The following is a 72,053-nucleotide window of genomic DNA, read 5'->3' on the forward strand; positions in this document are numbered from 1 at the left end:
ACGATAACTCCGAAGGTGGACTTTTTAGGCATAGATGCGGTTGGATGGCGGTCTATGTACTTTGTCGTAATGCCCAATTAAATCTCACTATATTTATCATATCATGTATATGCATTGTTATGCCTTTCTCTATTTGTTAATTGCCCGACTGTAATTTGTTCACCCAACATGCTTTATCTTATGGGAGAGACACCTCTAGTGAACTGTGGACCCCGGTCCTATTCTTTACATAGCATACAATTTACTGCAATACTTGTGTTTTATTATTTTCTTGCAAACATCTTCCACTCGATACGTTTAATCCTTTGTTACAGCAAGCCGGTGAGATTGACAACCTCACTTGTTTCGTTGGGGCAAAGTACTTTGGTTTTGTTGTGCGGGTTCCGCGTTGGCGCCGGAATCCACGGTGTTGCGCCGCATCACATTTCGCGACCATCAACCTTCAACGTGCTTCTTGGCTCCTCCTGGTTCGATTAAACCTTGGTTTCTTTCCGAGGGAAAACTTGCCATCGTGCGCATCATACCTTCCTCTTGGGGTTCCCAACGGACGTGTACATTTACGCGCATCAAGCCTCGTTTTACGGCGCCGTTGCCGGGGAGATCAAGACACGCTGCAAGGGGAGTCTCCACTTCTCAATCTCTTTACTTTGTTTTTGTCTTGCTTTATTTTATTTACTACTTTGTTTGCTGCACCTAAACAAAACACACACAAAAATTAGTTGCTAGTTTTACCTTATTTACTGTCTTGCTCTCTATATCAAAAACACACAAAAAATTAGTTACTTGCATTTAATTTATTTTGTTATCATGTCTAGCTCTGTACTTGTTTTTATTTTCACTAGTTAGGCTTAATGGAAAACAACAAAAAAATTAGAGATCTTTATGAACTTTATCTTGAATTAGGACATGATGTGTTTGAAGAGAAAATTAAAAAACCTATGGAACTTTATATGTATGCTAATGGCAATGTTATTACTATGAATGCTTTGAACACCATTGTATCTAATGCTATGGAAAATTCTAAGCTTGGGGAAGCTGGTTGTGACATTTTTAGTCCCCCAAGCATGGAGGAGAAAATTTACTTAGATGATACTTTACCTCCTATATATGATGTTTGCAATGATGAATATGATACTTTCAGTCCACCTACTATTGAGGAGAATATGCCTCCTACATATGATGATTATGGTGATGAGAATAATAATGATAGCTATTTTATTGAATTTGCTCCCACTACAACTAATAAAATTGATTATGCTTATGTGGAGAGTAATAATTTTATGCATGTAGCTCATGACAAGAATATTGTATGTGATAGTTATATTGTTGAGTTTGTTCATGATGCTACTGAAAGTTATTATGAGAGAGGGAAACATGGTTATATGCATCTTAATAATATTAAGTTTCCCTCTTTATGTTGAGAATCTTGAAATTGCACTTGTGTTGCTTTTCTATGCTTGCCACTTTGTTCTTCATAAATCTATTTGTGTACAAGATTCCTTTTCATAGGAAGTGGCTTAGGCTTAAATGTGTTTTGAATTTGGTTCTTGATGCTCTCTTTTGCTTCAACTCTTATTACTGAGCCCATCTTAATGGCTATAAAGAAAGAACTTCTTGGGAGATAACCCATGTGTTTATTTTACTACAGCAATTTTTTGTTTTGTTGAGTCTTGGAAGTTGTTTACTACTGTAGCAACCTCTCCTTATCATGTTTTTGTGCCAAGTAAAGTTTCTATGTCAAAGTTGATGTTATATTTTGGATCGCTGCGCAGAAACAGCATTGCTGTCTGTCACGAATCTGGGCACAGTTCTCTGTAGAAAATTCGAAAAAATCTGCCAATTTACGAGCGTGATCCTCAGATATGTACGCAACTTTCATTAGTTTTGAGTTTTTCCATTTGAGCAAGTCTGGTGCCATTACTAAATTCGTCTTTACGGACTGTTCTGTTTTTGACAGATTCTGCCTTTTATTTCGCATTGCCTCTTTTGCTATGTTGGATTTATTTCTTTGATCCACTAATGTCCAGTAGCATTATGCAATGTCCAGAAGTGAAAATAATGATTGTGTCACCTCTGAATGTGTGAATTATTAATTGTGCACTAACCCTCTAATGAGTTTGCTTGAAGTTTGGTGTGAAGGAAGTTTTCAAGGGTCAAGAGAGGAGTATGATACACTATGATCAAGAGGAGTGAAAGCTCTAAGCTTGGGGATGCCCCGTGGTTCACCCCTGCATATTTTAAGAAGACTCAAGCGTCTAAGCTTGGGGATGCCCAAGGCATCCCCTTCTTCATCGACAACATCATCAGGTTCCTCCCCTGAAACTATATTTTTATTCAATCACATCTTGTGTTCTTTACTTGGAGCGTCGGTTTGTTTTCGTTTTTGTTTTTGTTTGAATAAGATGGATCCTAGCATTCACTTTGTGGGAGAGAGACACGCTCCGCTGTTGCATATGGACACATGTGTCCTTAGGCTTTACTCATAATGTTCAAGGCGAAGTTTCTTCTTCGTTAAATTGTTATATGGTTGGAATTGGAAAATGCTACATGTAGTAATTCTAAAATGTCTTGGATAATGTGATACTTGGTAATTGTTGTGCTCATGTTTAAGCTCTTGCATCATATGCTTTGCACCCATTAATGAAGAAATACATAGAGCTTGCTAAAATTTGATTTGCATATTTGGTTTCTCTAAGGTCTAGATAATATCTAGTATTGAGTTTTGAACAACAAGGAAGACAGTAGTAGAGTCTTATAATGTTTACAATATGTCTTTTATGTGAGTCTTGCTGCACTTGTTCATCCTTGAGTTTGCTTCAAATAACCTTGCTAGCCTAAACCCCTGTATCGAGAGGGAATACTTCTCATGCATCCAAAATCCTTGAGCCAACTACTATGCCATTTGTGTCCACCATACCTACCTACTACATGGTATTTCTCCGCCATTCCAAAGTAAATTGCTTGAGTGCTACCTTTAAACAATTCAAAATTTATCATCTCTTATTTGTGTCAATGTTTTATAGCTCATGAGGAAGTATGTGGTGTTTTATCTTTCGATCTTGTCATTTACTTCGGACGGACTTTCACAATGGACTAGTGGCTTCATCCGCTTATCCAATAACTTTGCATAAAGAGCCGGCAAAGGGGTTCCCAGCCCCAATTAATTAACTTCACTAATAATTCTCTTCACATGTTTTGCTCTGATTTATCAGTAAGCAACTTAATTTTGCAAATAGACACTCCTCCATGGTATGTGAAAGGTTGGACGGCACCCGATGGAATCGGTTAGCCATGGCTTGAGAAAGCAAAGGTGGGGAGGAGTGTCATCATAATAAAATAAAAAGGCACTCCTTCATGGTATGAGATTGTTGGCAGGCACCCGATGGAATCGGTTAGCCAGGGTTTGTGAAAGAAAGGTTGGAAGGAGTGCCACCCCACTAAAATACATGTGTAAACAAAAGAGAAGAGGGATGATCTACCACGGTGGTAGAAATAACGTCCTTCATGGGAGCCGCTCTTGAAAGTCTGGTTGATAAGGTAGTTAGAGTACCCATTACCATTCGTTGACAACAACAAACACCTCTCAAAACTTTATTTTTATGCTCTCTCGATGTTTTTAAAACCAAAGCTCTAGCACAAATACAGCAATCGATGCTTTCCTCTTTGAAGGACCTTTCTTTTACTTTTATTGTTGAGTCAGTTTACCTATCTCCTTCCACCTAAGAAGCAAACACTTGTGTGAACTGTGCATTGATTCCTACATATTTGCATATTGCACTTGTTATATTACTTTATGTTGACAATATCCATGAGATATACATGTTACAAGTTGAAAGCAACCGCTGAAACTTAATCTTCCTATGTGTTGCTTCAACACCTTTACTTTGATTTATTGCTTTATGAGTTAACTCTTATGCAAGACTTATTGATGCTTGTCTTGAAATACTATTCATGAAAAGTCTTTGTCATATGATTCACTTGTTTACTCATGTCATTACCTTTGCTTTGATCGCTGCATTCATTACATATGTTTACAAATAGTATGATCAAGATTATGATGGCATGTCACTTCGAAATTATCTTTGTTATCGTTTTACCTGCTCGGGACGAGCGTAACTAAGCTTGGGGATGCTTGATACGTCTCCAACGTATCGATAATTTCTTATGTTCCATGCTACTTTATTGATGATACCTACATGTTTTATGCACATTATATGTCATATTTATGCATTTTCCGGAACTAACCTATTAACAAGATGCCGAAGAGCCGATTCTTTGTTCTCGCTGTTTTTGGTTTCGGAAATCCTAGTAAAGAAATATTCTCGGAATTGGACGAAACTTTCGCCCAGGGTCCTATTTTTGCACGAAGCTTCCAGAAGACCGAAGACCTAACGAAGTGGGGCCACGAGGTGGCCAGGAGGGAGGCCGGCGCGGCCCAAGCCCTGGCCGCGCCGACCTGCCCCCTGGGCCCCTCGTGTGGCCCCTCGCGTTGACCCTCCGCCTACTTAAAGCTTCCGTCGCGAAAACCCCGATGCCGAGAGCCACGATACGGAAAACCTTCCGGAGACGCCGCCGCCGCGAATCCCATCTCGGGGGATTCCGGAGATCGCCTCCGGCACCCTGCCGGAGAGGGGATTCATCTCCCGGAGGACTCTACACCGCCATGGTCGCCTCCGGAGTGATGAGTGAGTAGTCCACCCCTGGACCATGGGTCCATAGCAGTAGCTAGATGGTCGTCTTCTCCTTGTTGTGCTTCATTGTTGGATCTTGTGAGCTGCCTAACATGATCAAGATCATCTATCCGTAATACTATATGTTGTGTTTGTCGGGATCCGATGGATAGAGAGTACTATGATTATGGTGATTATCAATCTATTGTTTATGTGTTGTTTATGATCTTGCATGCTCTCCGTTATTAGTAGAGGCTGCGGCCAAGTTTTTGCTCTTAACTCCAAGAGGGAGTATTTATGCTCGATAGTGGGTTCATGCCTTCATTGAATCCGGGATCGTGACGAGTAGGTTCTAAGGTTGTGATGTGCTGTTGCCACTAGGGATAAAACATTGATGCTATGTCTAAGGATGTAGTTGTTGATTACATTACGCACCATACTTAATGCAATTGTACTGTTGCTTTGCAACTTAATACCGGAGGGGTTCGGACGATAACTCTGAAGGTGGACTTTTTAGGCATAGATGCGGTTGGATGGCGGTCTATGTACTTTGTCGTAATGCCCAATTAAATCTCACTATATTTATCATATCATGTATATGCATTGTTATGCCTTTCTCTATTTGTTAATTGCCCGATCGTAATTTGTTCACCCAACATGCTTTATCTTATGGGAGAGACACCTCTAGTGAACTGTGGACCCCGGTCCTATTCTTTACATAGCATACAATTTACTGCAATACTTGTGTTTTATTATTTTCTTGCAAACATCTTCCACTCGATACGTTTAATCCTTTGTTACAGCAAGCCGGTGAGATTGACAACCTCACTCTGTTTCGTTGGGGCAAAGTACTTTGGTTTTGTTGTGCAGGTTCCGCGTTGGCGCCGGAATCCCTGGTGTTGCGCCGCATCACATTTCGCGACCATCAACCTTCAACGTGCTTCTTGGCTCCTCCTGGTTCGATTAAACCTTGGTTTCTTTCTGAGGGAAAACTTGCCACTGTGCGCATCATACCTTCCTCTTGGGGTTCCCAACGGACGTGTACATTTACGCGCATCAGCAAGCGGTGGGCTGGGGAAGCCTTAAGTCCCCACGGTAGAGACCGTAGACACTTGTCGCCCGAGGAGCAAGCGGTGGGCTGGGGAAGCCTTAAGTTCCCCACGGTATTGTGGTCTATGATGGGTTGCAGCTACCGGCGAAGGAGTTTGGTTAACGAGTCCCAAACTGTCGTCGTGGTCGGGGTCCACCCGTAAGTGGGAATAATGGGACCGACGAGGACCCAGGGTCGGGGTATGCAACAAAGGGTGGGTGTGCGAGGTAGCGGAGGAATATGATTGACTATGACCTTATACCGGGCCTCACACCAAAGGAAGTGTGGACGAGCTCGCGGCTCGGTTGGCACCAAGGTTAAGATCTCTTATGGGTAAAGCAACACACCTCTGCAGAGTGTAACGAACTGTGACCAGTCACTCCCTGTTCCGGGATATGGAACTGCGAACGCTGCCGGAAAGGAACTCCATGAAGTTCTAGTCAACCGGTGAAGGCTGACGGACATAGCTCTTCAGAATAAAAGCAACCTTTTGAAGAAATGTTTACAAAAACTTGCATTGCCTATGACTTTATGGTCTATGGCTGTAGCTAGTGCATTAAACACCTCTTTCCTATAATGAACTTGTTGAGTACGCTCGTACTCATCCCACTCTTAAATCCCCGCTTAGGTATGGAGGCATCAAAGGAGGATCTACGGTGCAACTCGAAGGCCGAGGAGTCAACAACTACTTCAAGAGACGAGGACCATGTCAGGAGAGTCAGATACCACATTCAACAAGGAGAAAACCTAGATTAGCAATAGAAAGGAACTAGCTTCCTAAACCTAGATCCTATTTAGCTAGGAACTATCCTTAGCTTCTATAGCTAGTTAAATACTCTACAAATAGAGTTCGTGATAGGATTAGACTACGAGTCGTTCTTCTGGAGTTTATTTGCGGTTTTACCTCATTGTAAAGTAGGAGGTCTGTGATGATCTTATGTAACGAGTCCGTGTGTAATTCTATAGACATGCCTTGGACCCGCATATGTTTCTGTTGTACCACTCTGAGCGATATAATACTAGTGGAACGGTGTTTCATTGGTGTTATATCAGACTTGCATACTACACCATGCAGTGGTATGCCGGGTCACCACAGATCTCCACCTTCTCCAACGTCTTCGTCATCATCACCATGACCAAGAGGGAGTAGTCCACCTCTGCACTATGGGTTTGTGGTACTAGCTTGATCTATTTCTCACATGTTCTTCATAGTTCTTAGTGCCATATGAGCTGCCTATCATAATTATGGTCATATTTGTAATACCTATGTGGTGGATCCTTGTTCTATGATATTGTTTTATGAGATCTAATCTTATTATGGTGAGATGTATTGATAGATGCATATTATGTACCCCATTCTTAAGTTTATGTTCTGGTCCAACATCTATGCAAGAGTGTGTGTGGGGTGATGTGTGTGTTAGATGTAGTAGCATGGTTTTAGTGATTTCATAGTGAGAATATGTTCAAGATCTATTACGGCTTTGCCTTTCTTTTGCTATTTCACTAGGAATAAAGTGAATGCATGTTCTATGTTCATCATGTGATAGTAGTGATGATCTTGTTTGTTCAAGGTACCATACTTGATATTCAAACTTAATGTCAAAGTACTTATTTCTATGCTCTGTTAATTCTTAATACAAGATTGATGAGGTTTCTTTCTTGTGGAGTATAAGAGAGGCGTGTTGCATCATCTCTATGATCGAACGTGATGCCCATATTAATTATGATCTTACATATAATATTATCTGCACTTTCATATGTCATTGATGAATTGCTTTTTGTTCACCACAACTTTAAGAGAGAATAGTCAAGTGAACCCATGAACCCCGGTCCAGTTTTATCATAAGAAACACCTTTATATTGCTTTTACCTTGTTTTCTATTCGCTGCACTATTTTAATTCGAAAATACAAAAATATTTACTTTTCTTATTTGCATCCAAAACACCAAAAACAATCAACCTCTTTACAGTTTTTACTTAGTTATTTTATCTAGTTTAATTTTTACTTGTTTATTTCTACTTGTGTTATTTACTTATGCGAAACCTTGTGCTTGACAACCACATGGTGGAGTTGGGGACACAAGGCATTTACTTTACATGCAGGATTGCTTGAAGAAGAGAGAGGAGAATGCACTTCCATCCAGTTCCCCGAGAGTTCGATATAAACCCTTGAGTCACCCTTGTGGGGAAGATACTCCGTTGATACAACACTCTGCACTTGTAGTCCCAACATATCAAGATCTTTTTTGCATTGCTAGTATCTGATACATCTCCAACGTATCTATAATTTCTGATGTTCCATGCTAGTTTTATGACAATACCTACATGTTTTGTTCACACTTTATATCATTTTTATGCATTTTCTGGAACTAACCTATTAACAAGATGCCGAAGTGCCAGTTCCTGTTTTCTGCTGTTTTTGGTTCCAGAAATCCTACACAGGAAATATTCTCAGAATTGGACGAAACAAAAGCCCAAGGCCTTATTTTCCACGGAAGGTTCCAGAGCACCGAAGGAGAGCCAGAGGGGAGCCAAGGGGGCCCCACCCCACATGGCGGCGCGGCCAAGGGGGGGCTCCCCCCTATGGTGTGGGCCCCTCGGGACCCCTCCGAGGCTGCCCTTCCGCCTATAAAGTCTCTCTGTCGCGAAAACCCTAAAAGATCAAGCCACGAGACGAGAAAAGTTACCCAGCCGCCGCCATCGCGAAGCCAAGTTCGGGGGACAGAAGTCTCTGTTCCGGCACGCTGATGACCCACAAGTATAGGGGATCGCAACAGTCTTCGAGGGAAGTATTACCCAATTTATTGATTCGACACAAGGGGAGACAAAGAATACTTGTAAGCCTTAACAGCGGAGTTGTCAATTCAGCTGCACTCTGGAAACGAGCTTGCTCGCAAGAGTTTATCGGTAGTAACGGTTTTATGGCGGTAGGAATAGTGAAATAACAGCAGCGGTGAAATAAAGACAGCAGTAGTGATTATAGTAAACAGCAGGATTAAAATACTGTAGGCACAGGGACGGATTTAACGGGCGTTGCATGGATGAGAGAAACTCATGTAACAATCAAAGCAGGAAAATTTGCAGATAATAATAAAACGGTATCCAAGTACTAATCAATCAATAGGCATGTGTTCCATATTTAGTCGTACGTGCTCGCAATGAGAAACTTGCACAACATCTTCTGTCCTACCAGCCGGTGGCAGCCGGGCCTCTAGGGAAACTAACTGGATATTAAGGTACTCCTTTTAATAGAGTACCGGAGCAAAGCATTAACACTCCGTGAACACATGTGATCCTCACATCACTACCATCCCCTCCGGTTGTCCCGATTTATGTCACTTCGGGGCCATTGGTACCGGACAGCGACATGTGTATACAACTTGCAGGTAAGATCATAAACAACGAATATCTTCATGAATCAATAACATGTTCAGATCTGAGATCATGGCACTCGGGCCCTAGTGACAAGCATTAAGCATGACAAGTTGCAACAATATCATAAAAGTGACATCTACGGATACTAGGCACTATGCCCTAACAATCTTATGACTATTACATGACCAATCTCATCCAATCCCTACCATCCCCTTCAGCCTACAGCGGGGGAATTACTCACACATGGATGGGGGAAACATGGCTGGTCGATGGAGAGGCGTTGGCGGTGATGGCGGTGAAGATCTCCTCCAATTCCCCGTCCCGGCGGAGTGCCAGAACGGAGACTTCTGGCTCCCGCGACGGAGTTTCGCGATGTGGCGGCTCTCTGGAGGGTTTCTGGCGACTTCGACTTCTCCCCGTGCGTTTTCGGGTCGAAACCAATAAGTAGTCCGAAGGGGGCGTCGGAGGCCGGCCGAGGGGGCCACACCACATGGCCGCGCGGGCCCCCCCTGGGCCGCGCCGCCATGTGGTGTGCGGCCCTCGGGCCTCCACCTCCTTTGCCCTTCTGGCTCCGTCAATATTTTGGTAAAATAGGGCCTTCTGCAAGAATTCCGAGGATTTTCCCGAAAGTTGGATTTCTGCACAAAAACGAGACACCAGAGCAGTTCTGCTGAAAACAGCGTTAGTCCGTGTTAGTTGTATCCAAAATACACAAATTAGAGGCAAAACAATAGCAAAAGTGTTCGGGAAAGTAGATACGTTTTGGACGTATCACACGCCGCCGGGACGGGGAATTGCCCCCGGAATCCATCTCCATCGACTCCACCGCCATCTTCATCGTCGTTGCTGTCTCCCATGATGAGGAGGGAGTAATTCTCCCCCGAGGCTGAGGGCTCTACCGGTAGCTATGTGGTTAATCTCTCTCCCATGTACTTCAATACAATGATCTCATGAGCTGCCTTACATGATTGAGATCCATATGATGAGCTTTGTAATCTAGATGTCGTTATGCTATTCAAGTGGATTTTACTTATGTGATCTCCGGAGACTCCTTGTCCCACGTGTGTAAAGGTGACGGTGTGTGCACCGTGTGGGTCTCTTAGGCTATATTTCACAGAATACTTGTTCACTGGGTTATGATTTGAGTTGGATGTCTCTATAAAATTGTGGTGTGTTAGTACCTCCTATGAATGCTCAAAGTGACAGCGTGGGGTGTTTATTAGTACTTGGGAATACATATTTAAGGTTTGCTTTTGCAGCCCTACACGGTGAATTAGTGTTCGTTATCCAGCCAGAGAGTAATTCAGAATAACATAGTGAAGTGCTTATATTTATATTCAATTATGATTGCAATGTTGAGAGTGTCCACTAGTGAAAGTAGGATCCCTAGGCTTTGTTTCCAAATACTGCAAACATCGCTTATTTACTATTTTACTGCATCTTTACTTCCTGCAATATTTACTTCAGATCGCAATTACCGTTTACCACCATCTATACCATCTGCGTTTTAATATCTCTTCGCCGAACTAGTGCACCTATACATCTGACAAGTGTATTAGGTGTGTTGGGGACACAAGAGACTTCTTGTATCTTAATTGCAGGGTTGCTTGAGAGGAATATCTTTGACCTCTACCTCCCTGAGTTCAATAAACCTTGGGTGATTCACTTAAGGGAAACTTGGTGCTGTTCTACAAACCTCTGCTCTTGGAGGCCCAACACTGTCTACAGAAAAAGAAGCGTGCGTAGACATCAAGCTATTTTCTGGCGCCGTTGCCGGGGACGTAAGATAAAAGGTATTCACATCCTCCGACTACTAAGCTATTTCCTAGCACTGTTTCCGGTGTGTGAGTGCTCGAAGGTATCTCCTTTAGATTCTGCAATTGCGTCTTTTTGTCTCTTGTTTTTATTTTCACTAGTTAGCCTTAATGGAAAACAGCAAAAAAATTAGAGAACTTTATGAACTTTATATTGAATTAGGACATGATGTGTTTGAAGAGATAATTAAAAAACCCATGGAACTTTATTTGCAAAATAGTTGCAGCAATGTTATTAGCATGAACTCTTTGAACACTATTATTGCTAATGCTATGGAAGAATTTAAGCTTGGGGAGGTCGGTTTTGATGAAAATGATCTCTTTAGTCCCCCAAGTTTTGAGGAGAAAATTTACTTTGATGATACTTTGCCTCCCATTTATGATGATTATAATGATAGTGGTATTTTGGTGCCACCTACTATGGAGGATAAAGGTTATTATGATTATACCATACCTGCAATTTATGATGATTACAATGATGAATATGATATTTTCAGTCCACCTACTATTGAGGAGAAAATTAATTATGATTACAATATGCCTCCTATATATGATGATTATGGTGATGAGAATAATAATGATAGCTATTTTTATTGAATTTGCTCCCACTACAATTAATAGTAATGACTATGCTTATGTGGAGAGTAATAATTTTATGCATGTAGCTCATGATAAGAATGTTTCATGTGATAGTTATATTGTTGAGTTTGTTCATGATGCTACTGAAAATTATTATGAGAGAGGGAAACATGGTTATATGCATCTTAATAATATTAAGTTTCCCCTCTTTATGTTGAGAATATTGAAGTTGCGCTTGTGTTGCCTTTCTATGCTTGTTGCATTATGCTTACATAACTTGTTTATTTACAAGATTCCTATGCATAGGAAGTGGGTTGGGCTTAAATGTGTTTTGAATTTGCTTCTTGATGCTCTCTTTTGCTCCAACTCTTATTTCTTGCGAGAGCATCATTAAAATTACTGAGCCCATCTTAATGGCTATAAAGAAAGCACTTCTTGGGAGATAACCCATGTTTTTATTTTGCTACTGTTTTGTTGTGTCTTGGAAGTTGTTACTACTGTAGCAACCTCTCCTTACCTTTATTTTATCGCATTGTTGTGCCAAGTAAAGTCTCTAATAGAAAGTTGATGCTAGATTTGGATTTCTGCGCAGAAACAGATTTCTTATCTGTCACGAATTCGCGTTTTTATTTCTGTACAAGAATAAAAAAAATCTGCGAAAAATCATGCGTGATCCTCAGATATGTACGCAACTTTCATTAGTTTTGAGTTTTTCTATTTGAGCAAGTTAAGTGCCTCTAAAAAATTAGTCTTTACGGACTGTTCTGTTTTGACAGATTCTGCATTTTATTTCGCATTGCCTCTTTTACTGTGTTTGATTGGATTTCTTTGCTCCATTAAATTTCAGTAGCTTTGGGTAATGACCAGAAGTGTTAAGAATGATTGTGTCCTTGCTGAACATGTGAATTTTTTATTATGCACTAACCCTCTAATGAAGTTTATGAGAAGTTTGGTGTGGCGGAAGTTTTCAAGGGTCAAGAGAGAAGGGTGATATAATATGATCAAGAAGAGTGAAGAGCCTAAGCTTGGGGATGCCCCCGTGGGTCACCCAAGCATATTTCAAGAAGACTCAAGCGTCTAAGCTTGGGGATGCCCAAGGCATCCCCTTCTTCATCAACAACTTATCAGGTCATCTCTAGTGAAACTATATTTTTATTCCGTCACATCTTATGTACTTTACTTGGAGCGTCTGTTTGCTTTTATTTTTGTTTATGTTTGAATAAATTCGGATCCTAGCAATCCATGTGTGGGAGAGAGACACGCTCCGCTTTTTCATATGAACACTAGTGTTCTTCGCTTTTACTTTTAATGTTCAATGGCGAAAGTTGATCGCTTCACTTATTGTTATTTTGTTTGAAACAGAAAATGCTTCATGTGGTAATTGGTATATTGTCTTGAATAATTTGATACTTGGCAATTGTTTTGAGCTCTCAAGTAGATCATGTTTAAGCTCTTGCATCATGTAGTTTAAATCTATTAGTGGAGAACTACCGTAGAGCTTGTTGAAATTTGGTTTGCATGATTGGTCTCTCTAAGGTCTAGATATTTTCTGGTAAAAGTGTTTGAACAACAAGGAAGACAGTGTAGAGTCTTATAATGCTTGCAATATGTTCTTGTGTAAGTTTTGCTGTACCTGTTCATACTTGTGTTTGCTTCAAACAACCTTGCTAGCCAAAGCCTTGTACTGAGAGGAAATGCTTCTCGTGCATCCAAACACCTTGAGCCAAAACCCATGCCATTTGTGTCCACCATAACTACCTATATGTGGTATTTTTCTGCCATTCCAAAGTAAATTGCTTGCGTGCTACCTTTAAAATTTCATTCCTTGTCTTTACAATACATAGCTCATGGCAAAGTAGCCTAAAAAACTATTGTGGTAATGAATATGTTGCTATGTATCTTAGTTCTTATAAGTTGCTTGTTGAGCGGTAACCATGTTTCTGGGGACGCCATCAACTTTTTACATCGTTGAATATCATGTGAGTTGCTATGCATGTTCGTCTTGTCTGAAGTAAGGGAGATTTCTCATGATTAAATGGTTTGAGTATGCATATTGTTAGAGAAGAACATTGGGCCTCCAACCAAAGCCATGTATCATGGTGGAAGTTTTCAGTTTGGACATTAATCCTCAATCTCTTATGAGAATATTATCTGTTGTTGAATACTTAAGCATTAAAGAGGAGTCCATTATCTGTTTTCTATGTTGTCCCGGTATGGATGTCCTCAAGTTGAGATCTATCAAAACTGAGAAATCAAATGCGATCTATCTACTAGGACCTTTGTACAAGTGGCATAGAGGTACCCCTTTGTGACACTTGGTTGAAACATATGTAATGCAATGATAATCCATGGAAATCCGAGCTAATTAGGACAAGGTGCGAGCACTATTGGTATTCGATGCATGAGGCTTGCAACTTATAAGAGGTTTTATGCATAACACATGTGAATTATTACTACCGTTGACAAAATTGTTTCTATGTTTTCAAAATAAAAAGCTCTAGCACATGAGTAATCCCTGCTTCCCTCTGCGAAGGGCCTTTCTTTTACTTTATGTTGAGTCAGTTTACCTACTTCTTTCTATCTTAGAAGCAAACACTTGTGTCAACTGTGTGCATTGATTCTTACATGTTTACTTATTGCACTTGTTATATTACTTTATGTTGACAATTATCCATGAGATATACATGTTACAAGTTGAAATCAATTGTTGAAACTTAATCATCCTTTGTGTTGCTTCGAAACCTCTTACTTTGAATCTATTGCTTTATGAGTTAACTCTTATGCAAGTCTTTTTGATACTTGTCTTGAAAGTACTATTCATGAAAAGTCTTTGCTATATGATTCAGTTGTTTAATCACCATCTTTACCATTGTTTTGAATCACTTCAATCATCTCATATGCTTTACAATAGTGTTGATCAAGATTATGATAGTAGCATGTCACTTCGGAAATTATCATTGTTATCGTTTACCTACTTGAGGGCGAGTAGGAACTAAGCTTGGGGATGCTTGATACGTCTCCAACGTATCTATAATTTCTGATGTTCCATGCTAGTTTTATGACAATACCTACATGTTTTGTTCACACTTTATATCATTTTTTATGCATTTTCTAGAACTAACCTATTACCAAGATGCCGAAGTGCCAGTTCCTGTTTTCTGTTGTTTTTGGTTCCAGAAATCTTACACAGGAAATATTCTCGGAATTGGACGAAACAAAAGCCCAAGGCCTTATTTTCCACGGAAGGTTCCAGAGCACCGAAGGAGAGCCAGAGGGAAGCCAAGGGGGCCCCACCCCACATGGCGGCGCGGCCAAGGGGGGGCGTGCCCCCCTATGGTGTGGGCCCCTCGGGACCCCTCCGAGGCTGCCCTTCCGCATACAAAGTCTCTCCGTCGCGAAAACCCTAAAAGATCAAGCCACGAGACGAGAAAAGTTACGCAGCCGCCGCCATCGCGAAGCCAAGTTCGGGGGACAGAAGTCTCTGTTCCGGCACGCCGCCGGGACGGGGAATTGCCCCCGGAATCCATCTCCATCGACTCCACCGCCATCTTCATCGCCGTTGTTGTCTCCCATGATGAGGAGGGAGTAATTCTCCCCCGAGGCTGAGGGCTCTACCGGTAGCTATGTGGTTAATCTCTCTCCCATGTACTTCAATACAATGATCTCATGAGCTGTCTTACATGATTGAGATCCATATGATGAGCTTTGTAATCTAGATGTCGTTATGCTATTCAAGTGGATTTTACTTATGTGATCTCCGGAGACTCCTTGTCCCACGTGTGTAAAGGTGACAGTGTGTGGACTGTGTGGGTTTCTTAAGCTATATTTCACAGAATACTTGTTCAGTGGGTTATGATTTGAGTTGGATGTCTCTATGAAATTATGGTGTGTTAGTACCTCCTATGAATGCTCAAAGTGACAGCGTGGGGTGTTTATTAGTACTTGGGAATACATCTTTAAGGTTTGCTTTTGCAGCCCTACACGGTGAATTAGTGTTCGTTATCCAGCCAGAGAGTAATTCAGAATAGCATAGTGAAGTGCTTATATTTATATTCAATTATGATTGCAATGTTGAGAGTGTCCACTAGTGAAAGTAGGATCCCTAGGCTTTGTTTCCAAATAATGCAAACATCGCTTATTTATCGTTTTATCGCATCTTTACTTCCTGCAATATTTACTTCAGATCGCAATTACCGTTTACCACCATCTATACCATCTGCGTTTTAATATCTCTTCGCCGAACTAGTGCACCTATACATCTGACAAGTGTATTAGGTGTGTTGGGGACACAAGAGACTTCTTGTATCTTAATTGCAGGGTTGCTTGAGAGGAATATTTTTGACCTCTACCTCCCTGAGTTCGATAAACCTTGGGTGATTCACTTAAGGGAAACTTGCTGCTGTTCTACAAACCTCTGCTCTTGGAGGCCCAACACTGTCTACAGGAAAAAAAGTGTGCGTAGACATCAGTATCCGTCATCACCACCTCATGGATCGCAAGGCGGCACATGCGACCAAGTATCTGGCGATGACCCCCGATGCCAGGATGGACTGGTTCAACGCCTTCCTGATGAAGTATTACGCGTGAGGAGCCGGAGCATTCGATGCTTGTTGTCTTAGTGTTCTGCTGCTGATGCATGTAAATGCGTACATGAAATTTACACTTTATTGCAACATATTACCACTTATTTGAATCTTATATAATATTATTCCCAAGTTTTATGATGTTTTAGGGGATTTTCTACACAGTTCCCTTTCCTCCGGTTCTAATTCTGGTTGGCATAAAAGTCCCTTTTTAGTATTTTTAACATTACATGAGCTACGGGACTCCAAAAAGGGCAAGATTAGGGGCCACGCTTCAGAAATTTCGAGACGAACAGAATGAGCTAAACTGGGCCACCAGGAGGTCAACAGGCTGGGAGAGAGTTCCAATGGCGCGCCCACCCCTTTGGGCGCGCCACCAGGCCTCTTTCTCGCCTCGAGCGTCCGTTTCGCATCAATCCAACGCAAACCGACTTTTTTTTGCCCTAAAACCCACTATATATAGGACCCCTGGGGTTTTTTCGAGGCTACGACGGCAAAGATCAAAAAAAACATAAACAGAGAGTCAGCAGACCCCCGACGGTGGAGATCGAAGGGGGGAAACGCTGCCGGAATTGCCTCCGGTGGACATCTCACCCCCCGCCGAGTGTGGGCATCAGCACCGTCTTCATTATCTACAGTAGCACCTAGATGACGTTGGGACTCCAAGTGAAGAGTGTTGTGTCAGCAGAGTATTTTCCCCACAAAGGTGACTCGAGGGTTTATATCGAACTCTCGGGGAACTGGACAAAGAGTATTCTCTCCTCCCTTCTTCTAGCAATCATGTAAGTAAAATAAAAACCTTGTGTCCCCAACTCCACCATGTGGTTGTCAAGTACAAGGTTTTGCGTAAGTAAATAAACACAAGTAAAAAATAAAGAAAATAAAACTAGACTAGATAAAATAACTAAGTAAAAGCTGTAAAGGGGTTGATTGTTTTTGGTGTTTTGGATGAAAAGAATAAAAGTAAAAAAAATTATTTTCTGATTGAAATAGTGCAGCAAATAGAGAACAAGATAAAAGCAATATAAAGGTGTTTCTTATGATAAAAAGTGAACCGGGGTTCATGGGTTCACTTGATTATTCTCTCTTTAAGTTGTAGTGCAAAAAATAACAATTCATCAATGATATATGAAGGTGCAAATAATAGTATGCGTAAGATCAAAATTAATATGGGCATCACTTCCTAACATAGAGATGATGCAACACATCTCTCTTATGCTCCACAGGAAGGAAACTCCATGCAATCTTGTATTAAGAATTAATAGAGCATAGAAACAAGTACTTTGACATGAAGTTTGAATATCAAATATGCTACCTTGAACAAGCAAGATCATCACTACTGTCACGTGATGAACATAGCACATGCATTCACTTTATCCCTAGTGAGGTAGCAAAACAAAACTCCAAGGCCATAATATATCTGCAACATAATGTCACTATCAAATCACTAAAACCATGTTACTCCATCTAATACACACATCACTGATACGTCTCCAACGTATCGATAATTTCTTATGTTCCATGCTACTTTATTGATGATACCTACATGTTTTATGCACATTATATGTCATATTTATGCATTTTCTGGAACTAACCTATTAACAAGATGCCGAAGAGCCGCTTGTCTGTTTTCTGCTGTTTTTGGTTTCAGAAATCCTAGTAAAGAAATATTCTCGGAATTGGACGAAACTTTCGCCCGGGGTCCTATTTTTGCACGAAGCTTCCGGAAGACCGAAGACCTAACGAAGTGGGGCCACGAGGCGGCCGGGAGGGAGGCCGGCGCGGCCCAGGCCCTGGCCGCGCCGACCTACCTCCTGGGCCCCTCGTGTGGCCCCCCGCGTTGACCCTCCGCCTACTTAAAGCTTCCGTCGCGAAACCCCCAGTACCGAGAGCCACGATACGAGAAAAGTTCCAGAGCCGCCACCATCGCGAAGCCAAGATCTGGGGGACAGGAGTCTCTGTTCCGCCACCCTGCCGGAGCGGGGAAGTGCCCCCGGAAGGCTTCTCCATCGACACCGCTGCCATCTCCACCGCCATCTTCATCACCGCTGCTGCTCCCATGAGGAGGGAGTAGTTCTCCATCGAGGCTCGGGGCTGTACCGGTAGCTATGTGGTTAATCTCTCTCTCTGTACTTCAATACAATGATCTCATGAGCTGCCGTACATGATTGAGATCCATATGATGAGCTTTGTATCGCTACTAGTTGTGTGCTACTCATGTGATGTTATTAAAGTAGTTCTATTCCTCCTACTTGGTGTAAAGGTGATTAGTGTGTGCACCCTGTGGTTCTTGTCGTAGGCTATGATCATGATCTCTTGTAGATCGTGGAGTTAATTGTCATTATGATAGTATTGATGTGATCTATTCCTCCTTCATAGTGTAATGTGGACAGTGCGTGCGCTATGTTAGTTCTTGGTTTATTTTGCAATGATCTATTATGCTCTAAGGTTACTTAAACATGAATATCGAATGTTGTGGAGCTTGTTAACTCCGACATTGAGGGTTCGTGTAATCCTACGCAACGAATGATGTTCATTATCAAACAAGAGTGTATGTAGCACATATGAGAAGAAGTATTTATTATGCGATCAATGTTGAGAGTGTCCACTAGTGAAAGTATGATCCCTAGGCCTTGTTTCCAATACTGAAAACACCGTTTACTTACTGTTTTGTTGCATGTTTACTCGCTGCCATATTTTATTCAGATTGCCATTACCACTCATATACATCCATATTACTTGTATTTCACTATCTCTTCGCCGAACTAGTGCACCTATACACCTGACAAGTGTATTTGGTGTGTTGGGGACACAAGAGACTTCTTGCTTTGTGATTACGGGGTTGCTTGAGAGGGATATCTTTGACCTCTTCCTCCCCGAGTTCGATAAACCTTGGGTAATCCACTTAAGGGAAACTTGCTGTCTGTTCTACAAACCTCTCGCACTTGGAGGCCCAACACTGTCTACAAGAATAGAAGCACCCGTAGACATCAAGCACTTTTACGGCGCCGTTGCCGGGGAGGAAAGGTAAAAGGCACTAATACTCCGGTTCCAGGTAACAGTACTTTTCTGGCGCCATTGTGTGTGTGCTCGAAGCTATTTCCTTTAGACTCTGCAATTGCATCTTTTTGTTTCTTGTTTTTATTTTCACTAGTTAGGCATAATGGACAACAAAGAGCTTTTTATTCTATTTCCTGATTTAAGACATGGATGGTTTGATGCGAAAATTAAAAAACCCATGGAACATATTAGTATGAATGCAATTACTGCTAATGCTATGAAGAAGTCTAAGCTTGGGGAAGCTGGTTTACATAAAAATAATCTTTTTAGCTCCTCCGCTTTGGAAGAAATATTTTGCTCTGATAATGCTTTATCTCCCATATGCGATAACTCTAATGATGCTTCTGATATTTTAAATCCACCTGTTGAAAGTATTCCTTATAAAATACCTATGGAAATTATTGAACGTGTTATGGATAACCGCTATGAAGGGGATGGAACTGTCCATCCTGGGAATCATTTACTGTTTTTGCATGAATTATGCGGGTTATTCAAGTGTGCAGGTATCTCTATGGATGAAGTGAAGAAGAAACTATTCTCTATATCGCTATCTGGTGAAGCGGCGCATTGGTATAAACTATTGAAGGACGGGCGCTCTCTTGATTGGAAGGATATTGTGCCTCTATTTTATTCCAAGTTCTATCCTCCAAGTGAAATTCACAAAGATCGAAACCATATATATAATTTTTGGCCTCATGATGGAGAGAGTATTGCCCAAGCATGGGAGAGATTGAAGACTTTAATGCTCAAATGCCCCAATCACGAGCTTCCAGGTAATATCATCATTGATAATTTCTATGCAAGACTTTCTTTTCAAGATAAGACCTTGCTGGATACTACTTGTTCTGGATCATTCACGAGCAATAAAGAAGAGTTTAAAAGGGACCTTCTTGATCGGATTAAGGAGAACGCTGAAGATTGGGAGAACGACAAAGGTAAAGAGTCGGTATAAACTATGATTATGAATGCATTGAAACTTTTATGAATACTGATAAATTTCGAAATATGAGTGCTACTTATGGTCTTGACTCTCAAGTTGCTGCAAATCTTTATAAAGCCTTTGCTTCTCATTTAGAATTGCCTAAAAAGAATTTTGATAAGTATCATGAACCTTTTAAAGAGGCTTGCATGAAGAATGACATTGTTGTTAATGATTGTAATAAGCATGCTCAAACTACTAAGAATGCTATTTCCTATAAGCATGTTAATTTTTGTGGAATACATAGACCTTGTGGAATTAATCAAATAGAAGATGAATATTGTATCCATCACAGAAACGAAAAAACTAGAAAGTGGTCTAGAGCTCTAGATGATCTTGGAGAAAAAGTGTGTGCCCTCTACCCTTTTATTTGTGAACTTTGCCATAGAGTTGGTCATTTTAATTTTCAATGTTCCTCCAATGATAATTCAAACCCCATGAGTGCTGCAAATTTGTATTGTGATGATGAAATTATTCCTAATCAGCATGATGAACTTACCTTATTTTTAAAGTGTGAAGAGTTGTCAAGAAAAATTTCTTTGTTAAATATTAACGATCTTGATATTGATGATGTCCTGCATGGTTGTCTTTCTTATTGCATTGATAATAGCCATACAAATACTTACATACAAAATATTTTAGAAGATGACACCTTGCCAAAATATGATAGGACCGCTGTGTGTTTTCAACTAATTAATGAAAAGGAGGGATCCTCCCAAGTTTCTTCTATTGTTTCTAAAAATAAATCAGGTTATGCGGACAAGCCACCCTTCAAGCCTCTTCCTCCTAAAGAAGGAAGCGAGGAGAGGGAAGAAGAGAAGAAGAAGAAGAAGGGAACGAAGAAGAAGAAGAAGAAGAAGAAGAAGGAGAATAAAAAGAAAGAGGTAACGGCGTATCCCCGCGTGAATGAGATAACGCTAGGTAACCGTAAGTATGTTGCTCCTAATGATTATTGCGATAATGAATCTGAATACGATGATCTTCCTATGCCCTTTACATACATTAGCGATCATGATTTGAATGAGCACACTACCTTTGATATTGGAAATCTCTTTGGTACTGATTATGAAAGTAATGATGATAGCATTATTCATGTCCCCTTAAACGATGATATTGAAAGCCCTAAGCTTGGGGATGTTGTGCTTGAAGATCCTATATTTGAGACTTCTACTTTTAGTGAAAATAATGATATTACATATTCTGGTTTAGATAATTGCTATAGAGATGTATATGACACATGTTACAATTATCCTTATGAAACTTGTCATAGTTATGATGGGCTTGCTAAAAACAATTCTTTTAATATGCAACTTGTTTACCATGTTCAAATTCTTGATAATAATCTTGCTCCAATTACTATTAATGAGAATAACTCTTCTTATGCCAAAATTAATGATACTTCTATGCATATGAACCATGATAAGAATGTTTTAAGTGATGGGTATATTGTGGATTTCATCAATGATGCTACTGAAAGTTATTATGAGAGAGGGAAATATGTTTATATGCATCTTAATAATATTAAGTTTTCCCTCTTTATGTTGAGAATCTTGAAGTTACTCGTGTTTTATCCTCTTATGCTTGTCACTTTGCTCTTCATGAATTCATTTGTGTATAAGATTCTTCTGCATAGGAAGCATGTTAGGCTTAAATGTGTTTTGAATTGCCTCTTGAAGCTCTCTTTTGCTTCAAATACTATTTCTTGCGGGTGCATCACCAAAATTGCTGAGCCTATCTTAATGGCTATAAAGAAAGAACTTCTTGGGAGATAACCCATGTGTTATTTTGCTACAGTACTTTGTTTTATATTTGTGTCTTGGAAGTTGTTTACTACTGTAGCAACCTCTCCTTATCATGTTTTTGTGCCAAGTAAAGTTTCTATGTCAAAGTTGATGTTATATTTGGGATCGCTGCGCAGAAACAGCATTGCTGTCTGTCACGAATCTGGGCACAGTTTTCTATAGAAAATTCGAAAAAATCTGCCAATTTACGAGCGTGATCCTCAGATATGTACGCAACTTTCATTAGTTTTGAGTTTTTCCATTTGAGCAAGTCTGGTGCCATCTCTAAATTCGTCTTTACGGACTGTTCTGTTTTTGACAGATTCTGCCTTTTATTTCGCATTGCCTCTTTTGCTATGTTGGATTTATTTCTTTGATCCACTAATGTCCAGTAGCATTATGCAATGTCCAGAAGTGAAAATAATGATTGTGTCACCTCTGAATGTGTGAATTATTAATTGTGCACTAACCCTCTAATGAGTTTGCTTGAAGTTTGGTGTGAAGGAAGTTTTCAAGGGTCAAGAGAGGAGTATGATATACTATGATCAAGAGGAGTGAAAGCTCTAAGCTTGGGGATGCCCCCGTGGTTCACCCCTGCATATTTTAAGAAGACTCAAGCGTCTAAGCTTGGGGATGCCCAAGGCATCCCCTTCTTCATCGACAACATCATCAGGTTCCTCCCCCGAAACTATATTTTTATTCAATCACATCTTGTGTTCTTTACTTGGAGCGTCGGTTTGTTTTTGTTTTTGTTTTGTTTGAATAAGATGGATCCTAGCATTCACTTTGTGGGAGAGAGACACGCTCCGCTGTTGCATATGGACACATGTGTCCTTAGGCTTTACTCATAATGTTCAAGGCGAAGTTTCTTCTTCGTTAAATTGTTATATGGTTGGAATTGAAAAATGCTACATGTAGTAATTCTAAAATGTCTTGGATAATGTGATACTTGGCAATTGTTGTGCTCATGTTTAAGCTCTTGCATCATATACTTTGCACCCATTAATGAAGAAATACATAGAGCTTGCTAAAATTTGATTTGCATATTTGGTTTCTCTAAGGTCTAGATAATATCTAGTATTGAGTTTTGAACAACAAGGAAGACGGTGTAGAGTCTTATAATGTTTACAATGTGTCTTTTATGTGAGTTTTGCTGCACTTGTTCATCCTTGAGTTTGCTTCAAATAAACCTTGCTAGCCTAAACCTTGTATCGAGAGGGAATACTTCTCATGCATCCAAAATCCTTGAGCCAACTACTATGCCATTTGTGTCCACTATACCTACCTACTACATGGTATTTCTCCGCCATTCCAAAGTAAATTGCTTGAGTGCTACCTTTAAAATTCCATCATCCACCTATGCAATATATAGCTCATGGGACAAAATAGCCTTAAAAACTATCGTAGTATTGAATATGTACTTATGCACTTTATATTTTATTAAGTTGCTTGTTGTGCGATAACCATGCTTCGGGGAACGCCATCAACTATTGTTGAATATCATGTGAGTTGCTATGCATGTCCGTCTTGTCCGAAGGTCTATCATTTTAGTGGTTGGAGCATGCAAAATTGTTAGAGAAGAACATTGGGCCGCTAACTAAAGCCATGAACCATGGTTGAAGTTTCAGTTTTGGACATATATCCTCAATCTCATATGAGAATAATAATCATTGCTTCATGCTTATGCATTTAAGAGGAGTCCATTATCTGTTGTCCATGTTGTCCCGGTATGGATGTCTAAGTTGAGAATAATCAAAAGCGAGAAATCCGAAATGCGAGCTTTCTCCTTAGACCTTTGTACAGGCGGCATGGAGGTACCCCTTTGTGACACTTGGTTGAAACATGGCATGCGAAGATCCGGTAGTCCAAGTTAAGTAGGACGAGGTGCGGGCACTATTAGTATACTATGCGTGAGGCTTGCAACTTGTAAGATATAATTTTCATAACTCATATGCTTTATTACTACCGTTGACAAAATTGTTTCATGTTTTCAAAATAAAAGCTCTAGCACAAATACAGCAATCGATGCTTTCCTCATTGAAGGACCATTCTTTTACTTTTATTGTTGAGTCAGTTTACCTATCTCCCTCCACCTTAAGAAGCAAACACTTGTGTGAACTGTGCATTGATTCCTACATACTTGCATATTGCACTTATTATATTACTTTATGTTGACAATATCCATGAGATATACATGTTATAAGTCGAAAGCAACCGCTGAAACTTAATCTTCCTATGTGTTGCTTCAACACCTTTACTTTGATTTATTGCTTTATGAGTTAACTCTTATGCAAGACTTATTGATGCTTGTCTTGAAGTACTATTCATGAAAAGTCTTTGCTATATGATTCACTTGATTACTCATGTCATTACCTTTGTTTTGATCGCTGCATTCATTACATATGTTTACAAATAGTATGATCAAGATTATGATGGCATGTCACTTCAGAAATTATCTTTGTTATCGTTTTATCTGCTCGGGACGAGCAGAACTAAGCTTGGGGATGCTGATACGTCTCCAACGTATCGATAATTTCTTATGTTCCATGCTACTTTATTGATGATACCTACATGTTTTATGCACATTATATGTCATATTTATGCATTTTCCGGAACTAACCTATTAACAAGATGCCGAAGAGCCGATTCTTGTTTTCTCGCTGTTTTTGGTTTCAGAAATCCTAGTAAAGAAATATTCTCGGAATTGGACGAAACTTTCGCCCGGGGTCCTATTTTTGCACGAAGCTTCCGGAAGACCGAAGACCTAACGAAGTGGGGCCACGAGGCGGCCGGGAGGGAGGCCGGCGCGGCCCGAGGCCCCGGCCGCGCCGACCTACCTCCTGGGCCCCTCGTGTGGCCCCCGCGTTGACCCTCCGCCTACTTAAAGCTTCCGTCGCGAAACCCCCGGTACCGAGAGCCACGATACGAGAAAAGTTCCGGAGCCGCCACCATCGCGAAGCCAAGATCCGGGGGACAGGAGTCTCTGTTCCGGCACCCTGCCGGAGCGGGGAAGTGCCCCGGAAGGCTTCTCCATCGACACCGCTGCCATCTCCACCGCCATCTTCATCACCGCTGCTGCTCCCATGAGGAGGGAGTAGTTCTCCATCGAGGCTCGGGGCTGTACCGGTAGCTATGTGGTTAATCTCTCTCTCGTACTTCAATACAATGATCTCATGAGCTGCCGTACATGATTGAGATCCATATGATGAGCTTTGTATCGCTACTAGTTGTGTGCTACTCATGTGATGTTATTAAAGTAGTTCTATTCCTCCTACTTGGTGTAAAGGTGATTAGTGTGTGCACCCTGTGGTTCTTGTCGTAGGCTATGATCATGATCTCTTGTAGATCGTGGAGTTAATTGTCATTATGATAGTATTGATGTGATCTATTCCTCCTTCATAGTGTAATGTGGACAGTGCGTGCGCTATGTTAGTTCTTGGTTTATTTTGCAATGATCTATTATGCTCTAAGGTTACTTAAACATGAATATCGAATGTTGTGGAGCTTGTTAACTCCGGCATTGAGGGTTCGTGTAATCCTACGCAACGAATGATGTTCATTATCAAACAAGAGTGTATGTAGCACATATGAGAAGAAGTATTTATTATGCGATCAATGTTGAGAGTGTCCACTAGTGAAAGTATGATCCCTAGGCCTTGTTTCCAATACTGAAAACACCGTTTACTTACTGTTTTGTTGCATGTTTACTCGCTGCCATATTTTATTCAGATTGCCATTACCACTCATATACATCCATATTACTTGTATTTCACTATCTCTTCGCCGAACTAGTGCACCTATACACACGACAAGTGTATTTGGTGTGTTGGGGACACAAGAGACTTCTTGCTTTGTGATTACGGGGTTGCTTGAGAGGGATATCTTTGACCTCTTCCTCCCTGAGTTCGATAAACCTTGGGTAATCCACTTAAGGGAAACTTGCTGCTGTTCTACAAACCTCTGCACTTGGAGGCCCAACACTGTCTACAAGAATAGAAGCACCCGTAGACATCAATCACCCCACACACGCTCTTGCATAGATGTTGAATCATAACAAATACTTAATAACGGGGTACATAATATGCATCAATCAATACATCTTACACATAATATGATCAGATCTCATAGCACAATATTATAGAATAAGGATCCACCAGATAGGTATTATAAATATGACCATAATCATGTTAGGCATCTCATATGGTACTAAGAACTATGAAGAACATGAGAGAAATAGATCAAGCTACTGCCACAAACCTGTAGTCCAGAGGTGGACTACTCTCCCTTGATCATGCATGGTGATGATGGTGAAGACGTTGGAGAAGGTGTAGATCCCTCCGGCGCTAATCCCGGCAGAGTTTCCCCCTCCAATCTTCTCTGTAACAGCCTACGTTTTTGTGTTTGTGTGGCGCTCTCCTCCCGAGAACTCCTTGGGGCCATATATATAGTGATTTTTAGGTCAAAATACACCGGTGGACGAAAGAATCAGGGCAATCAGACGATCAACGGCCGAAAGAGGGTGGGTGGCGCGCCCAGCAAGGTAGGGCGCGCCACCTATGCTCTTTCAGGCCTCAGGCCTCTCCAGGTGTGGTTCCGGGGCCTAGGGTGCTTCTCCCGATGAAAAAGTGATGCTCCAAAAATCTCATGTCAATTTGACTCCGTATAGGTCTTTGAAAGTGAAATATACGCAAACTAGGGTTTTCCTGTTCTGCGGAGTTATAAACCAAATAAAGGGGGATCATTAATAAATCCCCATAAATCAATGTAAAACATGGTATTATCATCATATATGTTGCAAATATGTGGGAATTCAATATGATAAAGGATAAAGTTCATGTATGCATTTTACATGCATCACACCATTTTCATCTACCCCTTGTAATCTCTTGGCAAACATAATATGTGAGGCAATCTATCGTTTCCCTATGATGTATTGTATCTCTATGTTTTTGTTTGAGTAGTGGCTTGTTCATGGCAATTGTAAGATACTTTGTGATGGTTGCATATAAGTATTTGTTATATTCTATGATGATCATTTGTACTGATATATGAGTGCACACATATGTCGGGGAATGCATAAGGTTGTCACCGTTGCATGTTGATAGGGAGAGGGACATCGGAAGCTGACAGAAACCTTGTCCTAATTCTTAGATGCATGTTGTATTAATCATGATTAATCAAACATGGGGTTTCATTATGGGAACCTTTACACTTACAGCGGTGGTTGTACTTTATGTCTTAATAATTTCCTTGTTTGCTCTTAACTGGTCTTGGGATCAATCACTAGGGGTGTATTTGCTCATATCCATGGCTACACCTATCTATGGATTCTCTCTAGAAGAAACGATAATATGACTATCTTTGTGCTTCACTAATTATGACAACCATACAAATAAAGTAGAAATTTGCTAGAACACTTACTCCCTTGAGTTACTCCACTTTACTTTACTTCATCTTATTTTACTTTATTACACTTTACTTTTCTTGCATTAGTTTTTCTCATTACATTTTAATTTCAGCATTTGTAGTTCCATATTAAAAACCTCTTCACACACATACTGTAGATCCTAGCTTTGCATAGAAGGCCATATAATTCGGCTATAGGGCTTTAAAAAATAGAGTTTACCTTCAGATTTTCGTGGGTTTGACACTCAAATACTTATCGAATTGTACTGCGGTGATCCCCTGCACTTGGGGGTTATCAGCTGCTGATGATGAGCACCGCATTCATGATGTACATTTTGGGAGTAGCTAGGGTTGATCTGCACTGATGGCACGCCTGTATATTCTGCGAGGTGGTATTTACGTAACCCCTCGGTTGATGAACTTAAGTTGCATCATGAGCTGCCGCTCGTGCCCTCGTGGTGCAACTCCACTGCTAGAACTATTATTCGTATGCTAGTGTTGCTGATTATGTGATCTATGATTGTTGTCCTGTTATTTCCTATAACATCAAACACTTTGTGGGCATATTCGGTGAACTGGGTAAGCTCACCAAGAAGTGTAGGAGGTGATGGTATTCGGCATGCTGGATGTAACCAAACAGTCGTGCATTTGCTCAAACACGATTTGTGGGCAACAAAACGCTAGAGACTTTGCTTCTCAACTGATGCGGGGTAGAAATTGTTGGTAATCAAACAACTTACACAACATGAATTAAAGGTTACATTTACCCGGACAACATCCACGAAGACATATTCGACAGATGCGAGTAAAAGTTGTGAGCAACCAATTAAGCCCTAAATGCACATGTCAGACTCAAAATGGTAAATATTGTTTGCTTTTTAGTTAATGTACTCCCATACCTACGGACAAGGCGTTTTTGCACTCAGGTGCATGTGCTCAAGATTTTTCAAATTCATTTAAAACGTATTTTAAAATGTCAAAAAAATCCAACAAAAAAATTAGTACGTACATCTTGACATTTTATGTGCTCGCTAAGTCGTTTTTCGAAAAACCGATACTTTTTTTTTGTTTCTTACGGAAAAAGACAAAAGTGCTAAAAGAAGATTCCTAATGAGACATTTGTTTATCTTTTTTCCACAAGACACAAAATAGTCGATTTTCCACGAAACTTTGACGTGTGTACATGGAATATTAATATGTACGCGCCAATTTTTTAAAACATTTTAAATTATTTTTTAAGGTGGCAGAAGTATTTGCATATGGGTTCAAAAGTGCATTTCTGCATACCCCATAGAATGAAAGTAAAGGTAAAAAAGTTGCATGTAAATGTGTTGGTGTTTCGTCTGGCGGCACTCTAAATGTAGTTTAGCAAGGCATTGTGCCTTTCTAGTCATTATTTTTTGCCTTTTAAGTTGATCCGAAATATCTACAATGCACCAATACATTTAAATGTATTTAAGCAAATTTTAGAAAAAAATAAAGAGTTTTTATCGATTAACCCCACAAAGCTTTGAGTCAATATTAGGATTATAATTAGTGCATGCACGAGCAGATAATACACGAAGGACATTGTTCAAGGTAGCATATTTGATATTTAAATTTGATGTCAAAGTACTTATTGGTATTCGATTGGGTCGTTTTGTTGATGACACAGAAGCAACATTTGGAGCACATAAATCACCATCCGAAGTTCTGAGCATTCACGAACTGCAGTGAATCGTCAAGTTTTGATCATCTAAAGAACGGCCTCAAATTGAACCAACGATGCAGCACCTGACCGGAGTTTATATCTCTACTACTTAAAAAGACTCAATTGGTTCCTTATTCTGCCAATACTACGTTTGGTCGTTTCGTCGTCGTCTGTTCCGCGCCCGGCTTCGTCGCACCTCCCGAACAAATCCTCGGGCTGACAAGTAGGTCCGTTACTGAAGGAGGAGAACCCTCCCGCAATCGACGCTCCGCTCGCCTCCCCACCCCCCCCCCCCCCCCCCCCCCGCGCCGCCGATGCCGCCCTCCAACCGCCCCTCGCCGCGCGCCGCGACGGAGGACGACGGCGCCGACAGCCCGGCGGCCTCCGGCCTGCGCGCCACCCCGCCTCGCCCCAACAAGCGCTCCTCCCGCGCCAAGTCCAGCAGCCGCCGCCGCCGCCGCTCGCCCAACCCTAACCCTAGGCCCGCCCGGACTACTACGGCACGGAGCCGTCCCGCAAGAGCGAGCGCAAGCGCAAGCCGCGCTCCTTCCCGGACGCCGCCCTGCTCTCGCGCGCCCTCCTCCCGCGCGCCTCCCCGTCCCGCGCCGCCGGCGCCGGCGGGGGCGGCAACGTCCAGCTCGCGGACCGACGCCGACGAGCTCGCGCTGCTCTCGGGCAACGTCCAGCTCCGCACGGGCATTTGTCCCGAGGACATGTGGAGGGCGAATTGGTCGGAGGAGCTGATGATGCCACGATCGAGCACGAGGCGTCCGCCTCCGTGCACGTACCAGGTCAGTCCTGGCTTCCATTGTTCCTTGTGCTCGATCGTGGAAGTGCCCCCAGATTGGATTCGGACGACCGGAACGGTGCTGCCGGTGAACTACGGGTTGTGTGAATCTCGGTGAATAGCCGTCGAAGTCTGATGCATGTTTGGTGTTGTGAATCTCAGTGTTTTCTTATGTTGGACAGGGAGGACAAAGATAAACTACATGGTGCGGTGGTACAGGTTACACCTGTATTACAACTATATTCTTGGGCAGCTCTACCTCCGTCATGAACTTGGATGTGCAATCTTCCCTTGCTCCATTTGAGGTGAGAATGCTTCCATACAAGATACAACTACACGCTACATTTCATAAAACAAGGGAGTAATAATCAGACTATCTTTGTTGTATACTGAATGTATTTTTTTGTAATGCTTGTTTGGAATTCTCATGGTGGTGTATCTGCCTACCTTGGATTCCTACCATAGTTATACTCCAATCATTCGGAACGCAGTAGCTACTTTTGGGAAGTCTTTTTCCCTCCAAAAGGAGATGCACTTCTGCCAAGAGTTATATGAATAAATGTTTGAATAAATCTTTGGATAAGTTAATATGTTGTCCACTGTATCACAGTTCACAAATATAGCAGAGATTCAAAGGAGAAGTTATGATGCCTCCTTGTTGTTTTCACCGGTCATATGCTGTTGTTGTGTGTGTATTTAAGTCGAACAATACACCGTCATACTGTGATTTTTCTTTGGCATTAGTATGTTTCTGAATTTCCTAGCAAACTTACTTCCTTTGTTACAGATCAGGCAATATAGCTATTGTATTTTCTTGCTTTGGCAGTTTTGCAGTTTTGGTTGATATCTTGGTTTGCTTTCTTCATGGATGTGAGGTTTGAGAGTTGAGCAGTGGTAGTGAGTAACACAGTACATTGTTTGGTCCTATTTCATTTCTAAATGTTACTAGAGATTGGAAAACCATCCAACTACGACCTTATAGGTATAGCAGTGCACAATGAAGGTATAGCAGTGCACAATGAATTAACCGGGTTGCTTGCCTAACGAAATAGATATTTGTTATCTTGGTTCTGAAATAAACATGAGTGATTGAGATAAATAAGAGTTGAAATAGATATTTGGTAACTGGGTTTCTTGCCTAATGATCGATGCTCACATGTTGACAAATATTGCTTTTTGTTACTGAAATTTGGGTGCAGTATTCAAACAAAGAATTGTGAGTGTTGCATTGCACTATGTTGGCTAATCTGAAAAGTAATATTCGAAAAATGCAGTTCCATAAAAAGGTCCAATTTCTAGCAACAAAGAATTTGATTTGTTTTCCCCTTGATTGTCCTTTGATTTTTTTTCTCTAGAATTGCTTATCTAGGCATTAAATAGTTTCCTATCCAAGCATACATGGTATGGTTACTGTGTGATGTGGCCTAACACACGTTAATCATTCGAAGTTAAAGCAATCCCAAGAACTTCACTTCGAAACTCTGGTTTGAATATTATTAGGACGATGCCACAATTCCAGAGAAGGTAATAGCTTTTTTTTTGTTGGTGTTTAACTCTCTGGCTACCTTGTAAAAAAAGCTGAGGAAGAAAGGGACTAGAGTTTGTCAGCTGCAGATTTTTTTTAATTTGTTTTCCTTATATAGCTCGAAGTGCCGCTGGTTGAGCCTTGGACACCACCCTTAGCATCTGAGTCATAGTTTTAGATTTTCGGATAAACCACCCTTAGAATTTGAGTGTGTTGAAAGAAAATAACTTAAAGTTGGAATAATTTCTTTTTTCTCTTTTGCTTGTTGCTCACTTAATTATTTTTAATTTTAGTAGATGATTCATTCATACTCCGTTGAGCAAGCTCCAATAGTTTACCCTTGCGTAATTTGTAATTCCACTTTTACCCATTGACGATTATGTTTGAATACTTTCAGATGCCTGTCTTATTTAGAATAAATTAATTATTGCCATGTCTTCCCGTCTGTTATCAGGATTAGTGGTTTTCGCGGTCTAATTTGGCAAGAAAATGAAGGAGGCTGAGTTGGTGATGGCGGCATGGGAGAGTGGCGCTGATAGCTGGAAGCTTCTATGACATCGGAGATGGCGCCAAGCAAGGTATGGAACTGTATGTCTCAGACCATGTTTTCATATTACATACATATAATAATTATATTGCAGAAAATAGATACAATTTATATTTTTTGTAAAACTGATATACATAGAAGTTAGGTGTTGTATCCGTTTGTGGAGTTGTTACTTCATTGCCAATTTGGTTAGGTTGCAGGCAACTACTGTTGCTGAGCATGTGTGTCCTGATCCAAATCTTAATTTATAAACTGCTATATCATATGGAGGGGTTGAGATTGAGGCGTATGAGCTTTGATAGATCTAGAAGTTGGAAATTCAAGAAAAGTAAAAGCTTAGTTCAAACTCATTCAATTGTTGGCTGCTTGTGTACGGCTATTTTTCTCGCTTTTCTGTTTGACTGAGTTTGACTCTGCATTTGATGTCTGCCTATGATTTACTCTAAATTTGATACGTACATGTGCATTCTTCATATGATTTTTGATATTTTTTCAGGAGGGAAACGGCACACCAACTTCGCGCAAAATTTTTCTCTATAGCCATCTGCACTAACCCACGGGGTCTACTGTGTGATTAGCATGGTTGTGGTGCTCAACATGGCCATTAAATTAAAATAAACTCTTGCAGCTATGGTAAAGTGAGTCCTTCAGACATTTTACAGGAAAAACACATACTTTCCTGATTTTAGATTTTGGGTTCTGTTTGCTAATACCAGAAATAGTAGGCGTGGTAAAATTCTACAATTTGCAAATAAAAATATCCATCACTCTTGTGCCATGTTCTAAAATCACTGGCAGATTGTGTCTGAACTTGCATGTGCATGTATCAACCATGCTTGCCACCGCGATGTCATAATCCTCTGACAGTAGCACAAATTTTATTTTCTTCGTTTAACTATTATTAGAATTTAGGGTTTTTTTTTCTGTTTAGGACAAGACCGGTACCATCATGTATCTATGCGAATAATTGCTTATTTTGTTTTGAGATGAATAATTGCTTATGAATCAGGCTATTTTCTCTGGCTTTCAACCAGGATTCTCCTTCATCCAAGCTCTATAGTGAACTGGTTCGGTTGGCACAAAATACCTGCAGCTCACTCGTATGTAGTGCGTTCAACATTTGGTTGGTCACTCGTATATAGAACCTACCGACCTTGTCTGCACATTCTCCAATCAGCGTAACAATATATTTATTCACATCTATGTGAGAGTAAAATGCTTCTGGTGGGAGTCGTTATCTTGTGTATGAACTTATGTTACCGACTTGTTATTGGGTTAGGTGATCCTATTTTTCTTTTTTTTTTGAAATTAACACTTTCATTATATATATGGCAAGCAAGCCGCCTCATTAAAAACCTTCCAGTCCCCTTAGGTACCCTGGTAAGGAAAAGAGTGCGAAAAAAACTTGCTACCAGTTCATTACATAATCGTTACATCATTTGCAATAACCGCTCTAATAGCATCAGGGGGATCACCATGCCAAACAGCTTGGGTCACCTCCATGAGCTTGGCTAAGCTATCAGCTGCCTCATTTGCCTCTCTAGGACAGTGGGAGAAAATAACACGGGCAAAACCCCTACATAAGAAAGTAGCCTCCTCATATATTGCTGCTGCTATTCCCAACGAATTGCCCCCGTTCTGCATAGTTGTAATCACCTCGACGCAGTCAGATTCGATGATGACTTTGTTACATCCAACTTCACCAGCTAAGAGTAGCCCATTACGGAGTGCAATAGCTTCAGCCGTGGAAGCCTCTTCGACATATTGCAGTGTCCAACGTCCCGCTGCTATGCAGCTTCCTGTATGATCCCGCAGGATTGCACCCGTGCCTCCCGACCCTGTATCAACATTAAAAGCAGCGTCGACATTTAACTTTAAGAGTTCTCCCGGCGGTTTCTTCCAACCGTGTCTATCAATAGGGGGAGTCCCCAACTTCTTCGCTCTCCCATAGTTCATAGTTAAGGTGAGAATTGAGAGAGCTGATCGGGTAGGATTTTGTATTGTGTCACCGTGGGTCGCTCTTCTTCTCTCCCACCATATGTACCAAGTTGCCACTGCCGCTAGGTCACAACGACGTACCTCAGGAGAGATTGCCGCCGCCGTCGTATCTAGAAGGAGTGACTCGAGAATTGTATAACCATTCACTTCAGCATTGCGGGCATTTTCCAAAACCTGCGACATACCCAATCCATCCCAAACCTCCATGGCCCGAGCACAATTGAATAAAGCGTGTGCCACACTCTCACAGTGGACAGAGCACATCGGGCATTGGCTCGAAATGGGAATATGCCTGTTGGCCAGAACGCCATAGCAAGGGATCGCTCCCAACAAAGTCCTCCAGCAATGGATTTTTATTTTAGCCGGAACCTTGGTAGACCATAAAGCTCTCCAGACCGGATTGACTGTAGATGAGTCGAACGGTCTAGTTCGACGTAGTTTCCGCCCGTGTTGATGGTCCCATTCCAAGTAATATGAAGATTTCACCGAAAAGACCCCACTTTTATTATTATGCCATGAGATAAAATCATCCATCATACCCACAGCTAGAGGTATCCGCAAGATCCTTTCCGCATCAGCAGCCCAAAAAATATCTCTGATTATCTCCTCATCCCAAGTCCTTGTTTCTGAGTCAATAAGTTCCGACACTCTAGTGTATACAATATTGCCTCTTCGCGTCATAATTTTCTTGTTATTGCTAGAGGGTATCCAACAATCCTCCCAGATATTTATATTTTCACCATTGCCAACTCTCCAAATATGCCCTCTTTTGAATGTCTGAATGCCAGCCCAAATACTTTGCCAGGTGAATGAGCTGCCCTTTTTCAATTCACAGTTTAGAAGATCACCTGTAGGATAGTATTTTGCCTTTAGGACCCGGGCACATAAAGAATCAGGCTCTGATAGAAGTCTCCAACATTGTTTAGAAAGTAAAGCTAGGTTGAAACTCTCAATATCTCTAAATCCCATGCCACCTTGATTTTTTGGGATGCACATTTTCCACCAAGCGAACCAGTGTATATGCTTCTGCTGATCATCATCTCCCCACCAGAATTGGGACATTGCCGAGATTATCCCTTTACAAATCTGCTTGGGTAGCTTGAAGACCGACATTGCATACACCGGAATCGCCTGGATTATAGCTTTAATTAAAATCTCTCTTCCCCCAAAAGAAAGCAACTTTTCCTTCCATCCACAAAGAAGTTTAACAACTCTATCAATAATATGCTGGAAGCAATCAGACCTATCCACCCCAACAAGTGGTGGCAAACCGAGATACTTATCCGTTATTGCCTCTGTCATAATATTTAGGGTAGTGCAAACCTCAACTCTTCTATCAACGTGAGTGCATGGGCTGAAGAACACGCTTGATTTTGCCACACTAACCATTTGACCCGATGCTGCACAGTATTCATCCAGAATATTTTTAAGACAAGTTGCGTTCTGACTATCTGCTCTCATTAAAATCAATGAGTCATCGGCAAAAAGGAGGTGTGAAACAGAAGGGGCATTCCTGCACACCTTAACTCCTTGCAGGTTGTTTTCCCTTTCCTCATACAGAATTAAACTTGAAAGCCCCTCCGCACATAGCAAGAACAAGTAAGGTGAGAGGGGGTCTCCCTGGCGAAGCCCCCTGGAGGGAATAATAACTTGGGACAGAGAATTATTCAATCGCACCTGGTAGCGCACAGAGGTGACACACGTCATAATAAGATCAACCCAATCCACTTGAAAGCCCAATTGGATCATAATAAGTTTCAGAAACCTCCACTCCACCCTGTCATAAGCTTTATGCATGTCCAATTTTACCGCACAATTACCATAGCTTCCAGATCTTCGATTCTTTATTGCATGGTAGCTCTCAAAGGCAACAAGAAAGTTGTCAGATATTAGTCTACCGGGAACAAAAGCATTTTGCATAGGGGAAATAATCTCAGGAAGAAAGATCTTTAGTCTAGCAGCAAGCAGTTTAGAAATAACTTTATAGACCACATTGCAAAGACTAATAGGTCTAAATTGCGAAATATGCTCTGGGTTTTTTACCTTCGGAATTAAGACAATAGTGGTGTCATTCCAACCTTCAGGGATATGTCTTGTGTTAATAGCCAACAGAACTTCATCAGTTAAATCCTCCCCTATCACATGCCAAAATCTTTTATAGAAAACCGCATGCAAACCATCAGGTCCTGGTGCCTTAAGATCGCCGATATTAAACAGTGCCTTCTTTACCTCATCGCGGGTATAATCAGCAGTGAGGATATTGTTGATAGCTGGAGTCACACGGGGCTGCACCTTTGATATGGTTGCAGGATCCGGATCATAGACTTCAGCATTGAATAAATTCGTGAAATAGTCCTCAGCTAATCCTGCAAGTTGATTTTCATCTTCAATCCACGTCCCAGAATCATTCATCAATTTCTTGACCCGGTTACTCTTCTTCCTATGTGATGCAAAATTGTGGAAGTAAGACGTGTTTTGGTCCCCTAATTTAAGCCAATCAATACGGCCTCTTTGGAGCCAATAAACCTCCTCCTTTTCAAGTAATTCTTCTATCTCCATCTGCAGCTTCTGTTGCTTGCTCAAAGCATCATCATCTATAGGGCCACTCATAACAGCATCCAATTGTTTTTGAAGGTCTCGGAGGATCGAGCGAGGCCCTCTCAAAACTTCCCTGTCCCAAATATTCAGGGAACTCTGAATCTCCTTGGTCGCCTCCGCAAGAGAAGTACCTGGGACCGCCTTAGCTCTCTCCCATGCCGTTTGAATAATTGTTTCAATTCCTTCTTCCCTTAGCCATTTAGCTTCAAATTTTCTCGGCCCGGAAGGGGCGTTACGTACACTACCCGCATGGTATTCAGTGTCAATGACTAAAGGCCGGTGGTCCGATTTATTAAACTCCTCGTGTAGCACAGATAATTGAGGGAACCTAGCTGCCAAAGCTTGGTTACCTGTTACTCGGTCTAATCTCTCACGCATCCTTCCTCTACGCCAAGTGAACATATCACCGACGTACCCAAGATCATCAAGATTACAGTCATTGAGAGCATCTCTAAACCCCTGCATGCAACGCTGAGGACGGATATTTCCACCCTCTTTTTCATACCCGAAAAGAATTTCATTAAAATCACCTCCAAGGAGCCAAGGTAAATTATTCATCCTGTGTAGATCTCTTATATAGTCCCACGTGAGATGTTTCCGATCCCCACTTGGTTCTCCATAAATCCCAGTAAGCCTCCATCCATCCACACTGTTCTCATTTATACGAATGTCAATATAGTTTGGGTGCACCTCCCTTGAAGTAACCAGAATATCATTGTTCCACATCATAAGCAAACCACCAGCCCGTCCATCACTCTCCCAAATTTCCAATTCATCAAAATTAAACCTCCTTTTTAGATTCCCAGCCTTCTGCTTGTTCAAATGTGTTTCCGAGAGAAATATAATATCTGGACGAATTCTCTCCAACAAGGTTTGGAGAGCTCTAACTGCCGAAGTCTTTTTCATACCCCGGCAGTTGTAGATTAGGATTTTCATTGCTCCCGGACGGATCCCTCATGGGAATCCGCCGATCCTAGTGAAGAGGAGTTAGCTCCAGTCTTCTTTGTCCTTTTCGAACGATTTCCAACATCGGTGTCTAAGTGAGTAGCATTTTCCTTTGCCGCATCTGTTAGCATATCTATTGCTTCAGGATCATCAACAGATTCGTTTCCTTTGGCTATCTCATCGTCTCCATCCATACCCATAAGAAGTCTCTTCCTTGCATTCGGATCAAGAGCTTCTTTGTCCTTCATCACTGTATCTGATTCCTTAATAGGGCTAGAAGCTGTGTCATTTAGAGGATCCTCTTCACTAACATCAGTATTTTTCAACGGCAGGGCGTTGTGCCTCCAACTCCTAAGCACCTCGCCACGACCAGCCGGTCCATGCCCTCGCCCGCTAGGGTCTCTTCCCCTGCGAGCTCCCGAACCCATGCTAGACCCTCCGCGATTACCACCAATGCTTCTCCCGCGCCATGTTCCCCAATCAGCCTTCAAAAAATCGCCCCACTTCAGTTTCTCTGCATCGTGCTCCCCCGTACCGCACTCAAGATAGGTATGCCCTAGGAATCCACAAGCTCCACAAAAGCGAGGGTACTTCTCATACTTAATCTGGTAAAGTTCTCGCTGACCTCCTCTGGATATCGAAACCACCCGAGCGGTGACCTTTCTCACATCAACCTTCACTTGCACACGGACAAAATTCCCTGCCCCTTGTACATTAGTCTCCACAGCGATCGTCCTACCGACTTGTTTGTTCACTAGGTTCGTGATCAGCGATGTATTCCTGTATCCAACTGGTAGCTTATGAATCTGGATCCATACACCTAAACTGTTGAGATCGATTGTCTCCGGATCAGTAAACCCATCATAGGGCTCAAAAACTACCGCATGCTGTCTAAACAACCACGGTCCTCCTTGTTCAATCTTCAACCAATCCCCCAAACAAAAGCACTGCACCGTAAAAAGATTTGGTTCTAAAGCCGTGAAAATCACCTCTTTTGCAGGGCTCCATGCGTTGCGCATATGCTGCTCAAAAGTTTGCGGACTAAACGGATTATCCGTATGAACCCTAGCCAGGGCTGTCCACTTCATCCCCTCCTTGGGTATCTCTTCTTCATCCTCAAAGATCAGGTCATCAAGGTCATCTGCCTCAATCCCCAATTTATCCATTAGATCATTGATCGATTCCTTCGTGTTCCCCGATTGGGTTCCTTCCGTCGTTGCCATGGCTACAAGATCCGACCTGACTGCCAAGAACCGCTGTTTTGAGAGCCCCCGTGAGCCCCCAGTCGTGCGGCGCGAACAGCACGGCCGGCCGGACACGGAGTCAGACTAGGTCATGCGCGTCAGCGTTCCGTTCCGATGGATAACCTAAGCGTTCCGTTCCTATTTTTCTTTAAGTATCACAGTTCATGTAGTCTTAATAATGACAATAAATTGATAGATTTACAATAGAAATTAAAATGCTCCCGATAATTCTTTTGGAATGACAATAGAACTTAAAAGGTTGCTTTCCTTTATGCGTTGATTCTTTCCATTCAATTCATGCCAGCTTAAAGTGAAGCATGTATGACCACAAATAATTAGGAAACAAGCAAGTACAAACATTCTGCCAGTATTCTCTTTTGAGATTGTCCTCGACATGCAATAAAGCATTCTTGTAACCTGATTTTGGATAGAGAAGGAATATGACATGTCCTTGCAAGGTTGGGATAAAGAGGTGTGAGGTGAAAACTTATTACATTTGTGAAATAAAATCCCAGATGATACATTGCATCGCACCCGTGGCAACGCACGGGCATTTGTACTAGTTTATGAAAAATTCAACGTTCGGTTATTCTTCGACTTGATCATACAAGCTGCAAACAACACGATCCATATTGCATTTGCACCTGGTGCAGGAGACAGCAGGCTGTCTTTTTACACAGAAGGAAATGCGCGGAGCCCCGGGCGGCTCGGTCGAGACCAGTCGCCGCCGCCGGGGCTGCCCCTGTTTCTTCGCGCGGCGGTCGTTCTAATGGCGGGGGAGGCTCGGGCCCTCCTCGCCCTGCCCTTGTGCGCGCGGCTCTTCTTCGATGAATCCGCAGCTCCGGCGGCCGCGCGCTCGACTTGCGCTGCGGCGGCGGCGGCCCGTTTGGATCTCGATCCGACGGCTCGTGCGACCAGATGCGGCGGTGATGGTCCTTTGCTCTCTCCAAGCCAAAGGTAATACTACTGCAGAACGGGGTTTATTAGTTCAGTAGCTGTTGATATGTTACTCATTTTGGTTCTTCTGTGCTCTGTGAGATTTCAGATCCCGTACCAGTTTTTAACGCCCCAAGAGAATTTAGATTGACAGAGACAATGACTTGCTTTGCCTACATCATTGTCCAATGATGTTATACCAATAGTGAAAGAAGACGATGGTGTGGTCTGCGATGTGCCCTCATTGACTGAAACTTCATGGTGCCTTCACTTCTGAACTACCAGGTATCATTTTCTTGCCTTCAAACACAAGTCGAGATCCTTGGTATAAATAAGTATTCCCGCCATCCTTGTGTTACGTAGTCAGTTTCATGATGGAGATTGGAGTTGGACAAGTGCTCCACGATGTGTTGTGTGAATTGCAGTTCTGTTACATAAAATACATCAAGTAGTGATAGGGATTAGGGATAAGACATTATTCATATGTGTTGCTTCAGTTTCTTCTTCTCTTCTACTCCCTACATTATGATAGGGAGAAGACATGCCGTAGTCACAGGGAGAAGAAGATCCAAGCTCCAGATTATTGGTTCAATCTCGTCTAGGTCTCCACTCAGATCATAGAAGCTCCATATATAACCTCATGTGGGATGGACAATTTTTCTACCGGATATCTCTCGAAACCTGAACACCTTTCCATCACTCCGTGAAGAGTAAATAACTCAGAATCACCAAAATAGGGCATCGCCCTAATGCAACAACCATCATTTATGTCAGCCTCGACTAGAAATCCTGATCGACTAGTCAAATATGTTGTGAAGTGTGTAAGTAGATAGCACTAGCTCTTACATTAGATCGGACTTTTGGTTGGGTTGGCTAGTGCATGAAGCTTGACAACATCCGTCGTCAAAACCCAATAAACCGACAAACTGTTATAGCTGTGGCGTTCTTTTTGAAAAAAAACAGTTAAAAGGTTTTGGTTTTTTTAGAAGTCTGCTCCAAATGTGGTGGTTTTTACCTATTTTCTCAGGCTCAGTGCTCACCTTGTGTCACCTCACATATTTTTAAACGGAAGACATAAATGTCCAGCTTTAAATTAATAAAGCCATATGGCCACAAATATAAGGATGCTGATAACAGCTTACAACACCACGCACAACACAAGCACACACAAATATGAAACATGCCCAGCTTGAAACAGGCGAAGACCTTCACACTCGGTGTCTAGGACGAAGCAAACAGCAGCATAAGACCAGCCAATCGACCTTGATCACACCTCCACAAGATCAGCACCAAGGGAACTCCGGCAGAGCACAAATCTCCTCCCTTGCTGCAGAGGGCCCCTGCCCTCTCGCCCTGGATCGAAGGGCGTCGCACCGTCAGACAAGGACCTGTTCACCCTTGAACAAGGAGAGTTGTTGTCCAAGAGACAGTCACATGAGGCTCGATCTTGCAGGCCTTCTCGCAGCGACGAGCACGCATCTGCAGCTACAGCTTCGACAAGGACAGCCGAGAAGAAAAGGGAAAGCTTGGGGGCAGCCACTGAACACGGAGGTGCAGGGGAGTCGAGCGAGGACGGAAGGCGCCCCCAGCCCAACAACCCTACCAGTTGCAGCAGCAGCCCACAGATCCCTCCAAACAGGGAAACGCTCACCAGCTACCGCCGACCCCAGACGACGCCTCCGTGACGCCGCCGCCGTCCAATCCGACCGATTTTGGGCTTTCACCCGGGACAGAGGTAGGGGATGGGGAGGGAGGGCCTCAGCGGTGCCTCCAGGAAGGTGAATGGCGCCCACGGCATCGCCACCGCAGTGGTCCACGACCACGGATTTCTCCCGGCCCCGGTGCACCCCACCGGCTCCCCAGCCGGCATCTGCGTCGGCGCCGAAGCCGACGGCAGCCAAGATCCGCGGGGAGGAGAAAGCCGAGGAGATCTAACCTTCGAGATTTGACCTGGGCAGACGGAGCCGCCCACGCCAAGCTCGCACCCGCCATTGCCCCGCCATCCGCACGGCCAGAGCACCGGTTAGCAGCATCCGCGAGCGTCACCGGCCGCGCGGTCGACGTCGCAGGCCGCCGCCTCACCGCCCGAAAGAGCCCCCACCAGGGAACTACCAGAGGAGGCCACTCTTACCTAAGGCTGAGCCAGAGGCCAGCCATCGGAGCAGGGGATCCCATCGAGCAGCAACCGCGGCCGCGGTGAACCCGGTGCGGAGGTCCTCCATCTAGACACCACGCGGGGAGCCGAGAGCTCAGATCCCCGCCACCCCCTTCATCGGCGTCGCGAGCTTGGCCGGCGGCGTCTCTGGGGGCGACGAGGAGGGTGGGGGGCGGAGGGAGGAGCAGCGGCGGCGGACCTAGGGTTTCGCCTCCTCGGTCGCCTGGAGGAGGCGACGCGAGGAGAGCGAAACGGGTTTTAGTCTGTGTGTGTCACCGCACATATTGATACTAGGCTGCCACATTGTCAAAATTGGGAGGTTCTTTGTGAGTAGAAATTAATGAACTTCGTACGTGCATGCAAATATTTCATCGCAATGAGCTCAAAGCACATGATCAATACTCCTAATATCCATTTCAAATCAATTCAGACAACAAATTACAAAGAATGAATTTATCACTAAACAGCGCAAAGAGATTTATGCTGGAAGCGTCTGCCTGCCGCTGGCCGTTGTGTTACCTCAGCATATTTGTTGGTGCCTCTGGGCATACCTCCTTTGTGCAGCCACCGTCCCCCCTGCATCTCAAGGCTTTGCTAGGGCGAAAGCACGGGAGTCATAGTATTGGCCTTTGGTGGTTGCACGCTGCCACTGATGGCAACTCAGCCATGACATGAGGTAAGGCACCTGCTTGGGGTTCTCGTTCTGATTGTGCGTGAAGCTCTTCATTTGATCCACGTACCTGCCGAGGCGCGACAAAGTCTCCTCAGGTGCACTGTGACCATCTTTGGATAACCTTACATGGTCCCATATGTGTACCATCTGCACAAACATCAGGCGCCTGCCTAGCTCGACCAATTGCGTTAAACCCTTGAGTAGTCGGATCCGTGCCAGCTCCGCCGCCACGCCATGGTGCATGGCCAGCTTTGCTGGCGGGCACCCCAAGGGTGGTCGCAGGACGGAAACGTCCATGTTAGGAAGCTGCTTGCTCATCACGTTGAGGCACTGGTACCGGCCACCGATGGTCACAAGCTTGGTCTTTCCCTCCGTGACTGCCAGGAAGACAATGAAGTTCTTATGCTCGCCGGCGTAGATGTCGCGGATGTCTATCTCCCCGGAGAGTTTGTTTAAGCTCACGTTATTGCCATAGCTGCCAGACTCAATGGATGATATGGCAATGCCCTCGTGAGCCGTAAGGGTGATCTTGATGGAGGTCGCGGCAACCTTGGTGATTCCTGCCATGAATAGCTTCATGGCGTCACGTAGACCACTTTCTTTGCAGAAGGAGTAGGTGCCAGAAGTCGTGTCAGCGATGTACTTCATGACCTCCGGGTCATGTCCATTTGCAAGACCAAAGGCATGCACCGGGAATTCGGTGCTGATTTCCTGTGCAGGGCTCGTTCTTTTTTCTTTTGAGGGATCCTGTACTTCCTTCATGTCCGACAGTAAAACAATACAGCCTACGCGGCTTTTGCTTTCCTCCTCTTCACGCCCCCTCAGGATCTAAAATAAAATAAAATGGTTATATTTTACAACTGAGAAAAGTGAAATACCGCCATGCCATATATATACATAGGTTATTAAGTCAGGGCGCTGATATACCTCGGCTCCCTCTCGCAGACCGGCGGCCATATCAGTCCTGTTTTCGACATACTCAACAACCACCTCTAGCAGGGCCAGGGCATCAGCCCGGCGTTTGGGGGTCATGAAGGTGAGCTCCATTAGGCGGTTCGCATGGGTTCCGGCCCACACGAAGGAGACCCGGTCGTTTGAGCTGAGGTTATCGATGACGATCCTAATGGCTGCACGGTAAGAGTAAATCACCGACTTTCGGTCGAACACAACTACAATGTCAACTCCAGGGAGCGGCATCTCCTCCATGCGGCGCCAGGGAGGCGCTGTGACCTGCACCAGGACTGGGAAATCGCTCCTCGTATCGGCATCCCGAATCCCTTCACTTCCTGTGAACGCTCCTATCTTCACCTGAATTTTTATCACTCGCTGATCATCGTTTGATGGTAACAGTAGATACGAGATAAAATTAACAGATCCAGAGTGTCTGCAACACAGATACATATAAGGGCATGCAGCTTACGTACCAATTCATCTTTCGTATTTGAATGCCATGTTGCCGGCCATGACAATGCCTGCAAACGAACAACATTAGTTAGATCTAATGACGCAGTAAGTACAGGTAGTCGGCAATGATCTTTAATTTCGTTAATTCTTGCTAATTGTTGAATAGCCAAATCAGGTATCATATCCATCTAACGAGCTAATGACCAAAGTTTGACTCTCAGCAACCGCACAATTTATTTTAGTTGTTTAAGGTTAACAAAATTATCAGATACGCATGGGCGGGCCCAGGACTTTATAGATGGGTATTCAAAATAAAAATAAAAAATACAAACAAGAGTAGGAAAATAGTGAGAAAATCAGGGTTTGAACACAAGGCGTACAGTTGAATGCTATCTTCTTCTAGCCAACGGACCAACCAAATGATTGTGTCAATACTTGGATTGCATTTAATACAATGTAGACAATAATTTATAGACGTATCATACAATTTGAAAAGTTTGATAATTTTTTGGGGTACTCACCTGAATACCCATGAATACACATAGGCCCGCCCATGCAGATACGTCTTGTGATGGATGTGAAAGCGTTGTGTGACTTGTGTCCCACGGAATGAATAATCCCCATTGATGATACACACAAGAATGTAAAACTTAAGGTTTAATAGTTGATGATACACAAAAGAACCTATCCCTAAAGGACTCCTGGAGAAAATGACGGTTTGAGGACTATGTAAGAACAGGGAAATTAACCCTCTGCAGAAGAACGAGCTGATTTAAATAGCACAAGCCATCAAATTCAAAACCCTTCACAAGTACTGGCAGATCTCATATGTCTCTGTTAAAATTTGGATGTATCCAGTTACTATTTAGTGTCTAGATACATATAAATTTAAACAAAGTTAAGCTAAGTTTCATAGGATGGAGGGAGTAGTAGATTTCATATGTACTCGCTGAGTTTCCTTTTGTTAACGCTTGGATATTTAAGACGGTAAGCTCGAAATGAGCTCGGCTTTAAATTAATAAAGCCACACAGGGTAGTTAAAAGATGAGCTTATAAACATCGTGCATCAAACAAGCAAAAAATTACTGAAAAACACAGCTTGATCATCGAGGTCTACATCTGTCTGAGGGATCAGAACAAAGGTGATGAAAACACTATGAAGCACGCCATCAGAGACATGCCTTCGCCAAGCCTATGCTCATTGTGCCATTCACATCCACCTCCGAAGAAGGCCCTTACCTTCACACCATGTATCGAAGGGCACCGAACCATCGGAAGGCGGAGCAGCTCCCATAAGAGTGTGCATATGCACACGGGACGACTTGCCAAGTTAAGAAACCAAACACGAATACATATTTACGTGATATCCACGAGCGTTACCGGCAGCAACCGCACGGACTACCACACCAAGACACGGCCCGAAGAGCATCCCATGATCACTCGGAGGCGCAATGATATACATCATTCGAAGGAGTACAAGGATGGGACTGTCCGATACAATCCGTATCATCGCAGTGCATCTCTATCTATTCTGGCATCTCATCGGACTGCACTAGCTGAACCTGTGCATCTCTATCTGTTCTGGCATCTCATCGGACTGCACTAGCTGAACCTTCCTGGAGGACTGCCATGGAAGAAGAATTTGATGCACTTCATCTCAATTGCGCATGGACACTGGTTTCTCGGCCCCATGGCACCAACATCATTGGCAGCAAGTAGATTTTCAAAACTAAGTTTCGGCCAGACGGTTCTGTTGATAAATGCAAAGCTCGCCTGGTTGCACGGGGTTTCACTCAACAACAGGGCATTGACTATCATGAGACATTCAGCCTCGTGGTTAAACCAGTCATTGTTCTCCTTGTGCTCTCGCTTGCAGTCTCTCGTGACTTGTGTCTTCGGCATATTGATGTCAGTAATGCTTTTCCTTCATGGTTTTCTCGAGGAAGATGTGTATATGGCTATATGCAGCAGCCTCCTGGTTTTGAGGACCCTCGTTATCCCCAGCATGTGTGCAAACTTATGCGGGCCTTATATGGTCTCAAACAGTCTCCACGCGCGCGATATGCTCGTCTCAGTGATAAATTATTTCAGCTTGGTTTTGTCTCCAGTAAGGCCAACACCTCTCTCTTCATCTTCGATCATCAGGTTGTCCAGGTCTATGTGCTTGTATATGTTGATGATATTGTTCTTGCTGGTTCTTCCGCCACACTTGTTGATCGTCTTATTCAGACTCTTTCACGTGCATTCCCTATTAAAGATCTTGCACGACTTGACTATTTTCTCGGTATTGAGGTTTCCTATACGTCCTAGGGAATGGTTCTCACCCAACATAAGTATGCTTGGAATCTTCTTCATCGGGCTAACATGGAACAGATTCGTGCCGTCACCATCCCGATGTCCGCTATGGATAAACTAACTCCCGACCACTGGTGATCGCGTTAGTACTGATGTTTCTTTCCGGCATCAGAGTATTGTTGGAAGACTGCAGTATCTCACGTTGACAAGGCCGGATTTATCCTAAGCTGTGAACAAAGTCTGTCAGTATTTATCTCAGCCGACGACCATTCGTTACTAGGCGGTCAAGCGGATTCTTTGTTATGTCAAAGGTATTGCCTCCACTGGTTTGATTTTTCGGCCTGATCCATCCCCTGATCCATCCCATGTGCTTAATATCTACACTGATGTTAATTGGGCGGGCTGCTCGGATGATCGTCGTTCTACTGGTGGCTTTGCTACTTTCCTTGGGTGCAACCTCATTTTGTGGAGCTCTCGCAAGCAGCCCACAGTTTCTTGTTCTAGTACCACGGCTGAATATAAGGCATTGGCTAATGGCACCGCTGAAGCTACCTGGATTCAGTCGGTTCTCAAGGAGCTTGGAGTTCATCAGTCGCGACCACCTGTTCTGTGGTGCGACAATCTTGGCGCTAGATAATTGTTCGTCAATCCGGTGTTTCACACTTGCACCAAGCATATTGAGATTGATTTTTCATTTTGTCCGTGAGATGGTGGCCTTGGGCGCTCTCTATGTTTGGTTCATCGCTTCTGGAGATCAGATTGCTGATGTATTCACTAAACCAGTCACTCAACTAACACTCCGTAAATTTTTGTCCAATCTCAACCTTGTACACGGCGGTATAGATTGAGGGGGGTGTTAAAGATAGAATCGGTTAGGTGATTAGTTTCTTTGTATAGAGAATATTGTGTATATCTCCTATTTATGGGCAGATCAGTTTGTGATCTTGAATCAATCTAATATAAAGAGAGGAGGCCCCACGTTGGGGTATGCTACGGCAAAACGCAATTGTTAACTGGCAAGTCTTGCCATGAAAGGCCAGAGCTCAAGCTGCTGCCGGAGGGAGAACCACTTCCCCCTCTAGCCCAGGTCGAGGGCGCGGACCCGCCGACTAGCAGAGCAAACCGACCAAACCTCTGGTGTTGCAGGCCGCCTCACCTTGCGAAGCGCCTTGGCATTTGGGGCGGCAGACCCTGTCACCAAGGTCAACTGCCACCCTCTTCGCGGAGGATGCGGAGCAGCATGGTCCTTGCCTCCCCCGTCCTTAGCAGCCGCGCGGCGGTTACAGGTGGGTGCCTCCGGTGGCGGCAAGACGGAGAGGAGTGGTGGGGGAGGGGCTGGGCGGCTAGGGTTTCTTCGCCTCCCAATTACCCCAGAGCGGAGCAATGCTTTGATATTAATATGATACATATACATGAGTTGGATTATTAACCGGAGGGAGTCTCAAATCTATCTAAACCGTCATTCGCATGACACACACTTTGATACTCGCCATATGTCCGCAAATTTCTCTATACATGTACTCTAGAGTTGTAAGATCAATGGCCATGGTTCCAATCATTCGTAAATCAGCATGGATTGGAATTACACAGAAATTCTTATGAATGTCCTACAGGTCAAAGAGGCCCTACATGTTTCACTGTGGACTCTGCATGCAGGATCGTTGACTCGTGATTTGTCTACAAAAGAAAGTATTGTATAAGGCAGCAGTGACCTTAAGTTACCTTGTTAATTACAGCTTCAGTGCCATTGAGTCGTTGGACGATATCCACTATGCTTGGCCTTTTGTGCCTATCATTCTCCATGCAAGTTAGTGCTATCTCCGTGCATATGCTAACTTGGTTGCAGTATGCTTCAAGTTGTCGCGAAACATAACATGTTTCCTGGATCCGGTTTCTCCAATTTGCATGTACCTATGGATACAAAGTGTAAATTTGGAGTGACAAATTAACTCTCTGATTTACATTATTTTTTTGTATTTTGCGTAAAATTGATACCAACAAGTCAGAAAATAAATACACCAGCCAAATCACCAGATTTAGGCCATATATTGAGTTCAACCATGCAGGTCTTGGATAGTATTTATAAAGGATATATATATATATATAAGTCATATAAAAATAATAAGTAATATTAGTTAATATGCTCTCCATTCAAAAATAGATAAGTTTTATATCTGGTCGTTACCTTTTGTACTGATCCGTTACTTAGAATGAAAAAAACATCTTATTTTGTCATTGTATATTTCATGACCAATCTAATACTAGCATACTATTTAAACATTACGAAACTAATTATATTTTTTGTGTATAATTAGTTATATTTATAGAAATTTGACCCTCGCAAAAAAAAAAAGAAGTTCGACAGCAAGCTTTTTGAGATGCCATGTTAGCAAATGTACACTTTATTAAAGAAATATTAGAGGGTTCCGTGCATATTTCACATATGTACTTGTACTATATATTGTGGCATTTGGCCCCCGTGGAGTACAAGTTGCTTATTACTAGCATGGTATAAGAGCAACGTTACGGTTGCACGCGCAACTCCTGCTTTTCTTTTCAAATCACAACAGCCACGTTCGAATCCTTGATTTTCTCGACTGCTCTCATTTTCCTTGTCTCAGGCCACCGCCGTCCTTGTTTCGGTTTTCTGCTGCCATCTTTGCCCACGCCGCTACCACCGGCCCCTTCCCGGCCACCGCAATTGTCCGTACTTCCCCTCCAGATGCTCCGCCAGCCGATCTCCGACCAGGCTGCCTCCCGCCACCGGTCTCTGGCCGCCACCGCCGGCCTCCGTCCTTGTTCGCCGTCGCCACTGTCCACCCCTGGTTTGATGTATGCAGTCTGTGTTGATTTTTTTCCTCTCGCTTGATTTGTTCCCGAGTAGTTAGATCTAAAAAAAAAAGATAGATGTCTGTCTCATCGGGCTATGTCGCGATTCCTCGGTGCCCAGTGATCTTTGATGACACGAACTAACCTGATTTCGTTGCCTTTATGAGCATTCATATGTGTGGTTTTCGTCTCTGGGGTGTGCGCTCTAGCGAGATCTCATGTCCGCTGTGACGCCTCCTACTCCACCTACGCCACTAGTCCTGTTGCTGCCAATGCTATTCAGGCTGACAAGGATGCGGCCAAGAGTGCAGATGATGTTGTCATTGCCGCGTATGATTGGATGGTCCACGAGTATTCTATTGATCTTGAGACCTACCGGTTGGATTTGACTACTTACACCCAATGGATAGACGATGATACTCGTGTTGCAGTTGTTCTCACCTCCAGTGTTCTACTTCAGTTTTCTTTCGAGTTTATGGGCCTCTGTACTGTCGCAGACATGTGCGCTCACCTTCATCAGAGTTATCAACCATCCGGCGATGTTCTGTATCTATCGGTAGTTCGCTAGGAGCATGATCTTCGGCAGGGTGACTCTACTATTGGTTAGTTCTACACGTAGAGTGCTGCTATCTGGCACCACCTCGACTCTCTTCACACCACTGTTTGTGGTTCATGCCCATGTTGTCAGACTGTGCGCTCTGACGTGGAGTTTCAGCGTGTCTACGAGTTCTTGTCTCGGCTCCAGAAGGAGTTTGAGCCTCGTCGAGGTCAGCTGCTTGCCTTGGTCGTGTTCCCATTTCGTAGGTGTTGTCCGAACTTCGTGTTGAGGAGACTCGTCTACATGGAGTTGGCTTGTTGGATGTTCCTTCTGTACTTGCTACCCATGGTCATCCGTCGACGCCTGCTCCATCGACTCCTTTGCGGCCCGCTGCTCTGCCACTTTAACCCACTCCTCCGGACCAGGGCTAGATTCATGCCCAAGGTGGCCAGGGGTGTGGCTCTAGCCCCTGCCCTCACTTCCCCTAGGGTAGGGAGTATTTTGAGACTGCACCTACTGTGACCTAGATGGTCATATTGAGTCTCGCTGCAACACAAAGGACTGTGATCTATGTCAGCAGAGGACGCCTGCTTCTCCTGGGACACGTGCTCCTTCTGGCTCATTAGGATCTTCTCCAGTTGGCTTCACTGAGCAAGACATTGTGCGGCTAGCGGTTGTTCGCCAATTTAGGATCTTCCTTGATGGGTACTGCTAGTTCTGTGATTGATGCTTCTGGCACTGAGTGACGACCAGGTACATCCATGTGGTTTATGGATTTCGGAGCTTCTTTTCATATGACTTCCGATTCTTCTATTATGTCATCTCCTTGACATCTTGCTTCTACTTTTAGTGTTCTCACCGCCGATGGTACTTCTCTTTCTGTTTTCTGGTCAGGACACTCTTTCTACTCATTTTTTGTTTTGTTCCTGATATCTCATTTTCTTGTCTTACCATGGACCTTTTTTGTGCAAGCCAGCTTACTCACTTTGGTTGTCGCGTCATTCTTGACGTTGATTCTTGTTTTGTTCAGGATCGTCACACACAGTCTAGTTGGAGTTGGCCCTCACCGCCATGATTCTCAGGGGCTTTGGGAGTTAGATTGGCTTTGTGTTCCTTCCACTGCCACCTTGTCTGCCACTTCTCCCGTCGATGTTGTCTCTGCCACCGGTTCCTTTCAGTAGTGGCATCATTGTCTTGGTTACCTTTGTGGTTCTCGTCTGTCATCATCAGTTCATCGTGGTCTTCTAGGGAATGTCTAAGGACAGTTTTCATTATAAGTGTCAGGGTTGTAGGCTAGGTAAACAGATTCAGTTACCCTATCATGCGAGTGCTTATGTATCTCAACGACCTTTCGATTTAGTTCACTCTGATGTTTGGGGACCGGCTCCTTTCGCTTCGAAGGGGGGCCATCGATATTATATCATTTTCATAAATGATTTTACTCATTTCATTTAGATGTATTTCATGTCTTCTCGTAGTGAGGTTCTCTCCATTTATAAATGGTTTGCAGCCATGGTTCTTACTCAGTTCTCTACACTTGTTCTTGTGTTTCATGTTGACTCTGTTGGAGAGTATATCTCCAAGCATTTGTGCGGTGTTCCTGCTGAGCAGGGCAACCTCTCCCAGTTCTCTTGTCTCGGTGCGCATGCTTGGAATGGTGTGGACTAACGTAAACATCATCATCTTCTTGAGACTGCTCGTGCGATGATGATTTCCTATTCTCTTCCACGATATTTTTGGGCTGATGTTGTCTCTACCTTGGCCTATCTTATTAATATTCAACCTTCTGCTTCTCGTGAGGGCGCCATTCCTCTCGAGCGACTATATGGTCACCCTTCTAACTATTTTGTGCTTCATATGTTTGGTCGCATTTGTTATGGTCTTCTCGCTCTTCGTGAACGGACTAAACTCACCACTCAGTCTATCCAGTGTGTTTTTTCTTGGATATAGTGATGAGCACAAGGATTATCCCTGTTAGGATCTAGTGCCTCGTCACATGCGCATTTCTCGGGATGTTACTTTTGACGAGTCTTGTCCTTTCGATCCGTGTTTTACCTCCTCGACCTCTATTGTGGAGGATGTGTCTTTTCTTGTTTTTCCTGATTCTCCTCCCTCATGTCTCTTCTCCCCTCCCCCATCTCCTTCGACGCCCCCGTCTCCTCCTACGCCTCCTTCGTCTTCACTCTTCTCACCGGTATCTCCTCATGTTGCTCCTTCTCCTCCTACTATTCCTTTTAACTATACTCGTCGTCCACCCGTCGTGACTAAGTCATCTGATGCACCCTTTACTTCTGGTGCACTGTCCTAGCCGACATATTCTCTCCGTACTCAGACTCGTCTTTCCCTGATTTCTATAATCCTGCTAGCTTTAGTGTATCAGTTGTTCCGGAGCCTACTACTTATCATGACTCGTGAGGCTGTTGTTCATCCTGAATGGTAGCTTGCTATGGTTGAGGATATTGTTGTGCTTGAGCGGACTGGTACGTGAGAGCTTGTTCCTCTTCCTCTCGTCCTATCACATGTAAGTGGGTTTATAAGGTTAAGACCCGCTCTGATGGTACTCTTGAGCGTTAAAAGGCTCGACTCGTTGCTCGCAGTTTTCAGCAGGAGCATGGTCGTGACTATGATGAGACTTTTTCCCATGTAGCTCACATGGCCACCATTTAGACTCTTCTTGTCGTGGCCTCTATTCGCCATTGGTCTGTCTCTCATCTTGATGTTAAGAATTCATTTCTTAATGGTGAGTTGCGTGAGGAGGTTTATATGCAACCACCACCTAGGTATTCTGTCACCGATGGCATGGTATGTCGTTGTCGTCGCTCTCTCTATGGCCTTAAGCAAGACCGGCGTGCATGGTTTGAGCGCTTTTCTTCTGTGGCCACGGCCCCTAGCTTCTCTCGCAGTATACACCATCATGTGTTGTTTGTTCACTTTTTTCCTTGTGATCGCATTCTTCTTATTTTCTATGTTGATGGCATGATCATCACTACTGACGATCCTGAGTAGATTGCCTGTGTCAAGGCATGTCTCAGTGAGCAGTTTCTTATGTCAGATGTTGATCCGCTTTAGTATTGTTTTGTGATTGAGGTTTCATCCACCTCTGATGGTTTCTTTATATCCAAAGAACTGTATTTTCAGGATATTCTTGATCGTGTCGCTCTTACTGATGAGCGTACATGGAGCTCAATATTTCTCCTCGTGCTTCTGATGGTGATCCTATCTCTGATTCGACTCGTTATCAATATCTTGTCAGGAGTCTCGTCTACCTGCCTGTTACTCGCCTACATATTTCTTATTCCGTCTATAGTCTGAGTCAGTTTGTTTCTGCTCCCACTTCAGTCCACTATAGTCACCTTCTTCGTGTTCTACACTATCTACGTGGGATGGTCTCTTTTTGTCTCTTCTTTCCTCATTCCAACTCGTTACAGCTCGAGTTCTACTCCGATGCTACGTGGGCGGGTGATCCTTTGGATCACCAGTCCCTTTCTGCCTACTATTTTTTTAGAGGTTCTCTCATTGCTTGAAAGACGAAGAAGTAGGCCACAGTTTCCCGTTTGAGTGTAGATATTGAGTTGCGAGCTATGCCTCTTTTGACTGCAGAGGTGACTTGGTTAAAATGGTTACTTGCAGATTTCGGTGTCTCCTTACGACACCCACTCCTCCCTTGTCTGACAGTACATGTTGGTGTTGATGCTTATTTTTTAAGTGCCAAGTGTGCAAGATTAGATTTTTGCGCTCAAGTATTTGCCTTCAAAGTTGTAGTTGGCGGACTTCTTTACGACGGTCTAGACTAGAGCGCAACATAGCTTTCTACTCTCTAAACTCACTGTCGTGGATCCACCATGAGTCTAAGGTGGGTGTCGGAGAGATATTCGTATATTTTAGTTTTCCTAGTAGCTAGAGGGTTCCATGCATATTTCACATATGTACTTGTACTATATATTGTGGCCTTTGGCCCATGGAATAGAATTTGCTTATTCCTAACACACTTCAAAATGTAGATGCTCCTTTCTGCTCCATTAGCGTAAGTCGGTAAACTGCAGAAGTTCTGATTATATATTGTATGGATGCTTAATATTTAAAAAATTATCAAATTCAGGATAATGTTGTAGAGGCGTTCAAACTTTGAGCGGCTCTCCTAAACCTTGCAATGGTCGACGCCTCAATTTTGTGGCCTAATATGGAGCATGCAGCAAGAGATTAAAGGATGGGAGAGAAAGGAGTGTAAATGAGATTAAATTTCAGGTTAATTAGTGCATTATTAGGTGATTGTTCACGATAAAAAATTATGTCTCCAGGGAACAATTTTGCATTAATCATAGTGTAGGAGCATGATTTACGATGATAACTGTTTAATTCTCATTTTTCTTGAGAATATGCTCGGAAAAATAATGGATGGGAAGGGACCCTTCTATATGACACTAGTAGGAAAACCATTATAGGTAGAAATGACATATGTGGCGCACCTAAAAAATATGCTCCACAAAAATTATTTCTGTGGCGCACCAAAAACATGCGCCACAGAAATTGCGACTTTCTGTGGCGCATATTGGCTTGGTGCGCCACAGAATTTCCACTTTCTGTGGCGCATGTGGACGGATGCGCCACAGAATTTTCATGGGGCCACGCGGGGTCCAGCACTGCAGATGCGCCACAGAAAAGTTTATCTTTCTGTGGCGCACTAGGCATATGCGCCACATAATTCTGCAGGATTTTTTCTCCCCACGCAACTCCACCCCCCCCCTCGTGGATCGCCTTTTTTAGCACTGTAACATAAGAAAGAAATAGATAGAAATTTCAAAAAATAAAATCATTCGAGATTCCCATATATTATGTCATCTAGCACCACTGAAACTTAACAAACATGAATTTCGACTTTTTTTGCAAAATTGCGTGGGAAAATCATCAAACTGGTTTTCTGGTTGCGTACGAACTCGAAAAAAACGCACAATATATCAAAATGTTCCCACGAAAATTCTACATCCGAATTCACCGGGACTTGCCCGGTTGGACAATTTTTAGAATCGCCAAATTCGAAAAGAGTAAAAAGTTATGGCCAGTTAAAGAGTTTTTCCTGTAAAATACAAAAAAAAATTCTGTGGCGCACCAAGTGTCCGTGCGCCACTAAAGTTTGGCCGGAAATTTTTGAATTTTTCCGGCGCCAATCTCCTACTCCTCTTCTCCTCTCACTTCTCCTCTCACTTCTCCATCTCCTCACTTCTCCTCCCACCACCACCACCACCACCTCCCTTCTCCGGCGACCACCACCACCTCCTCCGGCGACCACCACCACCTCCGGCCACCACCACCTCCGGCCACCACCATCACCATCACCACCACCACCACCACCACCACCTCCTCCTCCTCCTCCTCCTCCGGCCACCACCACCAACACCACCACCACCACCACCACCACCACCACCACCTCCTCCTCCTCCTCCTCCTCCGGCCAACACAACCACCACCACCACCACCTCCTCCTCCTCCGGCCAACACAACTACCACCACCACCTCCTCCTCCTCCTCCACCACCACAAAAAAAAACGGTGAAATTCCAGCGGCCTCTAGATGTAGATCTAGATCTTGATCTGGCCGCCACTTTTTTTTGAAATTCGAAAAAAAAATCTGTGGCGCATATTGGCATGGTGCGCCACAGAAGTTTCAAAAATTATGTGGCGCACGTACATATGCGCCACAGAATTCTAATACTAGTCGCGTGGCAACTGTGGCGACGGGCTCGTGCGCCACAGAAAGTGATTTCCGTGCGCCACAGTTAGCCCTTTTTCCACTAGTGTGAAGCAATCTGGTGGCAAACTTATGGTCAAAAAAATCTTGTGGGGAACTAAGTGGAACACGGCTTGCTACACCCTTTACCTAGTTTTGACAGAGGCAAGTAGGATTCAAATCCTTGTTGGCTATGATACAAGTTCTCTGACGTAACGTCAAATAACTTTGAGTGATTGACATGTGGGCCATGCTCTGGTCAGACCACATCCAGTGAATCAAAGTCACAAAGTCACCTGACATTACATCAGAGGATCCTTGTACGGTTGGCTAGCAAACTATATATGATGTTAGCCATTTCGCTTTGTATATAATATAATATTTGCATCAGTACATGGATAAATGTGCATCCGATAATGTCGACAATTGTGATATCCTCCGGTTTATGTAATGTATATTTTTGTCATCCTATCCACTTTTTATAATTTGCAGAGAGTTAATCATTATGTAAATAATTCAATACTTCTTATGTATTCTAAGTGGAAACTCTTGTATAAATAAACCTAAATAATAGCATACCACGTCTTTGACAAAATAATTGGACCTTTCCATGAAGTAAAGCGACACAATTACTTACTAGATCAAGGAACTTTTTATGAGGCATTTCATCACTTCTAGAGTCTGCTTTGTTGCCTCCAATAATTTTTATGATTACCACACCCAAGCTAAATATGTCATACTTGCATGAGATAACTTTTCCATGTATGAATTCCCATGGCACGTAGCCTCTGCTTGGTAGCACAAATAAAACAAGAATACTCAGTAACTGGAAAAACTATGTTTATTAAAAAGGAATTGATTGTTGCATCAATAATAACTTACGGCGTTCCTAGAGGAGTTTGTGTGACCTTGGTTTGACCAAACAGTCTGGACAAACCAAAATCTGCAAGTTTAGGTTCCATGTTCATGTCTAGCAATATATTGTCTGGTTTTAGGTCCAGATGGTAAATTGGTTCTTCAAATCCTTTGTGCAGGTATTTTAAACCATCAGATGTCCCCTTTATAATTTTGTAACGTGTGTCCCAATCAAGTCCATTGCATTCATCTACAGTCAGATTTATGGGCATTAATGATGTGAAAATATAAACAAAGCATTCGTATCACATGATAATACTTGCACTCAAAGTAGAGTACCAACATACCTGAAAGATGCTTTTCAAGGCTTCCGTTTTGCATATATTCAGAGCACAACGCTCTGTATGTTGTCTCAGCAGAAATTGTTCTTCCCTCGTACTGCATAGGTTGGTGTTGTGTTTCATAACAATAGCAAACTAACCTTACAGTGTTCTGATGACTGAGCGTCATAAGGTTTTCAGACTCACGTAGGAATCGTTCATCATCAACTCCTGGCATGGTATTATGAAGCATCTTCACAGCAATGTCTGTTCCATTTTCAAGCTTTGCCTATCCAAGATTTATTATGAGTCTAAGTATCTTATTTCCCAATTTATTCAAGTGGAATGTTTATCATCATCCATAAGTTCCAGAAATTTAATAAAAATACACCTATGTGGATTACTTCAATACAAAAAGGTACAGTTGTTGACCACATACTACTCAACATAATGTTGCTCTGCATAATGATGTTATGCATGAGGTGAACCTCATGATTATCTCTATTTTCCAAAGAAACATGAATAAATACTCCTGAATTTCATTTGAGTAGTATAAGTATGAAAAATGCAAGTGTCAGGCTCTAGTTGTTTGTGTTGTTGTATTTCGTGGAAACAAATATGATGTCATGACAAAAGGTGTCTTACAATGATACTGGTATATTGGAATAAAATATCCAATCCATGCAATTTATTAGCCATGATTGAGGGATTACGAAGGGCTATATAAGATTAAGTGTTCCACTAAAAGAAATACATCGTACTAATTTCCATGCAAGATTTACTAGATCTCTGGACATTGCCGAGATCCAAAATGCACATCATCAATGAAGTGAGTTACACTGAAGTGAGTTTGTGTGTTCGTGAACTATGTCACATTTCGAGTCCTTTTGATGCTACTTTGATCTATGTTGGAAACAAGAATTTGTTTGAACTTATTTTCTATTTTTTTATCAATGTTTGACATGCATGTTTGTATGGTCATATGGCCGAATGGCCAAGGTCATAAAAAAAACCTGGACCGCGCTGCCCAAATGGGTGGTTGCGTCGGGTGCAGCATGCTACCCAAACGGTTAGCCGGACGCTGTCATATCCTACAGTGACCGCGCGTCCACCCAAACAGATAAAATAGGACACAAAATGTGTGATAATTGAGGGGTCGCGTTGGAGATGCCCTTAGCACACATCATCCTTCCCAGAAACTATTTAGAAATTTGGTCCTTGGGGTCGGCACCAAAGATGATGAAGCGAGAAGAACAAGTTTGGGTCCATCTTCTTTAGAGCCACCCCTGCCTCGGAAACCCCCCCCCCAGTCCATGGCGAAACAGGGGATAGAAGGGGGGTTTTGGCGCCAAAGTGTATGCCATCAAACTGCAAAAATTCGGCTCCATCTTCTTTGACACTTGCTTGAGGGGCTAGATTTTGACCTTCTTTTTTAAGAGCGGCGAGACATGTGTTAAGTTTTTCAGACGGTCCAGAATTGTTAAAACATATATCAATTGAATGAAGTAATCCCTACAATCCAGATTACTTGTTGCGGATTTAGAAAAGGTAGTACCTAAAATCTGTCTAGATTCGTCAAATCCGTGACAAATAATTTAAATCGAAAGGGGCTAGAATATTTTTCTGAAGTTTCTGAATAGTGGCGGGAAGTGGGATTTGATCGACAAGCTCCATGTACAATGTATGGAGGTAGCCCGTTTGTTTCAAGGCTTACATGGAACTTGATGAATCCACCCTCGCCCAATGGTCAAAGCGATGCAATCTGTGTTAGAGTACTGTAGGTGAGATTGACTCGAATCTATCGGGCCGATGAGCACCTTTTGTTGTTACTTAAAGCATAATGCATGGATGTTTAAAATTTACTATGGCTATGGGACTCATACGGTACGTGCGATCATTTAAGAGAATAGCGTTCATATTATTTAACATAGTCCAGTCCAGTACGAGTGTCGTGTTAGAGGTAGCATAAAATATAAATTAGTTTGCATTACGATTTTACACCATTGTATCATATATTATTGGCGAAAAGTGTCTTTGGCTCATGGGCACCAGCTCCTGCTGTTTCAAAAAATTCGAAAATCATACATATTTGTTTTAAAAAAATCTGAAAATAAATTTAGACATAATAAATGACGTAACCTACAAGCGTGTAAAATTTTAATATGAAATTATTTATATTGTAGACTACACAAAAAAGACAAAATCTGTTAAAATTTGGAGATTTGAAATATGCACACCCAGATCCACACGTTTGTTATTTTTGTGTAGCCCAGAATTTTTTGTATTTGAAATTGAAATTTTGCACGTTTATGGGACAATTCATTGGCTACACCATGATTTTTTCTCTAATTTTTTTGAAACACATAAATATGATTTTTATTTTTTTCTAAAATAGCGGGAGCACTGGTGCCCAGGAGCACCAAATCTCTGTCCATATTATTGGCTACAAATTAGTTTGCATTACAATTTTACACCATTGTATCATATATTGTATATTGGCTACCTCTAACATGACACTCGTACTGGACTGGACTATATTAAATAATTAATTGACGAAGTTTGACAAACTTTACAGTCTTGAAACGTGCACTATTTTATGAAGTAGTCTATAATATGAAGTAGTTTGTATTGAGATTTTACATCATTATAGTATACATCATTGTCTATCTCCAGAATTTTATTTCATATTTTATAAAATTTTAAAATACGAATTCTAAGTGTTTACAAATAGGCTTGTGCTTTCATAAATTTCCAAACTTAAAACAGTGTAAACTCTCGAAGAGATATTGTGGTATCATTTAATCTCAGCCATCCTACTCCTAATGTCGAACAAGTATCGTTTAATCGCAATCTTTCTTGTGTTTCTCTCAGGAAGATACTTTACAAATAAGATAAAGGGCAATGTGTAGGTTTTCTAGTATATATATCAACAACATACAAAATAAACAAACATCTCAATCTTACCACGTAGACCTTCCCATATGCGCCTTGACCAATTATCCGTTCCTTAGAGAAATCATCAGTGATTTCTTTTAATAGTTGGATCGTTAGACTTCTTGCATTCTGTAATCTGCTAGTCATGTCACGGTCTCTTCTGCAGGTACAAATTGAAACCCCTCAGAGTTGTTCAGAATAAAAAAACATAGGAAAGAACCAACAGAATAAATAAGTAATTTGACAGTTTATTTCACCATATGATAATGCATTCATATGCGAAAATTCTCAAGCACGTGCATATTTCTATGAGATGAATGCTAAATTTGCAGGATTAACGGGATAGCAAGCTAGCTAGTCGAGAGACAGATGTACATAGCTTGGCAGGTTGCGTATATACTTGCAAGATTCTACGCACAGAAAACCCGAATCAGATTAGACTGATGAATAACAGGTAGCTCAAGCTTGGGATATTGAGCGACTAATATTGCAGGTCCAGAAGCAGTTAGTACTAACCTGGCCGAGGCGGAGCGCGGAGAGCCTGCATCTGTCAGCGTAGCTCCATCAGAGCCAATTGACGCCATGATCGATCGTTTACCTCTGACCTAATTAATCCCTACAAGGCCAAGAGCAATGTATGTCTGCACACGGTAGGGGAGGAAGACGGTGTTGCCGAGATTAAGTAACAGGAGACTGAGGTCTACTTGTCTACTAAATTAAGTACCGCGTTGGGGTTTGCGCGTGGATGGATACAGCTCACACCTGGTAACGGCGACGCCGAGAAAGTCGCCGGCGGCAACTTGGCCATAGTTTTTGTGAGATTCGAATGAACGTGGAACCCTCCTTGTTGTTCTTCGATTATTCTTCTCTGGCATAATTTAGAGAGGCACCGCCTGGTCGTGGTTCAATCGATTCCAATTAATTGCAGCTGCGCATAGATGCATCCATGCATGTGGTGGTCAAAGCATCGGATCAATTCGCATGTGATCCTAGCACTTCTGAAGGGCTGGTTTATGTCAAGCACCAGGAACCAGAGAGATTGGCCGTGCATGTAAGGAAACCTAGGGCGGGTTTGCTAGCTCGGACCAATTTTGGGGTTTCATGTGGCTCCAGGGTGAGGAAATTGCACAAACCACTCACTTTTGCTGTCTCTGTTGCACAAACTACTCACTATTCACGTCTTTTGCAGAAAACACCAACTTTACGTGTAGTTGGTTGCACAGAGGTCCAAATCTGAGATTAGGCTAGTTAACAGCAAATCTGACGGCTGGGTCCACCACTAGTGATGAAGTGTGGCACCGAGTATCATAAACTAGCTTTTTTCAAGAATTTTTAGAAGTTTGAAAATTTTCAAATAAACGAAACAATATAAATCGAGCACTGGAGGCGGTGATAGGAAGATGACAAGCTTGATGGCTTTAAATTATGTCAAACTTTTCGAGATTACGTATAGCATATTGTTTCAAATACTATAATTTTTTCAGAACTTTTTGAAATTTTTTTTTTTTTGGCCATATCTCACAAAAAGTGATAAATATTTTAAAGTATTTCAAACTTTCCTAGATTTTTTAGTTTATATTGTTCCATTTATTGGAATTTTATAATTTTAAGGTTTAAAAAAGAATAGTTGATGACACGTGTATGCCACATCATCACTCATTGTGGGTCCTGGCCATCAGATTTGCGGTTAACAAGTCTAATTCTTGATTTGGACCTCTGTGCAACCAACTACATGTAAAGTTGGTGTTTTCTGCAAAAGACGTAAAAAGTGAGTGATTTGTGCAACATAGACAGCAATAGTGAGTGGTTTGTGCAATTTCCTCCTCCAGGGTCCTTGGCTTTATCGCAAAGAAAGGGTCCTTAGCGTGTTGCAAATGAACTACTAGCCATATTGACTGTTGTTTGGTAGGCTAAACTGCAACAGTCGCTACCTAAAAATCACTTTATTTGGTTGCCACTTTGCACACACAATGTATCCCCTCGCCACATTCAAATATGGTGAGCTTACCATCACACATCGCATACACACGATCATAGCAAGCAAAAAAAGCATATTACACATCATATTAACATTTAATATAGTACTTACCAGCTTAGTTAATTTGGGAGTGTAGCACTAGCACTGCCCGAACGGGTTGTGTTTAAGGGGGCGATAGGGCTTGCTGATCGATTCTTGAGTCACATCAAGCCCATAGTGTAGACAATCATGGGAATCAAGCTTCTTGTATGTTGTATGTTTGTCTGTTGTTCTATCCCCCTTGCTGCTATGATTGGCAGCGTGAGGATCCAACCACCTTGTCGTGTCTTGCAAGGGAAGAAAGAAGAAACAGAAATGAAAACGAGAGAGAGAGGAGATTTCGTCTTCGAATTCGTTTCTTCCAACTTGACTTGTCCAGATACAGGGCTTCGGCTTATAACATGCCGAGGCTCAACTCACACACGCCCGACACTGACAGGAGGGTACCCACACACACACCAACTCAACCCAGGCGCCACCAACTACCGCACTTTGCTCCAAGGTGGCGCCACATACGGCTAAGGCGTGTCCTGGGACACGACAGGTTCCCCTCCATGAGAACTGACTTGTCCCCAAGTCAGTACAGCAGGAAATTTGGCCTTCAACGTCTCCCAGTTCTCCCATGTAGCCAAATCTTCGGGTATATTTGTCCACTTGATCAGCACCTGGGGCAAAGCAGCATTGCCTCTCTTGACTAATCTGCGATCAAGTATCTTCTCAGGTTGAGTGTCAGCGGTGTCCAACTCAGGTGGATCAGGAAGATCAGTGAAAAATGGAGTGAAATCAGAATGATACTCCTTCAACTGTGAGATATGGAAAACATTGTGAATCTTTCAGCTAGATGGTAAGTCCAGGCGATAGGCAACCTGCCCTATCTTGGCCAATATCTTGTACGGACCGAAATACTTGTATGCCAATTTCGGATATGGCCTTTCACCACAGATGCTTGAGCATACGTCTGCAGTTTCAACAAGACTTGTTCACCCACTTGGAATGTGCGCTCAGAACGCTTGCATCTGCATAGAGTTTCATTCTATTCTGTGCTTCAGTCAGTCGTTACTTGAGAATGTCCAACTGTGTTGTGCGCTCCCAAATAACACCTGCCACTGGAGACTCGGGGTCGATAGAAGGTAATGCTCCAGGATCTGGTTCATGGCCATACAATGCCTTAAAAGGTGAACATCCTAGAGCAGTGTGAAAAGTTGAATTATACCAGAATTCCGCTAATGGTAGCAAGGCTCTCCACTGTCTGGGTTGATCCTGAGCAGCACAACGCAGCTACATTTCTAAACAATGATTGACTCTCTCACTTTGTCCATCAGTTTGAGGATGGTATGCCGTAGTGTACTGCATTTTGGATCCCAGGGTCTTGAACAATAATTTCCAAAAGTGGCTTGTGCATATGGTATCTCTATCTGAGGTAATAGACTTTGGCATGCCATGTAATTTGACAATGTTGTCAATGAACACCCGAGCCACTTTAGGAGCAGTGTAAGGATGTCGTAATGGAATAAAGTGGGAGCATTTAGTGAACCTGTCGACCACCACCAAAATAACATTGAATCCTTCAGAGGTTGGCAATCCTTCAATGAAGTCCATGGTGATATCCTTCCACGCGCCAGCAGGGACTGGAAGTGGTTGCAGGAGGCCAGCTGGATGAACATTGGAATGCTTGGCATGCTGACAAACATCACATTGTTTGATGAATTCTTCTGCTGAAACTTTCATCCCATTCCAAGCAAACAAACGCTTGACTCGCTGGTAAGTTGCTTGGATTCCCGAGTGTCCGCCCACAGCACTAGCATGGAGAGTTGCAAGGATTTTTGTTTGGAGAGCAGCGTTATTCCCAATCCAAATACGGCCATTGATCTTGATTATGCCCTGAGACAGTTCATATCCCTGCTCATCTGGACTTGACAGAGTCAATCTAGTGAGTCTGTCTTGGGCATCAGGATCAGTGACATAAGAGTTCACTACCTCTTGTAACCAAGCAGGCTGGACAACTGAACAAGCCTGGATGGACATAAGATGGCCAATACGTGATAGGGCATCAGCAGCGTGGTTCTCCGCACTGAAAGGATCGTATGCCGCACCTAGAGGGGGGGTGAATAGGTGCTAACCAATTTTTAGTTCTTTTTCAATTTAGGCTTGACACAAAAAGGTAAATTCTCTAGATATGCAACTAAGTGAATTTACCTATATGACAAGGATATCAACTAAGCAAGGTATAGCTACGCAATAGGAGATAGAGTGGGATAGAGGTAACCGAGAGTGGAGCACGCGATGACACGGAGATGATTTCCGTAGTTCCCTTCCTTTGCAAGAAGGTACGTCTACGTTTGGAGGAGTGTGGTTGCTACGCAAGCCAAACCAACAGCCACGAAGGCTTCACTCGGATCTCCTGTGAGCAACGCCACGAAGGCCTAGCCCACTTCCACTAAGGGATTTCCTCGAGGCGGAAACCGGGCCTTTACAAAGTTCTTGGGGCACACATCCACAACCAAATTGGAGGCTCCCAAATCTGTAACAATACAACAATCAACAACAACACATCAACAACAAATCAACTAGGGAACCAAATAGGAACACTAGCATGAGATCCCTCAAACAAGAGAGGGGAAATGAAGAACGCTTCGGTGAGGATGTAGATCGGTGTCTTCTCCTTCGAATATCCAAAGATCAAGAGCTTTGGTTGGGGGAGGAAGGAGATCTTGTAAATCTTGAGTTTCTTGAGGTGGCTCTAATGGAGGTGGCTTGGCAGATTTCTTGTGTAATGATTGAGCAAGCAACCAAGGTAGAAGAAGGGGGTATTTATACCTCCCTCAAAATGAGCCGTTGCAGCTTCCGGGGGCCGGATAATCCGGCCTAAGTAAGGGCCGGATAATCCCCCCCCCCGCGGATAATCCGGCCTTCGAGACAAAACTGTGACATTATCCAGCCAAATGTCCGGCCCCATGCCAGACTTGTTTTTCTTCCAGTCCTTAGCCAAAATCGAGGGGGCCGGATATTTCCAAAATATCCGGCCCGGATATTCCGGCCCGGCCAACTTTTTCTGATATCTTTTGACAGACGATCAAATCCAACACACATGAATAAATATCTATGTAATCCCTGTACCACTTAAACAAACATTAGAGTATCACATATATTGACATCAAACACACAAAACATAATGTGAGAGATGTTCTTTCAATCTCCCCCTTTTTGGTGTTTGATGAGAATATACGGATTTGCAAGAGAATCACTCCCCCTACATGTGTGCATATAAGTAATTTGCATTTGAATACAAATACACAACACATAGGAGTGAGGTGCCTCAACACAAGAGGCAACCAACATGAGCTCTAACACATAGACATCGTCAAATATGAAGTTGAGATAGGATGTAAGAAATCATACCCATGTGTAGATATATAATACGGAGATATAGCATCACACATAATGTAATATCCTTGATCTCAACAAATAGAAATCCGAAAACCATGACAATGTCTCACACCACATAGCACATAGTTTTGAACGACACACAAACAAACCAAATAGTTTAAAGAAGGGAACACAAGCAATATAAGAATGATAAACGCATATGCTTGTGCCCAAACCATGCAAATCCCCGAGAATCCTAATAGAACACTTCTCCCCCTTTGACATCGAGACGCCAAAAAGGGGACAAGCGCGATGCTACACGTCCCATGGGAATCACTCGGAGGCATCATCATCATCGGACTCGTATGCCGCTTCCTCTTCTTCCTCATCGGTGTCGGGTGCATCCGGAGAGCGGCGAGAGGTGTTGGACCTTTGAAGGCAATCATCAAGATCACTCCATGGAACCCGTGCGAGTGCCATCCACTGTAACCCCGGTGAGGCTGGAGGTTGAGGCGGGGGTCCTTGATCACCACTGAGCTTGTGAAGAATAACCGCCTGAGTATGCTTAATCTCAGAACGCTCTCGGCTAGCTGCATAGTTCTCCTCATGGATCTCAATGTTCATGCAAAGGATGTGACGCTGAAACCAACTAAGCCGGCTCACTTGCTTCCTCATAGCCGGGACATCAGGATGACGAGCAGGAGCAAAACCACTAGAGCGAGCATCACCCATGAAAGTGTCAGGAGCAGGTACATTCGAAGAGACCGGCTTAAGCTTGTAGGCCTTCTTGACATGGTGCTTCACCAAAGGATACCCACTCAAGTCTTCACCACCCAAAGCCACGAGTTGTTGATGAGAAGCCGAATGTAGGGTGCATAGGGTATGGTGGTCCGGGAGACCATGGCATCATGGATCTCATGGAAGATAAAGTCCATGACATCAAGAGTGTAGTCCCGTTCCTCAGTCACATCACGAGCACACTTATAGCTGAGGTGCATAAGGTTCACAAGGACTCCCCGGAGAGCATCATTGTTACCACCACTTGGGCAAATGGTTGCCCGAAAGAAACGAAGCAACTGACTGTATATGGGAAGCAGCCCATTAGCAAGACCAATTTTTCCCGCTGAGGTATAGAGATGCACAAGAGCATTCTTATCTGTCACGTTGTGGTCCATGAAGGCGACGACCCCCATCAACGGGAACTCCAAGAATACCAGCAAATTGGCGCAGAGTGGCACCTTGCGAGTGAGTGGAGCCAGTCATCCATTCCATAGTGCGTTCCTCATCTTTCTTGATTGCCAAAGTGGCAAAGAATTGCTTCACCAAATCTGGGCTATAGTTACATTGAATCTTCATGATATCAAGCAAGCCCATCCTTCCAGCTACCCAGATTGCATCTTCAAAGTGATTGTTTTCAGCCAGAATGTCCACATTGATAGCTTGTATGGGTCTCAGATTCTTCATGGGCTCATAGACGTCCTTGTAGATGAATTCCTGCTCAATGCACCAGTATCTCCTGCCCTCTATCTCTTCATCCCTTGGGACATCTTCATACCAGTTCTTCATGCGGATAGCGGAATAAGAGACTGGGTCCATGGCCTTGTAGTTCTCCCTCACTTCCTTGTTCTTCCGCCTTGAAGTGACGGACTTGCGAGGTGCATTGGGTGCATACTCGTCACTAGATCGATCATGCCTTGAGCGTCTCCGACCACCCCGAGAAGCACCACCTGTGAGAAGCAAAGGTGGGTAGCAAAGGAAAGGTAATGCTCATAAGTCATGTAAGATACGATAATATACTCGAGAAACATGCTATAAGTCGGTACAAATCTAGACATGATAGATTGAGGCAAAAACTGCGGCGGCGATGAAGCTCCGGGCCGGATAATCCGGTGTCCCCGGGGGCGGATAATCCGGCCCGGCCGGATAATCCGGCTCGCTCGGGGGCGGATAATCCGGCCCTGCGAAATTTGCGCTTTCCAATCAAAAGCTTGTCTAAGACTAGATCGGCCTCATAGCATGCAAGAGGAGTACACTACAATTGATTTGGAACAACTAGACACCAATTCCACCAAGAAAATAGCACATATAAAACACAACATCTAGGGTTAGAGATTGTGAATCATACCCACATCCATTGTGGAAACCGCTTGGAGGAGAAGGTAGCTAGGGAGGAGATGCACCCGATCCACCCAAGAACTCCGAGAGGGGCGGACGGAGCGTCTCCGGCGAGGAGGAGGAGGTCCGGCGAACTTGAGAGGAGAAAGAGGAGAGAGAGGCGCGTGGGGGGTGGTGTGAACCGTTTGCCCCCCGCGGCCTCGTCCTCAACCCTTTCAAGATCTGCCCAGGCCGGATAATCCGGCCCTAGCTTAGGGCGGATAATCCGGCCCGGCCGGATTATCCGGTGTCTCTGGGGCCGGATTATCCGGGGTTCTGGAAAATTCCAGAATCACCGGGAATCCGGCCCATCTTTCGTTGGTTATTTGCATGACCCATATGTGATGCAATAATGTATCACGTCACATATAAGGTGCAAATTTACCAATAAGATGAGGCAACCTAGATCATCCAACCGAAACACCTCAAACTCCAAGTTTTTACCAAACATGACAAATGAGCAAGATGGAAATGGCTTATAGGAGAGAGTAGGCTTAGGTTTTAGAAGATACAAACTGTTAATGGTACATGGTCACTCAAGTTTGCAAGATATGAGCAAATAAGGCCAAACTAGAGTGATTTCCCATAAGAACATGGAGTTGTCAAATAAAAGGCGATAAGATCCAAATAACTCCAACTCTTCACAAAGAAGAGTGTGGTGGCCTAGGCCACCATATATGAGTGTTGTGGCATGGCACCGCGAAGATATATCTTGGGTCCAAGCCACTACTCATCATTGAAGCTCACATATCAACACATGATATAAAGAGAATGATTTCTTAATGTTGGCATTATGGGGGAGGGATAGCTCAATAATTTAAACCGCACTCCCCTATTTCCATGCCCACATCTAAACCAAATAAGGTTTTGAGACGAAGGTGTGTTTGCAAGATGGTCAAGCTATACTCCTTGAATCAATGATATTTAGCTCATTCCTCAAATAAGAGAACCTTGCTTCATCAAGAGGCTTCGTGAATATATCGGCAAGTTGATCTTTGGTAGGAACATAGATAAGCTCAATATCACCACGGGCAACATGGTCCCTAATGAAATGATTCCGGATCTCAATATGCTTCGTTCTTGAATGTTGCACCGGATTATAGGCAATCTTGATGGCACTTTCATTGTCACATAATAGAGGCACTTTGTCACAAATGACACCGTATTCCTTTAAAGTTTGCCTCATCCATAAGAATTGAGTGCCTCCACTTGCGGCGGCAACATATTCGGCTTCGGCGGTGGAGAGAGATATACAATTTTGCTTCTTAGAAGACCAACACACCAAGGACCTACCAAGGAATTGGCAAGCCCCGGAAGTTGATTTCCTATCATCCTTGTCACCCGCCCAATCCGCATCGGTATAACCATTGAGAATAAAACTTGAGCCTTTGGGGTACCAAATGCCATATCTTGGGGTATCAACCAAATATCGAAAGATTCTTTTGAGAGCTATCATGTGGCTCTCCTTAGGAGAAGCTTGATACCTTGCACACACACCAACACTCAACACTATGTCCGGTCTAGATGCACAAAGGTAAAGCAAGGATCCAATCAAGGAGCGATATACCTTTTGATCCACCTCTTTACCATTGGGATCTAGTGCAAGATGACATTTGGTAACCATAGGAGTGGCCACACCCTTCATCTCGGTCATCTTGAACCTCTTGAGCATGTCTTGGAGATATTTTGCTTGGTTGATGAAGGTTCATTCCCTCAATTGCTTGATCTCAAAACCAAGGAAGAATCATCTCTCCCATCATAGACATCTCAAACCTATCGGTCATAAGCTTTGAGAATTCATCATTGAAAGCTTTGTTAGTAGACCCAAATATAATATCATCAACATTTAATTGGCAAACGAAAAGCTCCCCATTGACCCTCTTAGTAAAAAGAGTGGGGTCGATTAGCCCAACATCAAACCCACGGTCTACCAACAATTCCTTAAGGTGCTCGTACCAAGCTCTAGGAGCTTGTTTGAGACCATAAAGTGCTTTATCAAGCTTGTAGACATGGTTAGGAAAGTTGAGATCCTCGAACCCCGGGGGTTGCTTAACATAAACCTCTTCATGCAAGGGACCATTAAGAAAAGCACTTTTCACATCCATTTGTTGTAACTTAAAGTTATGATGCGAAGCATAAGCAAGAAGGATACGGATGGACTCAAGGCGAGCCACGGGAGCATAGGTTTCTCCAAAGTCAATTCCCTCAACTTGAGAGAACCCTTGAGCCACCAATCTTGCCTTGTTCCTCACAACATTTCCAAACTCATCTTGCTTGTTCTTGAAAATCCATTTAGTGCCTATAACATTGCGGCACTCCTTTGGCTTCTTAACTAAAGTCCATACTTTGTTGCGCTTGAAGTTATTGAGTTCTTCATGCATAGCTTCCAACCAATCCGAATCTTCAAGGGCTTCAAATACTTTCTTGGGTTCCACTAAGGAGATATACGCATGATGATGGCTAAAGTTCGCCAATTGCCTTCTTGTGGAAACCTTTGCCCTTACATCACCAAGAACCTTGTCATGAGTGTGTCCACGAAGTTCGAGGTTCCTTTCTCTTCTTGCTAGACGACGGGCCTCGATCTCCTCCTTGGTCTTTCTAGGCCTTGGAGGTGTCACTTGATCAACTTGATCATTTGGGTCCCCTTCATGACCTTGAACTTGAGCTTCCTCAATTGCTTGGGGTTGCTCAATCTCATGTGCTTGATCTTGAACACTTTTCGGAGAAGGGCAAGAGTTGATTGTCTTGCTTGGATGCGGAGAGTCATGCATTTTGCCTTCAACACAAGCCCTACAAACACGATCTTTGGCAAAATACACATTTTCCATTAGTCCCACAATATGGTTCCCCTTGTGAAGACTTTGCAAAGTTCTCATGTTGACATGGGCTAGGCGGCGATGCCACAACCAACCCACGTCCGCCTTTCCGAATAGGCACATCGCACTTGTCGTGGTGGTCCCCGAAAAGTCCACCACATACAAGTTGTGTTCGCGATACCCAACGAAAGCGACTTTTAGAGTCTTGCTCCACAAGAGGACCACAATATCATTATCAATAAAGACGGCGAAACCCATCTTGCCAAGGGCGGAAACGGAAAGCAAATTGTAACCAAGGGTTTTGACAAGCATGACATCCACAAGAGTAATGTTGTGTGCAACCACAACCTTGCCAAAACCCAATACCTCGGATGTAGAATTATCGCCAAAGGAGACGGTGATATCATTAATGTTAGGCCTCAACTCCTTGACGAGGTTCTTGCCGCCGGTCATATGACTTGTACATCCACTATCAAGTACCCATTTTGAACCTCCGCGGCATAGTCCTACATGAGATCAATTCTTGGATTTAGGTACCCATTTCGCAATGGGTCCTCTTTTGTTAGCAACAAGGGTCTTTGGGACCCAAATAGACCAAGCAACATAACCATCATATGGGCCAACATATTTAGCATAAACATCACCATAATAATCTTTAAATAAAACATAGTGAGGGTTAGCAATTCCCGCATCATCATCATTCATGGTTTTGCCCTTGGAGGCTTCACCATTAGTGACGTCTTTCTTCTTCTCTTGTGCGGGCTTGGCCTTTTGCTTGTTTTCCTTCTTTGCCTTGGCATTATAACCAAGGCCCTCCTTCCCATTGTTTGATCTTTGCTTACTCAAAAGATCATCCAAAGAAAGTTTACTTTGGGAGAGGAGGCCTTAGCAAGTTCATCCTTCAACCTAGCATTTTCCTCAACAATATTTGCATGATCACATAGAGGAGTAGAGGAACTAGGCACATCATATGAAGCAAGCCTAATTTGAAGTTGTTCATAGGATTTGGATAGGAGAGTGAATTCACTCTTCAAAGCTTTGTGAGCTTTGTCTAGTTCATCTAGATCCTTCACAAGTTTCTCATGATCAACCTCAAATTGGGCCTTATCCTTTTTTAAGCACTTTAGACTTAGCCCTAGCAAGATCTCTAGCTTTAGTGAGCTTGTTAATTTTATCTTGAGGCTCTTCAAGAGTTTCTAGCCTCTCCTCAAGAGAAGCTATAGTTTCTTGACTTTCCTCAAGAGCATTTTTAAGAGCATGGATTTCGAGAGAGTCTTCTCTCTCTATTTGACCCTTTTTCTCAAGCATATCACTTTGTTGAGCTAAACGAATCATGAGGTTTGAAACATGCTTTTTAGTGTTACCTTGTAGGTTGAGAATGAAATCATCAAAATCTAGCATTTCTTGTTTCACTTTTAGACTAGCATCATCAACCCCTAGATCACTAGATATGTTAGGCATAGAGGGGCTAGGAGATGATACCTCGGAGGATTTAGCCATGAGGCAACTTTCTTCCTCCACAAGAATGACCTCATTGGGGGATTCACTTGGTGATGAAGAGTTAGTGGAGAGGGAGGCAAGAGCGACCAATCCATTAGAGGTTGCATCTTCTTCATCATCAACATCATCATCTCCGGAGGTATACCCTTCTTGAGTTGATAGCACAATAGGTGTGTCCAAGGAGGACCTTGCCATGAAACAATGTGCATTCTTGATATGAGGGTTCTCATTGGGAGATTCAAAGAGAGATGAAGAGGGTATGTTGGTGGTGACGATGGCGGCCAATTCCTTTGAGCTTTCTTCATCTTCATCACCACTAGAACTTTCAACTTCATCGGATGAATATTCTTCCCTTGTTACTAGCACAACTCTTGAGGGCCTCTTGCCCTTCTTGGTCTTGTTGTTGTAGAACTTCTTGTTGGGGTCTTTTGAATATTTGCCCTTTGTGTCCTTGCTCTTGTCCTTGGGAATGAGCCTCCCATTATGAAGCTCTCTATTTTCATAGGGGCATTCGGCAATGAAGTGGCGCTTGTCATCACAATTGTAGCATGATCTTGTCTTTGGACCAAAGCTAGTGAACCCACTTTTGTTGTTCCTCTTGATGTTGTCTTCCTTGGCCTTGGAGGGATCAACCCAAAAGGATTTTGCATGGAAGGCCATGTGATCATGGTAGTGGCATTGCAAATCTTCCGGATAGGACATACTCCAAGATGCCCTATAAGATTCTTGAGGAATCACTTCTTCAACGGAGTTGACCACCAAGGCAAGGTTGGAACCTTTTTCCATCCCAAGAGCACGATTGCGAGAATCATGAGAGGTTTCCTCAAGCACCTTGAGAGCTTGCATCTCGTGCACGACTTGTTGAG

The 72,053-nt window shown here is 43.0% G+C and overlaps 1 protein-coding gene across 1 annotated transcript; it reads right to left on the reverse strand.

The window, feature by feature from the left end:
- Window positions 1–42,345: 42,345 nt before the first annotated feature.
- On the reverse strand, window positions 42,346–59,918 carry LOC124689402. Its single transcript, XM_047222941.1, has 10 exons — window positions 59,851–59,918; window positions 59,365–59,494; window positions 56,604–56,689; window positions 56,428–56,507; window positions 56,108–56,330; window positions 55,931–56,013; window positions 47,857–48,047; window positions 43,860–43,907; window positions 43,363–43,743; window positions 42,346–43,263 (listed from the first exon to the last, which is right to left on the reverse strand). The coding sequence occupies exons 1-10, from the start codon at window positions 59,916–59,918 to the stop codon at window positions 42,346–42,348; spliced, it is 2,208 nt and encodes a 735-aa protein (XP_047078897.1).
- Window positions 59,919–72,053: the final 12,135 nt, after the last annotated feature.

This window comes from Lolium rigidum, chromosome 2 (assembly GCF_022539505.1).
Source record: "Lolium rigidum isolate FL_2022 chromosome 2, APGP_CSIRO_Lrig_0.1, whole genome shotgun sequence".
NCBI lineage: Eukaryota > Viridiplantae > Streptophyta > Magnoliopsida > Poales > Poaceae > Lolium > Lolium rigidum.

Coding starts and splice junctions, on each gene's coding strand:
- LOC124689402 (XM_047222941.1), bottom strand. CDS start 59,918: ATGGCGTCAATTGGCTCTGATGGAGCTACGCTGACAGATGCAGGCTCT. Junction 56,331..56,427: donor CCTTGAAAAGCATCTTTCAG/GTATGTTGGTAC, acceptor ATCTGACTGTAG/ATGAATGCAATGGACTTGAT. Junction 48,048..55,930: donor CTTGGGTGTGGTAATCATAA/AAATTATTGGAG, acceptor CTTTGTATCCAT/AGGTACATGCAAATTGGAGA.